This window comes from Alosa pseudoharengus, unplaced genomic scaffold (assembly GCF_046254945.1).
Source record: "Alosa pseudoharengus isolate Yale_2024_CS ecotype anadromous, Long Island Sound unplaced genomic scaffold, YU_APseudo_1.1 YU_APseudo_1.1_scf_17, whole genome shotgun sequence".
NCBI lineage: Eukaryota > Metazoa > Chordata > Actinopteri > Clupeiformes > Clupeidae > Alosa > Alosa pseudoharengus.
Genome location: NW_027468640.1, coordinates 35,193,994 through 35,266,082, shown reverse-complemented (window position 1 = coordinate 35,266,082; position 72,089 = coordinate 35,193,994). Strand labels below are relative to the sequence as shown.

The 72,089-nt window shown below is 42.7% G+C and overlaps 3 protein-coding genes, 2 long non-coding RNA genes and 1 other non-coding gene across 17 annotated transcripts; 3 read left to right on the top strand and 3 right to left on the bottom strand.

The window, feature by feature from the left end:
• Positions 1 to 6,139: 6,139 nt before the first annotated feature.
• ankrd53 (ankyrin repeat domain 53) lies at positions 6,140 to 8,195 on the top strand. Its single transcript, XM_076288405.1, has 4 exons — positions 6,140 to 6,461; positions 6,717 to 6,881; positions 7,284 to 7,404; positions 7,620 to 8,195. The coding sequence occupies exons 1-4, from the start codon at positions 6,190 to 6,192 to the stop codon at positions 8,193 to 8,195; spliced, it is 1,134 nt and encodes a 377-aa protein (XP_076144520.1). The 5' UTR covers positions 6,140 to 6,189.
• Positions 8,196 to 15,838: 7,643 nt separating this feature from the next.
• Positions 15,839 to 22,209, bottom strand: tex261 (testis expressed 261). The gene is made up of 6 exons (XM_076289397.1): positions 22,028 to 22,209; positions 20,263 to 20,342; positions 19,075 to 19,228; positions 18,710 to 18,777; positions 18,080 to 18,182; positions 15,839 to 17,088 (listed from the first exon to the last, which is right to left on the bottom strand). Exons 1-6 carry the CDS (start codon positions 22,095 to 22,097, stop codon positions 16,973 to 16,975), a joined length of 591 nt encoding a protein of 196 aa, XP_076145512.1. The 5' UTR covers positions 22,098 to 22,209; the 3' UTR covers positions 15,839 to 16,972.
• A 2,635-nt stretch (positions 22,210 to 24,844) lies between these two features.
• shtn2 (shootin 2) lies at positions 24,845 to 58,445 on the bottom strand. Its single transcript, XM_076289396.1, has 17 exons — positions 58,357 to 58,445; positions 57,661 to 57,707; positions 57,514 to 57,574; positions 56,974 to 57,068; positions 56,459 to 56,639; positions 56,111 to 56,208; positions 54,429 to 54,510; positions 54,210 to 54,304; positions 50,211 to 50,324; positions 49,463 to 49,586; positions 48,649 to 48,820; positions 48,424 to 48,482; positions 45,466 to 45,566; positions 45,266 to 45,292; positions 45,094 to 45,147; positions 44,812 to 44,989; positions 24,845 to 25,354 (listed from the first exon to the last, which is right to left on the bottom strand). Exons 1-17 carry the CDS (start codon positions 58,388 to 58,390, stop codon positions 25,197 to 25,199), a joined length of 1,680 nt encoding a protein of 559 aa, XP_076145511.1. The 5' UTR covers positions 58,391 to 58,445; the 3' UTR covers positions 24,845 to 25,196.
• LOC143127730 (uncharacterized) lies at positions 25,380 to 33,708 on the top strand. Of its 6 annotated transcripts, none has more exons than XR_012987688.1 (9): positions 25,380 to 25,527; positions 26,767 to 26,839; positions 27,358 to 27,423; positions 31,206 to 31,256; positions 32,622 to 32,711; positions 32,809 to 32,901; positions 33,030 to 33,115; positions 33,236 to 33,378; positions 33,547 to 33,708. It is a non-coding gene; the product is annotated as an uncharacterized LOC143127730 (long non-coding RNA). The 6 variants fall into 6 exon arrangements; XR_012987691.1 differs by lacking the exon at positions 25,380 to 25,527 and adding an exon at positions 25,542 to 26,043; XR_012987686.1 differs by lacking the exon at positions 25,380 to 25,527 and adding an exon at positions 25,542 to 26,202.
• On the bottom strand, positions 38,027 to 44,512 carry LOC143127729 (uncharacterized). Of its 7 annotated transcripts, none has more exons than XR_012987681.1 (7): positions 44,371 to 44,512; positions 43,697 to 43,802; positions 43,066 to 43,138; positions 42,471 to 42,536; positions 39,339 to 39,849; positions 39,124 to 39,246; positions 38,027 to 39,008 (listed from the first exon to the last, which is right to left on the bottom strand). It is a non-coding gene; the product is annotated as an uncharacterized LOC143127729 (long non-coding RNA). The 7 variants fall into 7 exon arrangements; XR_012987682.1 differs by lacking the exon at positions 44,371 to 44,512 and adding an exon at positions 40,130 to 40,255 and having other exon boundaries at positions 43,697 to 44,364; XR_012987680.1 differs by lacking the exon at positions 44,371 to 44,512 and adding an exon at positions 40,139 to 40,255 and having other exon boundaries at positions 43,697 to 44,364.
• Positions 58,446 to 66,114: 7,669 nt separating the features above from the next.
• trnas-cga (transfer RNA serine (anticodon CGA)) lies at positions 66,115 to 66,196 on the top strand. Its single transcript has one exon. It is a non-coding gene; the product is annotated as a tRNA-Ser (tRNA).
• Positions 66,197 to 72,089: the final 5,893 nt, after the last annotated feature.

The following is a 72,089-nucleotide window of genomic DNA, read 5'->3' as shown; positions in this document are numbered from 1 at the left end:
ATCCTGAGCTCAGGGGGGGCACATCAAAGATGCATCAGCCTCCCGGAGGCCCTACGACCCTCATCTTCTCCCCTCTCCCATCTTCTCTTTTCACCCCCTCATCTTCTCTCCTCTCCCATCTTCTCTTTTCACCCCCTCATCTTCTCTCCTCTCCCATCTTCTCTCTTTTCACCCCCTCATCTTCTCTCCTCTCCTGTCTCCTCTCTCTTCACCCCCCCATCTTCTCTCCTCTCCCATCTTCTCTCTTTTCACCCCCTCATCTTCTCTCCTCTCCTGTCTCCTTTCTTTTCAGCCTCTCATCTTCTCTGCTTTCCTCTCCTCGTCTTTTTCTTATCTTGTTATCCCCTTCTCACATTCCTTTCTTTACATCCCCTCATTCTCTCTTCTCCTCCTCTACTTTCCTTAACATCCTCTCATCTACTCTCCTCCTCCCTTCTCCTCTCCTGTCTACTTTAATCTCTCATCAACTCATTCCCGCTCCCTCTCTCTCCCTTAAGCTCCTCTCCTCCTTCCTTTCCCACTCCTCCTCTCTCCACCTCTGTTCCCTGTCATCTCCTCAGCTTCTTTCCTTCTCTCCGTCTCTCATGCTTCCACTTCCTGTTCCTCTGTCTTTGTATGTTCCTTACGCCTCTCTCATTGCATTCCTCCCAACACTCATCTCACAGATGTGCCTCAGTCACTTGAAATAATAATGACCAAAGTAATGGACATTTAAGTGACACCTTCATGTCTCACAGATTAAACCTAAGGTCTGACAAAGGGTTCTGCAGTATACACAACACAGAGAGAGAGAGAGAGAGAGGGAGAGAGAGAAAGAGGGAGAGAGGGAGTAGTGTTTAAGCAAATGTTTGTTTTCTTTTCGTAGGTACAGTACTTATGTAGTGTAAAGTCATATGATTGCAGTGGCAGCATCCCCTCCCATTTCTCTGCCTCCCCTCTTTTTTCTCTCTCCCCCTCTTTCACACACACCCTCTCTCTCTTTCTGACACTCTCTCCCTCCCTCTCTCCCTTTATCCATCCTCAACTACCTCTCATCCTTCTTTTCCTCTCTCCCTCTACTTCCTTCCTCAACATGGCCTGCATTTCCCTTACATCCTCCCTAAAATCAACACAATCCCTACTCTCTCCATCTTTCCTCTTTCATCTCCATTCCTCTCTCTTTCTCTCTTCCATTTCTCTCTCCCTCTGTCGCTCACGCTCGTACAGTGCAGAGGGAGGTGGGGAAAGGGTCGTGGTACGGTCAGTGCACACGGTCAGGTCGTTCTGTGACTCCAAGCTGCAGAATGTGCCAGAGTGCATTAGTGCCACTGCTGCCCGCCTGAGCGCATCCAGAGAGAGAGAGAGAGAGAGAGAGAGAGAAAGAGAGAGGGAGAGAGAGAGAAAGAGAGAGGGAGAGAGAGAGAGAAAGAGAGAGAGAGAGAGAGGGGGGGGGGAGAGAGAGAGGGAGAGAGAGATCCAGACAGAGGAAGAGCTGTGAACTGACAAGGGAGAGAGAAAAGAGATGGAAAAGGAAAAGAGAGGCATTGAGGGAGGGAGACAAACAGAGAAAAGAGAGATATAGGGAAACAGAGAGAGAGAGAATCAGCGCACTTACACTAACATGGCTGGGTGGCCCTTGGGGCATTGGGTCCTCATGAGGCTCATCAAATATGAAGACGTTTGGAGGACTGAGTGGAGCAGATGACCTCCCCCCACTCATCCTCTCTCTCTCCCTCTCTTTCTCTCTCCATCTCTCTCTCCCACACTTTCTCTTCCTCTGCTGCCACCCTTAGCCTCCACCATTCTGACGTGCCTCATCTGGAAGCCCTTGCTTTTACTGAAAGAGGCTTGGCTATTAATGGACATTTCTCCCTTTTTTATTCGTGCCATGCATATTTCCGTCCTGTCTTTCGATGGCCTGTCTCTGTTGAAGGCTCCTGCTTCGATCTGTCCCTGAGTGTCCGTGGGGGTAACTGGAGGTAAAGTGCATCACAATAATGGAATAGTTGACTGTGTGTGCGTGTCTATGGCAGAGCCGTGGTAAGAGCAGGAGAGAGAGAGAGAGAGAGAGAGAGAGAGAGAGAGAGAGAGAGAGAGAGAGAGAAAGCTCCGGGCTGTTTGGCCTCTATGATGTTTGTTTTACTGTTTGAACTCCTCTGTCTGCTCACTCGCTTGCGTGCTGCTGATCCAATGGCCACCCCCTCCAACCTCGCCTACCCCCCCTCCCCCCTCCCCACTCACACACGCTCCCATCCCGCCCACCACCTCCCTCCTGGCGCAACCCAGCAAAGCACCCTCCGATTGGTCAGCCATGCCAGCCAATGGGCAGAGGCATGGAGAGAGGGTAAGAGGGAGGCAATGAGCTCGTTTTCATTGGTGCCCCGAGCGCGCTTTTTCTCCCCGTGCTCTCAGCGGCGGCAGTGGCAGCGTTCTCATTCATTTCATCCAGCCCCGCGCCTCATCTGCTCGTGGAGCGCAGCGCACTGTAACTTCACTTAAAGCCTTTTAAAAACCTTCTCTCCAGAAATGCTCAGCTCAACACTAAATGCCCCACAAAAGGTTTGGTGTGCACTGTAAAAATGGAGGACTGTGTTTGTCACCTCTAGAGTGCAAATAATTGTTTTTTACACAAGTGTACAGATTCAGAATATTTTACAGATAGTTATTACAGTATATGCCTTAATCTGAAGTGTCAATTTGACTATAACCTAATAGTCTTCAAACAACAGTCCATGAGTTAAGTTGTATCTGGCAATTACGTTAAAATAATAATAATAAAAAACGATAGTACTCCATCTACGAAGGACTTAACAACAATCTGGCAATATTATTCATATTTTACATACCAATGAACAAACAAAAGATTACATTTATACTATTTCTATCTTTTCTATCTAAGATCATATTAATGCTTCATCAAACATCCTTATAATTTAATATTCTTAAAATAATCTAGAAGGGATCTGATAACAATTTACCTTACAATACAAGCAACGTACAGTAAATACTTCACCAAGCAGGTTACCTTACAGGCTCTTTAACGACCATACAAAGAGCTACATTGAACATCAACAGCATCTAATCATTGAATATTCTCTAAATAATCCAATCTAGACACCTGATAGTGATTTACCATACAAGCCATATAAATGCTAGTAAGTAGCAGGCGTGGGCTATGGAATGGGCAGTTGTGGGCAAGGCTGCTGAACTGGATCTTGACCATCAGGAGGAAGGGGCAGGGAGCTGGGAGCTGGACTCTGGGATCTGCGCTGGGATGAGAGGGACAGTGCATCACGGACACCACAGGCTCCAAATGACCTGCCCTGCCAGCAGGAAGGGCACGGACACAGGGGCATTGGGGGGCATCGTAAGGGGGGCTGTGTGGGTCATGAGGGTGTGTGTGTGGGGGGGGGGGCGACTGAGCTGGCAGTGATGCAAATGAACACGCATTTATACTGACCTTATGACCCCCCATCCACCCACCCTCTCTCCCTGACACACACACACGCAAACAGAGAGAGAGAGAGAGAGAGAGAGGTGGGAATGTAGAAGTAAACACATACCCTTCACTGCTCTAATGAGGCTTCTTATTTTACAACCATTCCATTTTCCTCCACTCTCTCATTGTACACACACACACACACACACACAGACACACACACAAATTTCATTACTATTGACTGCATTTGCTTCCACATATAGCCCCCACTGCATGCAAAGTGACCTCATCCAACTGTGTTCTCTGTGCACATTGCACAAGCAGATGCACATGCAGAGAGCATTTTGGACGAATCTGTAGAAAGCTTGTGTTTTGTATACACATTTCCTATGTTTTGTGTGGCTAAATGTCTTGCATCTAGAGGACACCAAGTTAGGACTTCAAATATTTCAAACCAAAAATAGCTGCGCTGGACTTCATTTGGTAGTACCTGAGTTCCTCAGACTGATGCTCAACATCATCTTCATTAGATGCTTGTGCGTAAGTTATTTGTTTTTAACGTCACCAGCAAAACAAACTGTAGGCCTATGCCCCTGTCTTCCATCAAAGGTCTAACTCTAGTTTTTCCATATGGCTGAGTCGCCTATGTTTACCTCTTGAGTTGCGTATGATTGCTTACTGAAAATTCATTGAAAGCTGATTTTTCACTGATTGGTTGTTTTTAGGTGTTCTTTTATCCATTTCATCCTATTACAGAGTTGGGCTGAGTGGTGATGAATATATTCAGAACCCAAATGTGAGGAGTTTTCTAAGTATCCTGAAATGGCACAGCTGACTGTGGTTATAATTAGGCAGGTAAATATGACACCCAGGCAAAGAGTCCTAATGATGAAATCAATTGAGTGAACTCAATCCAGTTCTTTTGTTAAACCTGTTAAAACCTGTTTTAATTTAAAAAAAAATAAATAAATCAAAGCAGGTTACCCAACAAGGTGGCAAATTATACAAAGCATACTAAATATTAAAGATATAACCGACACTGACTCTGACTTTGTTTTAGACACTATTGACTTTCTAAAAGTGGCTCGGCCATACTATTGAACAGGAGTTTGATTTGAACGTTGCATTTTAAACGTCCAATCTGATTAAGTCATTGATTACGCAACCAAACATGGAGAGAAAGGATAGTGCGCTAAAGCCCAGTCAGCTATGGTCACGCGCAATACACATACACACTGATCAGGTCGATCCGTATTGAGCGCAATTCGTAGGGAGCTCCTTACAGCAGCGGTTGCCTGATGCATCGTCCACGCTAACTTGACTGTATCCACCGGTAATATGCCAGTGAGATTCACTACTCAAAACATTAGCTATATCCTCTCAGGTCCACGGCGCAAGTAACTTTGATGTTAGACATTCCGTGTCTGTAGGCTTTTGATATGCTCCTTGATTAGCCTACAAACACCTTACCTGTTAAGGAAAGTTCTTGAAGAATTCCCGCATGGTAGCCTACACTTTATAAGCTTCTTGGCAAATCTGCCACTAAATGCAATAAAACTTTTGTGTCAACGAAAGAGATATATGGACCAAATAGACTTTGAAAAAGTCCTGAAACTTCCGCAAAAGCATGCATTTTACAATGGTTGAATTTTTTTTTTTTTACAATAATACAAACAAACAAGGTGCAGAAGTGAATATGTAGCCTAGATGTAGAGAGAATGACAAAAAAGCATATACACAACAAAATAAATATAGCCTAGCTCCAGTTGACGCCCTCTCCATCAGTGGCCAAATGAAGGAAAGCCTTTTGTAATTGTGAAATAGTGGAGTTGCTTCACGTCAGAGTTGGTCCGCCTCCTCCATGGGCTCTGCATGTCACTGCTACTGATGTGGCTGTAGGCTATCTAGGTTTAGGACTACTCCATTTCTGAAATTAAATGAATTGTTCCGTCTGTAGCCTATATCAATCAGAAGATGATCAAAGACGTTTTCGTTCTTATTTTAAAATAACTAGGCCAAAGAAAGCTTCTTCCTTGAATCCCTGAACATGTCATAACCTACGGACAGGACCATGGTGATCTCTCTCTACATGTCACAGCTCTGAGCTCTGGCCACATAGGGGGCGTTCTTTTGGAATGGTGTTGCGGAAGTGTCATGGTAACACCAACACTAACTAATGTCAACAAGCTGGAAAGATTGGATATTGTGTAGGCCTAATAGTGTCTTTCTTTGGTTGCCAATGCTAACACAGTGTAAAAGAACAAATTATTTCACTAAATTCGTCACTTAACACTAAGGTCAGTCTTTTAAACAAAATACTTGTCTTTAATACAACATTTAAAAAAAGTTGCCTTTAGTCTAATCGTTTTGTTTTGTGGTCATTTGTTGATATGATCATAAACGGTTCAGGGTGATCTCGGTTGAGTTGGTCAGGCGCCGTTGGCTGATGGGCTTTGAACAGGGTATTTACTGTAGGCTAGGTGATCATGGATGCGCTGCAGGCCGCTGCATGTGGGGATGTTGTGTGGCTCGGTTACATTCTCCGACGTTCGACCTCGCTGCCTCAGCGCAACAGACAGGTGCGTATAGGCTATTGCTGACATGTTCTTTCACCGCGCAAAGACACTCCTCGACATTCCATTAGAAAACCGAACTAGGCACCTGTGTTTGAATTAACCACGTGACAAATTGAAGACAAATTATTTACACTAATTCATATACTCATTCAGTTCACAGCATGAATAAATACAAAAATATATTGTCTGTTTATCATGCCTGTAACTTACCAACAATCCACAATGCCAGTTACAGTGTGTGCGTGTGTGTGTGTCTGTGTGGAGCAGGGTCTTACTGTGCTGCATGTGGCCGCTCTTCATGGGCAGGTCAAGTTCATGGAGTCTCTACTAGAGGGTGGCATTATAGAGGTGGATGCCCGCTGCCCCCAGGGCCAAACCCCGCTTCACCTGGTCTTCACCCCAAAGAGCGCACCGTGGACCCTGGCCTCCATATCATGCCTGTTGATGCATGGAGCACAAGTCAATGCGTTAGCAACCACTTCACCTGTCTCAGTCTCTCCCTTTGCTCTCTCACACTCAAATTGAAACATTATGTATTACCTGGACTCCAGAAATGCATTGCCCAAAGAATGGTTGCCCCTCTCTCTCTCTCTTTCTGTGCGTCTTTACAGTTCTCTAAAAACCTCACACATCTCTCTTTTACCCTCTTTATTCTTCACTCTCTTTCTTCTCTCTAATGTAATGGGAGTACTAGTACAACCCTCTTTTCATATCCTTCTCAGGGCCACAAAGGACGGTGTGACGCCTCTGCACCAGGCAGCGGCTGAGGGTCTTCTGGAGTGTGTGCAGGCCCTCCTGGAGGCGGGGGCTGACCCACACCTGAGGGAAATGAATGGGCACACGCCGCTGGAATTGGCCAAGTTGTGGTGCCACCGTCAGGTTGCACGGTGGGTGGGTCTCTCTCACACTCATTTTGAACAGTTTACCAGTTTATGGTGGTCTTCATTTTTTAAACATGATTTATTTGTGACCAAGTCATTAATTGACTTTAGATTGTGCTGTCTCTATTCTGTAATTACTGTATCTCTAAGCTCAGAAGTGTAAATTCTACAATTTTTCTGAAATAGTGCTTAATGTGTCTATGGGGATCAATCTGATAGTTAGCTGTCAGTCTCACCCATCCTCTCTGTTCCACTGTAATTAAGCAAGAGGGTCAAGCTATCCATCATGCATGTGATGTTACAGAAACATTGTCCTTGATACTGTGAGTAGGAGCAAGCTTAATTCCCTTACTCCACATGTATGTATGTGTGTGTGTGTGTGTATGCATGTGTGTGTGTGTGTGTCAGGTTCCTGAAAGATGCCATGTGGCAGAAGGATAAAAAGACAGAGGTGAAGCAAAGGAAGAAGCTCCACAAGCTCAAAGAGACTCTACAGTTCTGGCACCATCGTAACGAGTGTAAAGACAAGGTACTGACTTATTATTGCTATACAAATTACACAATGAATCAAATCAGTACAGTAACCGCACATATACTGTACACTCACACACCACCGATGGACAGGAAACAAAAACACATCCTTATTCTATACATTAATTAGCACATTTACTGTATACAGTATACGCTTCCTTACATTATGTCAGCGAGGATTACTCACCTGGCATGTTTCCTTGTTTGTGCCAGTTTGATAGGCAGGATATGTCTGAGGAGAGGGTGGCTGCCTGGGCCAAACACAAGGGCGTCCCTGTGCAGTGGAGGCCAGAGAGGGGCTGCTGGCTCCCCCACCACACCCAGTGCACCTCTACGGATCCTCCAGCTGCCAGACACCAGGAGCGGCACCAGGGTCAGCCTAAGGCACCTCGAGAGGCCTGGAATGTGTCCCCAAACCCCAACAGACCTCCCAAAGCCTCCACGAGCCGACCTCAAGGGGTGCGCACCAGCACCCGCCCCGAGAGGGTGGCACCGCCACCGGACCTGCGCCGGAGCGTCACGCTGACCCAAGAGCCCAGAGGCCGCACCTTTTACAAGACGTGTTGGGAGGACAAGCCCCGGACTGCCCCTGACCTGCCCTTGAGCACCCTGAAGAGGGAGCTCTTCCCGGCGGACTACCCCTCACGCCTAGCGTCCCCGCTGGACTTCCAGAGCCACTCGGTGCTGGACTTGCCCAGGCGCCGGTGTCCATCACCAGAAAACGGAGCGTCCCCCTGGACTGAAATCGCCATGCACCTGGTGGAGGAGATGAAACCAGGACAATACTAGGGAAAGGACTGCTGTCTCCGAGCCCTGTCGGGATCTTAAGCTGTGTCTCTATCATAAGACTTTTAATGGTGGCACTTGGAAGGGATATTGTACAAAAAAACATTTTCTGTTTATGACAGTGGTCACTCATGAGAGATTTCCTGCAGAGAATTTGGCCGAAACTTAAAGGTACTATGGAGTTTACATTAAAAAATGACCTGCAAATAGCTACAGACTATGAAGAAACAACCATTTTGATCTAGTGTTAAAAAAAGATACCGTTGCTCTGCATTGTCCTGATGTCCACTGAAGTTAGCATGCTAACCAGCTAACACCAGGCTAGCTCTCTTGTCATACCTCTGTGCCAATGTAACGGATGCCAGCTAGCTTAGCTGTGCTTGTGGAACGTTGGTAAACCTCACTCCCTGACGCCTCAAGAGTGCTGCTGGCATGCGAGCCAGTAGCCTTGGCTCAATTGTTAGCGCGCTCGCCTCCCGATCCGAGGTGCTGCTGTTCGCGGGTTCGAGTCCGGGCATGTGCAGGGCTGAATCGCGCAGGTTCAACACAACGCAGGTTACTCCAAGTGGCGCTGTATTAAATGTAATGCAACTCAAAGGAGAAATGCTGTATGGTTGTGTTCAAGACAACTTAAATCCTACGGAATTCCACATAATTCCTTAAGGGTTCTTTGAGAACACCAGCAGAACATTTACACTGTGAGATGATGCTGAATAAATGTATATTACATAGGGATCTAGCTATGCTAGAATGTAAAATAAATATGTACGAGGATGGGGTTTTGTGGCGTGCAATACATTTGACAGAAATAACAGATGGAGACATAGAAAGATGCAGACATAGAAATTATGGTAGTACACAAATGAAAAGGAGAATCAGTACAGGTTGGCCTCCCCACATACTAGACTCAAGACACGAAGGATACAGTGCAGGAGCACCAGCCAAGAAGAGAAATCTGGAACAGACACCAACTTCAGACAGACCTTTGATCATTTGTCCAATGACACACACAATCCAACAAAAGCAGATGCAGGTTTATACAAATTGAAATTGAGTGTCTCACACGATTTCCAACTTCCACTGTAATTAACGGATCACACCTGTTTGTCGGCACTTATAACAGACAATTATATATTGACTGCATGTATTCCAATCCAATATATAAATATTTCATTTTTGTAAAGTTAAATAAAATAGCACTGACTTTGGGTTGCTTTTAAGTTGTTAATTGCTTTCAGCTAATTGGGTAACTAGATGTACCGCAGAGCGGTACAAAATATGACCGCAGCCCAGTCCAGCACATTTTTTCCACAAAAATAAGTCACGCTTGTCAAACTTTGTTCCTGCTTATATTTGGTAAAAAGTAAGAAAGACTTAGGGTTGCCACTCTCCTTGACACAAAAGGGTTGAAGGCAAAGGATACAGTTAAAAATCTTGGTGTATTAATTGACAGTGATCTAAATTTCAACAGCCACATGAAAGTGATAACTAAATCAGCTTTTTACCACCTCAAAAAACTCAGAGGGCTGATGTCAAAATATGACTTAGAAAAAGTCATTCATGCATTTATCTCCAGCAGGGTTGATTACTGCAATGGACTGTTCACAGGCCTTCCTAAAAAGACTATTAAACAGCTTCAGGTGATACAAAATGCAGCAGCTAGGATTCTAACAAAAACTAAAAGAACTGACCACATTACTCTAATTCTTAAGTCCTTACACTGGCTTCCAGTAAGTCACAGAATTTACTTTAAAGCACTATTGCTTGTTTATACAGTAAATTAGTAAATGGAGCAGGACCTAAATACCTGTCAGACATGCTTCAGCAGTACACACCTTCTCGTCCTCTTAGGTCCCAGGTGAAAAACCTGCTAGTAAAACCTACTGTTAGAACTAAACATGGTGAAGCAGCTTTTAGCTGCTATGCGGCTCAGCTGTGGAACCAACTTTCGGATGACATCAAAAAGGCCCCAACTGTAGCCAGTTTTAAATCTAGACTTAAGACCAAACTGTTCTCAGATGCTTTCTGCTAACTGTGCCGAGTTACAAATTCTGAATCTGCCTTGATTATGTTTTCTTTTTATTATGATATTTACCTTTTAACTATTCTTTGACTATATTGCCTTTCTATGCTTTTATTTGTTATTATTGTTTGGTTTTGTTTATGTAAAGCACATTGAATGACCTCTGCGTATGAAATGCGCTATATAAATAAACTTGACTTGACTTGACTTGACTTAGCTTCAGTAATTCAGCAAAGTCAGGGTATCTGCTGGTCTGGCTGCTGGTTAAAAACAAAAGGTGAAAGGCATATATGATTCTAACTGTCTCACTGAATTGCATTATGCACACTCAGTTCTCACTGGTATCTGCTAGACAAAAAGTACCAAAACATGATTAGTTCATAGATTTCACATGTAAAATACATTTTATACAACCCCACCCCCATCTTGCCTGTTCATAATTCTGAGAAATTGTTCAATTGCATGTGTAAGTGTTTGTGTGTGTGCATGCATGCGTACATATGTCTATACTGTGTGTGTATGTGTCATACGTATGATTACTGTGAATGTATGTGTGTGTGTGAATATCTGTTTATGCACATGTGTGCATATGGAATTGGTTAACATGACCCCTGGAGGCAAACATATGCAAAAAATTGGTCATCCTAGGCCCTACGGTTCTCAAGATATTCACAGAAAACTCTGTTGGTGTACGGTCACTAAATGTACACATAAATTAATTTATTGTATGGCCCCCCATGAACGAAAGTCCACGAAACTTGGCATTCATTCAGAGGGTGTCATAATGATCCTACACTTTCAATTTTGTGCAGTTTTGACCATGTCAGCCAGAGATATTGTGATTACAACACCTAATTTTTTGCTTTTTAATTTTTAACTAGGTGGCGCTATACATGAATTGAGTGGTAATGGGATGGGTTGACATGTCCCCTTAAGACCAACATACAAAAAAAGGTGGTCGTCCTAGGCCCTACGGCTCTCGAGATATTCACAGAAAACTGTGTCTGCCCTACCCTCCTTTCGGGGGTCCAGTCCAACGGGTGGCTACAGATCAAAACAAAAAACGATGGTTCCATGCTATCCTTGTGGGGCTACATGCCCACCAAGTTTCGTGCACCCCAGTCTTTCAGTGTCCCGGGAATCCTTGACGGAAAATTGGCCATGCGAAAAAGAAAAATAAATAAATAAATAAATAATAAATCTGACTAAACCTATATGACCGCCGCTTCGCTGCGCGGCGGTCATAATAACATAGTATGTACATGAGGATATGTGATGGAATGGGATGGGACATATCTGTACAGGTCTGTGGGACAGCTAACTAACTAACTAACTAACATTTTATTTTAAAGTGCCATCATAAGTCCCTTATGTTGGCACTTTAAAATAAAATCTGAAGTTTATACATCTGTGTTGCTCCGGTAAAAACTCGCTATAATTAGTCCTCTCCCGTTGACGCACCAGATAGTTAATTACAGAAGCGCAGAGAAAACAACTGTTTTTCAAAGTAACTAACTAACATATTTGGATTGAACATCAATGCAATGCAAACCAGAACCAGAAACATCTAAAACTGAAAACACTTCTTATGCACCGACCTACTGCACTGATGAGCAGAGAGGAGATAAGAGCAAACACCTTTGGGTGACCTTTCGGCTGTCCGCTGACATGCCTGATAAAGGAACCACAAAGGGTGTGAGACAGAAACACAGAGGGTGAGAAAAAGAGAGTGAGAGAAAGAGAGAGAGAGAGATGAAAGTGGAAATGGGAGAAGTTAAGAAAGGAGAGGAGTGACAGTTAGGAAAAAGAACGAACAATGTGCTGCCTCGTCGCTTAGAGCTTGTGTTAAGTGTGAACTGACAGAGTGAACAGAGGTGTGTTTGTGTCATTTTCTACAGTTTATCTATCTGTCCAGTGCATTTGTGTGATGGCGGCCAGGCGAGTGCATGTGTGAGAGTACTAATGTGCTATAGGCTGTGTGTGTGCTGAATCATGGGCTCTTGTGAAGGGCTGTGTACTGAATCTGTGTTCTTATGGGGTATCCGTATGAAGCAATATGGCCTTGTGAGTTGTGTGCATGTGTGGAGTTCTATGTTCTAGTGTTTTATGTTCTAATGTTTATGCACTGTGTTCTTGAGAGGTCTAAGTGTGTGTTCATGAAACACTTGGTTTTTGTGAGGTGTGTATTTGCGTGAGAAGTAACAGGTTTTCCTAAGGAGTGTAAATGTACTGTGATCTTGTGAGGTATATGTGTGTGTGTGTATGAAATTGTGTACTCTTGTGTGTGTGTGTGTGTGTGTGTATGAAATTGTGTACTCTTGTGTGTGTGTGTGTGTGTGTATGAAATTGTGTACTCTTGTGTGTGTGTGTGAGTGTGTGTGTGTGTGTGTGTGTGTGTGTATGCCCTATGCAGTCTGAAGAGCGTGACCACTGTGGCCTGTGTCACATGTCTGCCTGCTCTGCCACTGCCTCTCCCTCTGGGATCCCCCTTCCCCTCTCTCACTCACGCTCCACTAAGTGGCTCTCCAGGTGAAAGCACCATGTTGGCATGTGTGTGTGTGTGTGTCTAAGTGGCATGTGTGTGTGTGTGTGTCTAAGTGGCATGTGTGTGTGTGTGTGTCTGAGTGGCATGTGTGTGTGTGTGTGACATGTGTGTGTGTGTGTGTCTGAGTGGCATGTGTGTGTGTGTCTGAGTGTGTGCATCTCTGCACTACACACTCCCCTGTGGCACTTGACCCTTGCCCAACCTCACACCGGCAGGGCAAATGTGCTACCTTAGAACTGCAGCTCAGCCAATCCGCAGAAAGGACTGCAGAGCGGCACGTACAGTCAGGTCACGTTGAGGCAGCAACAGTGGACAGTCATCAGGAGGAGGTCAAAAGGCCAGTTCTGGGTTCCATTGGAATCAATATAGCCATTTAGCCCTCCAGTGCTAAAGGTACATATACCATCCGATAAGAATGTATTTTAAACACTAGTACATTATCTAAAAGGACTGAAGATTAGTATACTTGACCTGGATACTCACAGTAATAATTGATCATGAAGACAACCATAAGTACATACTCAGTCCAAAAGTTGTCCTTCATGACTCATAGCTTGTAGGATATGGCACATGGTCACTGAATGCACATACAATCTGGCTCTAACCAGGCTGAAAGAATGCTTCCCATAACTGTTGTTGAGCATGCCCTATGGTAACTAGGAGACAGTATTCAGAACAAAATATATAAAGCCAAAAACAAGAAAATGCAATACCTTAAGTTACAAGAAATGTCAATGTATAATCTTCTTTCACCCGTCATTATAGTATCCTTTTGAACAGTAGCTTGAATGTTAGTTCTCTGTGTTAAGGGGCTTTTGTTTAAAAATGGAAATTTTGGGCCCTCTTTTATTCTCTCTTTATATGCTACCCCTTGGCTCAATTTTTAAAAAGTATAACATTCAGTATCACTGCTATGCAGATGACACTCAGTTTTACCTGCCTGTTAACACTAATGGCATTTGTTCTTTGGAGAATATTTTTAACTGTCTCAGTGACGTCAAATGCTGCATGGCAAGAAATGAAAAAAAAAAACTAAGGGTGATAGAGCCTTCTCTGTTGTTGCCCCCCAACTCTGGAATTGTCTACCTGTACATATTAGGTCCTCTCCAACCATTGACTGCTTTTAGTCTAACTTAAAGACTTTCATTTTCTCCCAAGCTTTTAATCTACCTTAATAGCCCCCCCCCACACACACACTCTTTATTCTTTATTTTTGACCAATTTGTTTATTATTTCAATTATTTATTTATTTCCCCCCCATGTTATTATGACCGCCGCGCAGTGAAGCGGCGGTCATATAGGTTTAGTCAGATTTTTTTTTTTTTTGTCCAAATTTCCGTCAATGATTCCCGGGACACTGAAAGACCGGGGTAGACGAAACTTGGTGGGCATGTAACCCCATATGGATAGCATGGAACCATCGTTTTTCGTTTTGATCTGTAGCCCCCCCGCTGGACTGCACCCCCCGAAAGGAGGGTAGGGCAGACACAGTTTTCTTTGAATATCTCGAGAACCGTAAGGTTTAGGAGGACCATTTTTTTTGTATGTTGATCTCAAGGGGCCATGTCAACCCATTCCATAACCACTCATTTCATGTATAGCGCCACCTAGTTAAACACAAAAAAGTAAAAATGAGGTGTTGTAATCGCAGGTATCTGTGACCTAACATAGTCAAAACTGCACAAAATTGGAAGTGTAGGATCATTATGACACCCTCTGAATGCACGCCAAGTTTTGTGGAATTCCGTTCATGGAGGGCCACACAATAAATTAATTTATGTAACTATACACCAACTGGCCTGTAGGTGGCCGGAGACAGTTTTCTGTGAATATCTCGAGAACCGTAGGGCCTAGGAGGTCCACCTTTTTTTTGTATGTTGGTCTTAAGGGGGCATGTCAACCCATCCCATTACCACTTATTTCATGTATAGCGCCACCTAGTTAAAAATTAAAAAGCAAAAAATTAGGTGTTTTCATCACAATATCTCTGGCTGACATGGTCAAAACTGCACGAAATTGAAAGTGTAGGATCATTATGACACCCTCCGAATGCATGCCAAGTTTTGTGAACTTTCATTCATGGGGGGCCTTACAATAAAATAATTTATGTGTACATTTAGTGACCGTACACCAACAAGGATTCCCGGGACACTGAAAGACCGGGGTACACGAAACTTGGTGGGCATATAACCCCACATGGATAGCATGGAACCATCGTTTTTCGTTTTGATCTGTAGCCCCCCCGCTGTACTGGACCCCCCGAAAGGAGGGTAGGGCAGACACAGTTTTCTGTGAATATCTTGAGAACCGTAGGGCCTAGGATGACCAATTTTTTCCGTATGTTTGCCTCCAGGGGTCATGTTAACCCATTCCATGTGCACACATGTGCATAAACAGATACACACGCACACACATACATTCACAGTAATCATACGTATGACACATACTCACACAGTAGACATATGTACGCATGCATGCACATGCACAAACACACACAAGCACGCACACACACACACACACACATAAACATAAACGTGTACACGCACACATGCACACAATTCAAGAATTTCTCAGAATTATGAACAGGCAAGATGGGGGTGGGGTTGTATAAAATGAATTTTACATGTGAAATCTATGAACTAATCATGTTTTGGTACTTGTTGTCTAGCAGATACCAGTGAGAATTGAGTGTGGCTAATGCAATTTAGTGAGACAGTTAGAATCATATAGGCCTTTCAGCGTGATTTGTTTTTGTCGAAAAAAATGTGCTGGACTGGGCGGCGGTCGTATTTTGTACCGCTCTGCGGTACATCTAGTTGTTATTATTGTTGTTGTACCATTGTCATTGTTTTATGTTTGTTTGTAAGCACTTTGGTTCAACTCAGTTGTTTTTAAAATGTGCTATAGAAATAAAGTTGACTTGACTTGACATATTTGAAAGCATTAGGGTTTAGTGTGTGTGTGTGTGTTTTTTTTTGTTTTTTTTTGGGGGGGGGGGGGTATTTTATTTGCCCATTGATAACAATTATGTCAGTAAGCTCATTTATCAGTCAGGACCAATGAGCAGTTTGAGTCTAGTATGGTTCAACTCCCAATTTATTACCAACCGATCACATAGACACTACTGTGCCTCTCAATAAGACACTACTGTGCATGTGTGACCATAATGGCCCCATCCCATAGCGACACGTACAACAATGAACGTGGAGTGCGGATCACCTCTAAGCTTCCAGAAATTAATGAAAAAAGGAATCATTCCCATGTTATGTTTTGTTTTACTTATGCCAGTTTTAAAAATGATAAGCACAACCAAAAGTGTAGCCTATGTGGCCTCGATGACTGACAGATAAGCTGTACACAGGAATCTTATTGATACAATCATACACAGGTAGTCTCAAACTCACTCTCTCTCACACACACACTCTCTAACACCAAAACACCATTGCATCCAAACAAACTCAAAATCTCTCTCACTTGTTCACACACACACACACACACACACACACACACTCACACTCACACTCACACTCACACTCACACTCACACTCACACTCACACTCACACTCACACACAGGACTTCCAACAACTACACATTCTGTCTCTCTCATGCATGTTTGCTCGCTCGCTCGCTCGCTCAATCTCTTTCTCTCACACACACACACATACACACATACATACAATTTCTGATTAATCACATAAACTTCGACAATCGAGCCATATAAAAGTGACACATGGAGTCTTGTTGTAGCTGGAGGGCGAGGGTGTCCACTGTAGGTGTCGCCTGGCCGAGGTGTGGACGGGGGTGGGCATCGTCTTGATGAGCGAGTTTGGCAGCAGTCGTCACGCGGCATTGAGTCCAGAAGATGGCCAATTGGCAGCATTGTGCTAAGAGTCTGTCTGGACGCACTGTTCTTCAGGGACTTCACTCCCCCACGCCCTTGTGACCTCTTGACCCAGTCCCGTGACCCTTCCACACGTACACCCCGCACCCCCCTCCACTCCCCTCATGTTTGGCGCTGTCCATCACAGTCTACCCTGTTTAGCCCCTGGGAGTAGGGAGAGCCTTTGCCTCTCAGCTGGCAGAACTTACCCTTTGATCTACCTCTACCTCCCCCCATTCCTCCACCTACCTGTACAAAGACACAAAGACACACACACACACACACACACCCAGGCACCATACACACACGGTACCAGCCCCTTCAGAGGGGTTCAGTACATCTTCTGTCGGCTGGGCAACACAGCCTCTTTGATGAAAGAGAAGATGAGGAGGATTCCAGAGCGCTTGCCCCTCTTGCCCTTGGTGAAATAGTTGGATACCACATCATCTGGGGAGAGAGAGAGAGACACAGATGTTAAGGGTGAGGGAAGGTTGTGTGTCTCCATGGCAACCCCAGCATTAGGACCAAACACTATGCCCAACGATAATAAATCTATAAAAAGGTATGATCTTAAGAACAGAAAGCCTTCACCTCAAAGGAACACAACTGGTTATTAAAAACATGCTTCAAAAAGCAGTCAAATGACGGTCTCTAACACAGTAAGACTTTAGCTCCGTGACCTGAACGACGCTGCTTCCCTAAACCTCAAAACAACATAAAGCTGCCTTGCTCCAGAGTGCTGTCACCTGGGACAGGTCTGACCTGTCACAACAATGCAGCCAGGCAGCCACAGAGTAGCATACACACACTCTCTCTCTCTCGCTCACACACACACACACACACGCACACGCACACACACGCACACACACACACACACACGCACACACACGCACGCACACACACACACACGCACACACACGCACACACACGCACACACACGCACACACACGCACGACTCCAGGTTTGTGATGAGGTAAGGAAGACTGCTCATGAGGAGGTCACAAGGCACAGCTGCATTATTAAAACAGCACAAGAAACCCCAGACTGCCCTGTGCTCTTGCCAAAACCCTACTTACGTTTGGTCCAGGTAATTCACCACACAGCACTGAGAGGACTTTGTCAGCGCTGCCCATTGCCCATCATTAGGCTGGGATTATGAATGAGTCAATGGATGTCTTTAGAAATGCGTTCTGTTCTGTGGGTGCTGCAGACTGGATCATTCCTAAAGTATCACTTGTGTGTGTTCAAATTGTACAACATAGACACCCAGACTATAACAATAACTCAATCACAACAGGCCTGAGGCCTAAGAGTTATGTCAATGTGTTACTAAAGATGAAATATAATCCAATGACTTTTGCTCTCTTGAAAATAAAACCCTTCTGTTCTTTCACCAGATACACCATCCCTTCCGATCTCCAACCCATCAGACACTGACCTCCTTGCTGCATGGTAGAGGGCAGCACGTTCTCCCCCGCCGATAACGAAACAAAGAAGGAGAAGGGGATCACCCACAGGCAGATGGTAAAGTACGCCAGTACCTGCACAGCACAACACACAGCATGGGAGCTATTAGCATCAAGTAACCAGACAGATAAAAGACAATGACCAGTGACATCTGCATGTACCTGCTGGCAATCAATTATAAACCCCATGAGTCACAATACCTAAACAATATCAACTCCGCAATATCTTATACATGATACCTAATATAATGGAACATCATAATTTACCCATACATATTGCTGTTCATTAACACACTAACTATACAAACTAAACACTTTCAACCACATTATTAGCAGCAACATTCTAGATTGAATTCCCAACACATTCTACTCCACTTAGCATCAAGCAAACCTGACTTAATCACCACCAAATCAATGAGGGGAAACTCACTCCAAGCACTAATCAACACAACCGTTATTACACCATTGATAATCATCGCCCTCTTTCATGGCAAGCAATCTTCACCAAGACAGCTAGTCAGCCAATCAGTGGCCAATACAGCCAACCAATCAGACTAAATGCACAGTGAGTGTATAGAGTTGCCTACCACAGCCATGCTCACCTCTGAGAAGGGGTAGTATTCCTCTGCAAAGTACTGGAAGGCTAAATAATGATTTAGGACTACCAGCACTATAAGAGAAGGAGGGGAAGACAGATTTTAGATGAATCTTTAGATCTTTAAAACGTAAAAAATAGCCTGAATGAGCTAAAACATACAGTAGCATTACTTCAAACACAAATGAGCACTGTCAGTTTGAATTCAACACCTGGGCTCTGGTGTGTCTGTTTGGGTTAGATAACTAGGCTAATAGTTACTCATGGAACTCTATGAGGGAGGTTACGTTGTACAAACTGGTGTAAAAGCAAAATGTAAAAAAAAAAAAAAAAACATGTAAATGATGTGTATGTGTGTGTCCGTGCACTTACCACAGGACAGGATGAAGTTTGGTGAGCTAAGCAGGATGTAGGGGAAGGTCTGCAGCAGGCCAAAATACACCAGGTTGGTGAAGAGCCCCACCCCTACCATAAAGATGGGGAAGCCCTCAAACACATACAGCCCTACTAGTACACCTGTGGAGAACTGGAGACAAACACAAAACACACACACAGACGCACACACACACACCAAAGGTATTAACACATAAATCCACCACCAAGAGACCTATGGAAGTTTGCACTTTAAGCACCCAAAATGCGGTTCATGCCGAATGTCAAATTGCTAAACCTGTAAAGCGCTGTAATCACATTCGCTTGTTGAGCAATAACATTGATTCTGACAGCCATTCAGCGATGGGCAAACTGGTAATACGGTCAACCTGCTTTTTAAATTCCGTTTTTATAGTCTGCAGTAATTCTTTTGAACAAAAGCATATGAAAATTATTTTTTACAACCATCAACACTGATTTTAGCATCCAACTTGGTCCAAACAGATACCACTGTTTTAAGTATAGCATACACATCTATATACGCGTATTTATTGTATCTGTACTACTGTCTATGTGTCAGAATCAATGTTATCATTTGATAAGCGGATGTGATTAGATAAGTTTTCCGGTTCAACATAAACCTTGTTCTTGTGTAGAACCAGAACCTTTGTACATACTATTATAATGCATGCACACCAACCAGGAACAGAACAAAGAAAAGCCTAATGTTTATGGACACATTGGGTAGATATTGTCTTTTGTAACAGACCTACATGTGACAATCTGAATTTACGTCCACTCAAGTGACATCACTAAGTCAATTAGCAATCAAGCATTTTCCCAAAGGAAAAAAGAGACCAAGCCCAAGCTGGCTGATAAATGTAGAGCGCCCAAAAAATGCTACGGCATTCAGACAGTGTTGATGACAAGGCAATGTTTTGAAGTGTTATTGGGCAATGTTCCTGTATATTGTTATTCGGGCATGTTCCCTTCCATATTGGACATTTTTTTCTGAAGAACCTTAATCATCATTGAGCCCATTCTCATAATTATCCAATCAGAACACACAGAGCTGGTTTTGTGGTTGCCCAGCAACATTGCTCAAAAAATGGCCCCATCTACCATCACCTTAAAGCTTCATTGTGACACACTGTGAGAAATGTCCTGTGTTCTGCTGGTAATACCCACCAGGATCATGTACTTTATAATCCGACTGGTGGCCACTGTATATTCCTCTATTAATTCTGCCAGGTAATAAAGACCCGCAGCTGGAAAGGAAACACAAAGAAATCAGCCAAATGTTAAGGAAACACAGTATGCGATAATTAGGTTAGTTACAGCCTACTCACTAGCAAGCAAAGATAGTGGCATAGGCACTGGCTAGGCAAACACGAATGAAAAAGTAAAATGTAAAATGTGGCAGCTGTGCGTGCGCGCACCCACACACACCCCAATCCACATGAGGAGAACAGTCGTTCAGTCTCCCCGCGGAGTTGACTTCAAGCGCTCTTACATATAAGTCAAAACATTTCACATCAGAAAGGTGGGTGACAGTGCGCCTGCACGCTAGAGAGCCCTGTCCTCGTCACGCGAAGGCACTCCACGAGCGATCTGCTGCGATAGGGCTGAGGAGGGAGCAGGTAAAAGGGACACTGCACTTTTGAACTGCGACCAGACGTTCAGTTTGGAAACTTTCCCGACTAAACAGGAGGTGACATGGCAATGCTCAACCGAAGAAGAAAGCCCCGAAACATGCGTCTTTGACAATTCCAGTAATCCACTGAGTGAACTGACGCACACTAGCATCTGTGGATGCCCTGTGTAATGTAAGCCTGTACCAAATGCCTTGTGAAGTGACAACCTGCTCTACAAGCGGAATGTTTTTTTCTAAAGTGCCTTACGATAATTTTAATTAATAGTAACGATTAACCATGACATCTTATTCGGACTAATTATGGTGTTCCCCCAGTAAAGTATCCAGCGGATTCATAAAGCCCAACTGCCACATAAATACGTAGATAAGACTGTCAGCTCAAAGCAGTGGTTATGTCATGTGATAGGCAGGTAAACGACCTGATTTAACCTGAACGTGACCGGTGATAAACATTGCCAACGTGGACAGTGGAACTGCTTTCTGAAGACATTCCTATGAAAGTTGCCACACACGTCCATCCCAGTTGTGAAAAACCAGAAGAGCTGACAGTCACAGTATTGGTATTATACATTTACCATGCAAATCATAACGACACTTTCTCCGTAGGTGTAGCCAATTAGTAGACGCTATAACAATCTTATGTAATCTGTATGTTAGGTTACTGACCATAAGGAGGTAGTTAGGTAGTAGGTAGTAACGCAGTAACGCTAGCCCTTTTCAAATGTCCACGTAAGCCTACAATGTTAACGTTAGCTATAGCTAGTTACCTGTCAAACTGGTTGCAGCTGCACGGTTTGCAACCAAGATAGTTGGCTAGCGTTAGCTTATCAACAAAATGCATTGCAACATTTTAAATGTCTATACTAGCCAACCATGAATAATCGCTGTTAAACAATTCACGTTGTTTGACTTCAAATAACTAGTTAGTTAACAACCAATCAACAAACTTGGCCAACTCACACTAAGCATTAGCTTCACGCTTTTAGGCTAGCATCTAGTATCAGTACTGCTTAGAATGCACAACAAATTATTGCTAGTTGATTAGCAAGTCGCTAGTGCGGTCTACAACTTGGCGAGCTCATGAGAGCAGCAAAAGCTGTTAGAGTTAGACATGGTTTATGCCAACCACTTTAATAAAGCTAACTGTAGATGCAGACCCATGATCGATTCAAAAAATGACTTTAAAAGACAGCAAGATATCATTAGCTAGGCAGTTAAGAGATGAAACAGGAGGGAATGATGCCATGTTAGCGAGATAGCACGCTAGCCGGCGAACCACTCCAGAGGACCGAAACTCACCAATTGCAAGGGTAACAAATGATATTTGTATCACCAACGACAGCCAGCTTAATAAATAAACAAACCACATCTCTTTTCATATGAAATAAACCAACCAATTATGAAAAAATACAAAAATGTAAACGTGCTAAACGCTATTTTGCTATGAACTGGTCAAAGTTCCTCCCCTTGCTCCTCCAGACGTTGAGGAGACGGCAGCAAGAGGGCATTAGGTTGAACTCCTGCGAAACAGCGCCTCCTCAGCTTGGAGGTAGCTTGGACTGGAACTAATGCAGAGAATGGTCTGTCTGCAGAGCCACAGTGCCACAGTTTTACCACAACAAATGCAGATATTATTATGCTTTTCAAGTCTCACATATTCACTTTGTTCTCTCTGCCAGATGTTAAAACTTGGGCGATAGTAGTAGCACTATGGGCCTAGACTAGGCCTACATCATCTGATTTTGACCGATGTTGTCACTTCCTCTTGCTCACTGTCACTGACATAAATATGGATCTAATATACAGTAGCATAACATCTTTATTAAATGAATTAATGAAATGTATAGATGCAAGAAGCAAAACAATGGGCTGCAAGGTCTTGGCTACAGAAGAAAAAAAGTGGATGGCCTATAAACTCATGAACTGGACTGGCATCTGACTCCAATCGTCCACTGACCTCTAATTCTGTCATGTCTGTTGAACCACACTATTAAAATAAGGTATAGTTGGTATGACATACAACCCCAAACCAGAAAAAGTTGTGTAAAAGGCGAATGAAAACAGAATGTAATAATCTGCAAATCTCGTAAAACTCTTATTTAGTTACCAAAAGGACACGGACAACATATCAAATGTTGAAAATATATAAATGATATAGCAAAATATATCAGGGTGTGTTGTTTGAAGGCAAAATTAGCTTTTGCTGCATGTTTTAAGTGTTTTAAGAGAGTAACAGCCTTTTGCAAGCAAAATGTGTTATTTTGGCCAGAGTGCTTTTGTGCAGACATGGGTGTTAACTGTTTTGAGAATGTGATGTCAGAGCTGACACAAGCATCAAAATGATCAAGAAAAACTGTAAATGTTGTGTTTGTGAAAGATGGAGCCAAGAGGGAGCATAGGGACAATAGCAGCCGGCCTAAAATCTTCCAGAGCCTAATGCCTAATCTTACAGAGAATGTTCTATCATTCAGATATTATGTGGACCATTTCAACACCACCCCTTGCAGACCAACTTCAACCTCCAGACGTTTTAAAAGGATGCTATGGTCAATGATGTCAAAAGCTGCACTAAGGTCAATAAGTGCTAAGAGGGCACAAGCGCCATTATCTACTGAGCAAAGGATATCATTGTGCAGATTCAGTGCTAACTAAGTGATCTAACACCAGACTGAAATGTATAGATATTGAAAGCATTCAAATAAGAGGTAACCTGAGAGAATGTTTTCCAGGATCTTTGAAACAAAAAGGTAATTTGGATATAGGCCTATAGTTTGTCAGGTCGCTGTAATCAAGACTGGGCTTCTTTAGTAGAGGTTGGACAATTGCATGCTTAAAACTAGAGGGGACCACTGCAGTAGATAAGGAGCTATTAATAATGGCCAAAACAACAGGGCAAATGATGTTAAAGACTTCCAGGTGTCAAGGTAAAACATCTGAGTGGCAAGAGGAGGATTTCATATGAGAGACCACTTCAAATAGCTGGGAGGGTGAAACAGGTTGCAACTGCTGGCAGCTGGGTGAAAGCGGAAAGGAAAGGTGGAGGTAGCAAAAATAAAAGAACAATGGCAGAGTGCAGCATCCCTTCAATTTCCAAAGCTTTTAACAAATCGTGATGGCAGAGGTACATGCATGTGCTTAAATACCATGTGCAGAGCAGGCTGGAAGGCTTTTAAAACAGCCATATAACCATGGGCACAGTAGTCTGAAAGCTTAGAGTGGCGAGAAAAGATTGATGGAAAACCAAAATGGCCATGAAATTGCTTCTACTGCACTTTGTCATGTCCAGTGTAATTGGAGTCTGTTTTGTTAGTAATTTCCAGAAACCTTTCTTGACAAAAAAAAAAACAATAATTAGAGAATGGTCATTACACTGTGAATTTATGTCTTAATCAAGGTGGTATCAGATATTTTATTAAAGGTTGGTCTTATAAACACCCCTCAATCTAGCAGTCTTGATATTTCCTCAGATACATGTGATAAATTCCTACATTTCTTTGTTGACAAGATTAGCACTATTACAGCTTCCCTCTCAGCCCCCTCTTAAGACCCTTCTACCCAGCTACCTTCAGTCAGTTCCAACTCTCTCACTCTCCGAGAGGATACCATTTGTCGAATGACATTTTGTCCTGGGTATGCTGGGTAACGTAATTTCTGTTGACTTTCAAACAAAACAGAAAGCTAGCTCGCTACTTCCTCCTCCTCCTTCCCGTGCTGCTCCCGTGCAATTGAAACTCTCCTAAACGCGCACCTCGTCTATGATTTGCTGGAACAGTTTGTTATGTTTTTATGGGCTTGCCCAGGTTGTTTTTGTTGCCGTTTTTGGAGCCTGGGCTGTCCACAGAGATCGTGTTTTTTTACAGTATATTCAGGACACAGACAGCTAGCGGTTGGTTAGGTGATGTTTGCAGTAAGTGGCATAACATGTTTTAGCCTTAAAAATGTGGCATCACTTAGAGCACCTTTAATGGGACGAACAGAAAACAAATGGGTTCTTTTTGACATGAAAATAACTGCAAAATGTCTGCAAAGATGTCTATTCCTTAGGCTATATGTTGCCTAAGTACAACTTGTGAAGATGAGTGTTTCCACTTCCTTTAAATGTCAGCAAACATCAGGGCATGATATTACAATTTTATTACAAATGCAAACTTTGTGAACAAAGATATGCATGGTTAATACAGAACGGATAACTGCTGAACTGATGTAAATGAGTCTTTTATATAAAGAATGCAAAGAACTTTCACCTCTCTCTCTCTCCCTCTCTCCCACTCTCTCTCTTCTCTGTACTTCTCTGTGCATATTGACACAGGACAAAAGTGTTTTATATTCTAATATTCTACAGATTTAAACATTGCAGTTTTTACATCTTTAGACCTGTTGTCTCTCTCTGACGCCCACTGACCCTAGATTGCTTACAGAGAAACCACAGCAACACAAAAAGCTCATTGGTCAACAAACTTCATGGACCCTAAACATTTACATCCTCCCAGATGCACTGAGAGGCTCGGATTCGCGAGTTCCTCTTCTCCCGGTTCTGCTTCAGCCTTCGCAGCACAGGGGCACTGCCACTATCTCCAGCCCAGGGAAGAGTGATCGAGGCTGGGGCATCCGAGGCAAGGTCACCCCCTGGGAGGGAAAAGACAGTCTGGGTGAGCAACCCGATCACACTCGCCATGCGTATGATTCCGGACGCAAACCTGTGCACGCCAATGCGTACAGTAATGTACGCAATTGTCAATAATTCGCACATGCGCGATAGCCTGAAATAGGCTTCCTCGAGCTTGCAATGGTTTTCACAGGTAGGCTACAGTAGGCTAGCTTAAATCCTTTCATTTGCTCGTGTTTGCTATTGTTTCTGTTTCAAAATGTGTGTTTAAACTGCTACCCTATTTTAGTTGGATAACATGACCTATCACGCACATCTGTAGGATATTTAATATTTATTGGCGATAGTGTTTTGTTTTTTTAATTGGTATAAGCGAGCGTGCCTTTAATAGGCTACGAGCGAGCCTAATTTTAATAATAATAGCCTGGTAAAGCTGTAATATTTTAATTTGAGCCTTGTTAAACATCCGCGATATATTTAGTAGTTTGTTTGAGATTTGTGGACTGTTTGGAAGGTGACTGCTATAAAGTTCTCGGACATACTTTTTTAAAAAAGTGGCGAAAGTCCAGTTCAAATCGGAGAAATTTTCCATCACGTCCTATATTGATGTCATTAGTTTGCGACATAATTGTTCACTCCTCGGCTGCCGCAGCCCAGATGGATGCATAGGGATGGATGTTGTGGTCAGCCTTGGTAAATTGGTACAAAAGTATGTCTTTTTTCGTGGTCAGTTAAACTCCTGTTCTGCCTTGTTCGCTTCCAAGTTTTGCAAGTATAAGAAAACAAGGATCACGTCAATAGGCCTAGGTTTTAAGACAACAGCTGGCAGCAGTCTGCCTGCCCCGTGTCTTACCATGCCGCCGGTGATGTAAGTAAGCAATGTCCCGTTTAATGTCAATATAACTTACTGTTCACCTTGATAGTTGGCTATTGGGTAATGTTTCCATTTTCTTTTCTAGTGTACTTTGATAAGAAAACGAAACATTTTCAATGATGGAATGGATCATTCTATACACATCGATGTTACATGCACGCAATGAAAAAGCTAATAAGCTAGCGCTGGCAATGGCAATAGGCAAACTTCATCAAAATGGACAGTTCAAAACAAACGTTGAATCTTATCATTCTCTGTTGCAGTACCTTAGAAGAGATGGATATTATAACAATATTGCAGTATTACTACAATATTTTCTTCAAATAAATCAACTGGCCGATACAATACTGCACTGAGGTAGCCATCTAGTCATGAGTTTGTGGTTATAGCTGTTGAGATGCCCAGCTGTTATGGGGAAACAAAAATAACATGGCACCAAAGAATTGTCTTGTTTACAGGGCAATCCATGTATTAGTGAACACATGATGATTTCCTGTGGCCCAGTGGTCAGATAAATAAATGAATGAATTATTGAAAAAAATATTCTTCCCCTTTCAGAAAGAAGCTGTTCTGATGTGTTTTCCTTTCCACCCCAAATCCCTATCCCACATAATTTGACCAGTGGTCCTTGGTATGTCCATCTTGCATTTGCATTGAACACATTCATATTTTTTATTTTCTTTCTCTCAAAATGTATTGCTCGGCATTCTTCGGACATTCGACTCTGGCAGTGATTGTAAGTTGGAAGAGGTTAGCAATGTAAGGAAGGGTATAGTACATATGATTTAATCTGGAGTGTTCAGTAGTATATATTATTTTAACCTGAGTGTCCAGTGTTCAGAAATCAGTCTTAGAATTAATATATAAGACTACTATAGAAATACTATAGCGTCTAGAATATTATAGAGGTATTACAACATCACAGAATTATGTTATGTTCCGCTTGTGTTGTCCTGCTGTGGCTGTCTGTTGTTGTTGTTGTTGTTGTTGTTCTGTGGTGTATGTGTTGTTGTGTGTGCAATTGTTGTTGTGTGTTGTTTTGGTGGGCTGATGGTTGTTGTTGACTGTTTTTGAAAAAAGAACACTAACTGTAGGCATAATTGCTCTTGGATGGGGATTTAAAGCAAGGTTCCTATTGATCTCCTTCAGATAATGTGGCCTCTTCATTTTCAACTGGGAAGGACCTGCATGGACTTGAGAATACAGAGCCAATCGGTATGTACAGTATTAGACACACACACACACTCACTCACTCACTCACTCACTCACACACACGCACTCTCTCAGAGGAATCAACGCTGTTACACCTATCCTGTAGATGTCAATTAATATGAATTAAGACATGTCACACCTTCCTATTTACTATGGTACATCATATTCAGAAAATACATAGTTTTCATGGCTGCAACTGCTTTGCCTTTGTGTTGGAGCTCAAAACATCAAATGCCCCATTCATTCGCCAATATACAAAATAGAAAAATAATTTTTTTGCAGACACAATGCTTTGCGTTACAGCTAGAGGGATGAAACTTTGCACACTCCATGTGGGTCATGTGCAGAAGGTCTGACTTGAATTTCAGTTCGTAGCTCCATGCTACCACCCAAAACTCCACCTCTGAAGTGGGAGTGGTCAACTTTTTTAAAGTTTTTCCTTCACAGTTTTTTTTGTTAGTGTCTCAGAGATCCCATTTTTGGAGCAGTTGTCAGGGGCCTCAAGGCGGTGCCGTTCGTCTTGGTCCCATCCCTCTAGCACCTAGCGTTACCGCGCCAGAAGAGAGAAACCTTGTACGTTTCGAACAGTTTATCTCCTTCCGGGAATAATCCACCGACTCCAAACTGAGCCTGGCTTGTTTGTGATGTCCCGTTGTTCAACATATTCTGATTTCATACTTATCAGACCAACAAAAGTGAGTTTTTTTGGCTAAAAATGTAAAAATGGCTAAACGTTAGCAATTCCACTGCTTTGTTATTTTGCATAGCAACCACCATATGTACCCTAGCAACACCGAAGCAACCACCTTAATTACCCTAGCAACACCCTAGCAACCATCTTAATTACCATAGGAACCGCTTGAATAATGTCAAGCTAGCAACCACTATAGCAACCAAGATGCTTACCCTAACAACCACCATAGCAACCATGTTATTTTGCATAGCAACCACCATATCTACCCTAGCAACACCATAGCAACCATTCAAATTACCCTAGCAACAACCTAGCAACCACCATAATATGACCATAGTAACCACCATAGCAATGCCATTACTGACCTGACCAACATATGTGTGTTTTTTGGCTAAAAATTGAAAAATGGCTTAATGTTAAATAGTCAAAAAATATTTTTTTGCAGACACAATGCTTTGCGTTACAGCTAGAGGGATGAAACTTTGCACACTCCATGCGGGTCATGTGCAGAAGGTCTGACTTGAATTTCAGCCTCGTAGCTCCATGCTACCACCCAAAACACCTCTGAAATGGGAGTGGTCAACTTTTTTTATGTTTTTCCTTCACAGTTTTTTTTGTGGGTGTCTCAGAGATCCCACCTTTGGAGCAGTTGTCAGGGGCCTCAAGGCTGTGCCGTGCCTCTTGGTCCCATCCCTCTAGCACCTAGCGTTACCGTGCCAGAAGAGGTAAACCTTGTACGTTTCGAACCGTTTATCTCCTAACGGGAATAATCCACCGACTCCAAACTGAGCCTGGCTTGTTTGTGATGTCCCGTTGTTAAACATATTCTGATTTCATACTTATCGGACCAACATAAGTGAGTTTTTTTTTGGCTAAAAATGTAAAAATGGCTGAACGTTAGCAATTCCACTTCTTTGTTATTTTGCATAGCAACCACCATATGTACCCTAGAAACACCCAAGCAACCACCTTAATTACCCTAGCAACACCCTAGCAACCATCTTAATTACCCTAGCAACCACTTGAATAATGTCAAGCTAGCAACCACAATAGCAACCAACATGCTTACCCTAACAACCACCATAGCAACCATGTTATTTTGCATAGCAACCACCATATCTACCCTAGCAACACCATAGCAACCATTCAAATTACCCTAGCAACAACCTAGCAACCACCATAATATGACCATAGTAACCACCATAGCAATGCCATTACTGACCTGACCAACATATGTGTGTTTTTTGGCTAAAAATTGAAAAATGGCTTCATGTTAAAGGAACACGCCACCCAAAATCAGTAGTAATATATGTTCTTACCTTAACTTTCACGAGTTGAGTCATACCTCTCCCGCGCCGGTAAGTGCACTCAAACGCTCTGTCGTGCGGCGCGAATGTGTTAGCATGTTGCTATGCTAGCGGGCTCTGCCGTGGCCGTAGAGAGAGGAACATAGCAGTAATCAAACACCTCCACATTATTAATATTATTAACACCTAATTGTAGATCCTATCCACCACAGAGTTTAGAATCCATGCTGGATCGACCCTCAGCCTCTCCCTCTCCTCTGAGCGAGAGAGAGGCACACACACTAGAGATGCGCTGATGGGCTATTATTTCAACCATAACTGCATTGCAAAACTTATCATCCATCAGCACCAAAGTTTGTTGCATTAGATCAGTCTTTCTAGAACAGGCAAGGGCTTTCTAGCCTCACGTCAGCAGCGCTACATCACCCATATAGGCTAGCCTACATTAAAACAACGGATGGTGGGCGGGTGCGGTTTTGAAAATTGGTCAACAAACTTTGGTGCTGATGGATGATAAGTTTTGCTATGCAGTTATGGTTGAAATAATAGCCCATCAGCGCATCTCTAGTGTGTGTGCCTCTCTCTCGCTCAGAGGGGAGGGAGAGGCTGAGGGTCGATCCAGCATGGATTCTAAACTCTGTGGTGGATAGGATCTACAATTAGGTGTTAATAATATTACCACGCTAGGTCGAAGTACTCCCAAGTGCTATTGCGCCACACATTGTAGTTCTCCTGTTTATTCGCTTGGAAAATCGCCACGTTTCATGTTGTGTGACGTACACATTTTTATCAACTACTCGTGCAACTGTATTTAAGTAGGGAAAATGTGGAGGTGTTTGATTACTGCTATGTTCCTCTCTCTACGGCCACGGCAGAGCCCGCTAGCATAGCAACATGCTAACACATTCGTGCCGCGCGACAGAGCGTTTGAGTGCACCTACCGGCGCGGGAGAGGTATGACTCAACTCGTGAAAGTTAAGGTAAGAACATATATTACTACTGATTTTGGGTGGCGTGTTCCTTTAAATAGTCAAAAAATAATTTTTTGCAGACACAATGCTTTGCGTTACAGCTAGAGGGATGAAACTTTGCACACTCCATGCGGGTCATGTGCAGAAGGTCTGACTTGAATTTCAGCCTCGTAGCTCCATGCTACCACCCAAAACTCCACCTCTGAAATGGGAGTGGTCAACTTTTTTTATGTTTTTCCTTCACAGTTTTTTTTGTGGGTGTCTCAGAGATCCCACCTTTGGAGCAGTTGTCAGGGGCCTCAAGGCTGTGCCGTGCCTCTTGGTCCCATCCCTCTACCACCTAGCGTTACCGTGCCAGAAGAGGTAAATCGTGTACGTTTCGAACCGTTTATCTCCTTCCGGGAATAATCCACCGACTCCAAACTGAGCCTGGCTTGTTTGTGATGTCCCGTTGTTCAACATATTCTGATTTCATACTTATCGGATCAACATAAGTGAGTTTTTTGGCTAAAAATGTAAAAATGGCTAAACGTTAGCAATTCCACTGCTTTGTTATTTGGTATTGCAACCACCATATGTACCCTAGCAACACCCAAGCAACCACCTTAATTACCCTAGCAACATCCTAGCAACCATCTTAATTACCCTAGCAACCACTTGAATAATGTCAAGCTAGCAACCACCATAGCAACCAACATGCCTACCCTAACAACCACCATAGCAACCATGTTATTTTGCATAGCAACCACCATATCTACCCTAGCAACACCACCAGCATATATTTTCTAACAGTTTTACCTTTACATCCTGCAGAAGTTCAAGAGGGATCTCTCGTATGCAGTGCTGCTCCTTTGCCTCATCAAGGTGAGACATGTCTAACCTACAGTATATTCCACCCTTATGTTTGCTTAATCTCATTCTGGCATATGGTTTTATTAAGCACTAAAAACTACCTGCACTCGTCACGTCACTCTGAACAGTGATCTCATCCTGGCATATGGTTTTATTAATCACACAGAAGGGAGGAATATAACTTATTATAGCTTAAATCACATCTCCACACTACAGGCGTTCAAAAAATATATAATTTAGGCTATCTACGGTAGGTACGGTTATGGTAGGTATGGTTATGGATATGGTTTGCATGGCTGAAACTGCTTTGCCTTTGAGTTGGAGCTCAAAACGTATCATATGTGTACCTCGTTCGCCAATATGCAAAATAGAGCCATGTATAGATTTATGTCCTCCAAAGTTTGCAGGAAAGTGGGACATGTCCTATTGTATGTTAAATCACACCTACAACTGATCGATCGTATGATATGCAAAAGTCTGCAGGAAAGTAGGTCAGGCTTTCAGAATATATACAGTGGGACATGTCTCAATTCATGTTAAATGTTAAATCATTTTCTTCATAATTAAAGGTTTGAAGGGACAGAGGACGGTGGTGCAAAAGAGAAGGAGGGCCAGCCGGGCCTCGTGGAGTTCAATCAGTGGCAGGGTATTTTTTAGCCTGACAGTGTAGCTGTAATGTTAAAGTTGGTGACTTTGGAGAGCTAGACGGTAAAGATGTGCACCCGCTAATATTGGGTACAGTGAAGAAAGAAAGGGAGGGAGGCTGCTTTTAAAAGAGAGGTAAAGTATAATTTTTTTACGGGTGCGAAATCACGATAAATGACCGGCAAAACCCTACTGCTGAACAAACTAGCCATGAAGATGAAAAATTTTTCAGCATGTTCTAGTTGGAATATAGTAGGCTAGAAGCTAATGTAATAGTGTTATTTGATGCGATATCCCGTGATATTTTAGAGGAGGCTGCGCTTCCCCTTTAGTCTTAGAGCAATCGCCTCTAGATTAGATCTATCGAAGATGACATTCAATGGAAGAACAATTATTTTAGTATGGTCACAATCTGGCCCTGAGTTTTGATACAAATTATATTGACATGGCAACACAAACCTAATTGATAATGGATTTTAAGGGGGGGGGGGGGGGTTAACCCTAGATTACGGTTCATTTAGGGCCAAAGTATCTTGAGGCCTTTTGGACCAATGACAGGAAGGCTGAGCTGCTGAACATATATACTCTATATATACACTAATAGGGGTGTGTCAAGTGGTATGTATAAATGAAAGTGGTGTTAAGGTTTGTTTTTGTGTCAATCCTTTCTTGAAGTTCAGAAAAGGAACCTTAACATTTGTTTTTAATGACACTGAGCGTACTGTCTTACAGATGCTTTGGGGGGTGAGAGGCCGTACGTTGACCCTGATATCAGTGGCACACATTGCCGGATGGCAATTGGCCGTCTGATAAAAGAACATGGTATGACTGGCATTCTATGTTTTCAATTTCCTTATTTAAAGATCAAAATGATGCAGACTACTGAATCTGATTACACTTTAACACCCTTCTATCTCAGCACTGAGTCAGGGTTTGTCTCGGCCTGAATATCTGCCACAACACAGGCCGCCTTGGTGGCCTGAGGAGTTGCCCTTTGCCTCAGCCAGTGACGGTACGTTAATATTGAATAACCAGCTATTACTGTTTCGACTGCATGCACACAGCTGTTGCAACATGATTTGACTTTAACTTTGTTTCTCACTATGGTCATTTTGATACACTTTGATGCATTTTTTAAAGGAAAAGGTGAAGGGCGTAAAGCTTTCACTGCTGAAAAGCTGAGGCAGGTGGTACACTCATACAATATATTGTATTACAATCTCCAGGTATATATACAATTGTATGAACCTGTCTAAAACCTTTTGCATACCAGTGTGTTTTACAGACTAAAACAGATTTGTACATACATATCTAACAATAATGCGCTTTTCCTTTAATCTGTTGAGCTGCAGCAATCTGTTGAGGCACCACCATCACCCCCATCACCAGCACCAGCAACGACCCCCCACCCACCCCCATGATGCAAGGGCGCTGGGCACCAGCAGCAGCATCACCACTTCCAGCCTTTAATGCAGATTTCAATCTCCAGGTATATATGTACAATTGTATCAAGCTGTCTAAATTGCTGTAGTTTTGCTTCATTCCTTAAAAACACAGAAAATACTTAAAAAGAGAAGGATGAATGATTTCAAGTGCAACCATTGTGTTTAAAGACATTTGTACATACATATCTAACAACGATGCGCTTTTCCCTTAGTCAGAGAATGTGCAGCAGTTTGTTGAGGCACCACCAGCAACAGTAGCAGTACCAGCTGCAGCTGCAGCTGTGTCAGTGGCAGGAGCAGCACCAACAGCAGCACAAACACCATCAGCACCACAAACACCCAATGCAATAACAATAAAGGCATTCATTCATTTACTCATTAGTCATTTTAGTTTGTATTACTACAGTCATTATTATTGTTGTAATCTCACATGTACTATGGCTACCATAATTAAAATTAGATAGATACATAGATAATGTGTCTTAATAGGCCTACAGTGAAAATACATTATATGTAGCCAACTGTTCCAGCAATTCAATTCAATTTCAATTCAAAAAACTTTATTTATCCCCGAGGGGCAATTTTTCTATGCAGTCATAGTGACATATAAGACATAACACAACATATAAGACATAACACAACATATAAGACAGGACAGACAAAGAAAGAATAGGACAGACAGGAGTGTAGGGGGGGGGGGGGGTAGTCCCAGGAGATGGAATTGGAGGGGGCTTGGATTCAAGTTCAAAAGGCGAATAGCCTCAAAAGTAAAGGTGGCCTTCCTCCTGTTAGTCCTAGCCAGAGGACAGCGCAGACGCCTGCCAGAGGGCAGCCATTCAAAAACCCTGTGTAGGACATGGGTAGAGTCTTCTAGGATGCAGTAGGCTTTCCTTAATGTTGCCTTGTCGTGCAGTGATGTCAGAGACTGAAGAGGGTGGCCAATGATTTTAGAACATGTGTTCACAATGCTCTGGAGGTGTTTCTTATTTTTGACTGAGAGGGAGTGAAACCAGCACATGGATGAAAAGGTCAGTATACTTTCAATAAAGAAGTGTAAAAAATGCTAAGAATCTTCCTGTTCACTCCAAAGGAGTAAAGCTTCCTCAAGAAATACTGCCTCTGTTGACATTTTTTCATACTCACCTCTGTATTAGAGTCAAAACGCAGTTTGTCATCAATGATAGTGCCCAGATATTTGTATTCATGTACAACTTCCACTGGTTCCCCATGGATTGTAGTTGCAGTCCTGCTCCCTCCACGCATAGTGAAGTCAATAAACATCTCCTTGGTCTTTGTAACATTTAGCTCCAAAAATGAGCTATCACACCATTCCACAAACTCACTGAGGACAGGCCCGTGATCTTGGACAGAACCATGTAGCAGGGAAAGGAGAACAGTATCGTCAGCAAACTTCACTAGGTGACGATCAGCATGGCGGCTTCTACAGTCATCTGTGTACAAGATGAAAAGTAGTGGTGAGAGGACACAACCTTGGGGTGAGCCAGTGGACGTGTATCTGATGTCAGAGAACCTCTTGTTGACCAGCACCGTCTGTGTTCTTTGGGTCAGAAAGTCTGTAATCCACAGAATTAGCTGATGATCCAGGTTGAAATAGTCCATACGTTTTTTAGCCAGCATGTGAGGTTGAATGGTGTTAAAGGCAGATGAGAAATCTGCAAATAGGAGCCGGGCAAAAGAATTTGGGCTTTACATGTTCATGGCATTCAAGCAAGGAGGAAGATGCATGGGGTATGGATATTGGACATGCATATCCACTCCTAGGCTTATTCTCCTATACTCCCCCTGTAGCCTAGTAGCCAGCATTACATTTTACATTTAAATCTCTCACTTTGGCCTATGGGACACTGACTGGATCTGCTCCTTGTTATTTCAATTCAATGATCAAGATGTACTTCCCCAACCGCCATGCTGTCTTCTGATTACCATTTGTTCTGTCGACTAGGCCTACTCTCATGAACGCTAAATTCAAGACTTCCTCAGTGGTTCCATGTGGGTGCAATACGTTGCACACTGCTCTCTGTTCCTGTGATAGTTTACAGTGTTTTTAAAAGGCGTCTAAAGGCACATTTGTTCAACATGCACTTAGTCCATTAAGCAGTAAAGCACTATAACTTGTTATTTATCATTGATTGAATGGGCATTTGTTTATTAGCCTATTGCCTAGCCTATTGCTATTGTCCTAATTACAGTCTGACCAACATCTTCATTTGTTACCTGTTCAATTTAAGTGTTATATTGTTATCTATTTATGTTGCTTTGAACAGCAAAGATTAGGATAACGAGCCTCCTTATTCTTCAGCCAAGCAGGTAGGCCTACGGGGCGTTGCCTAGCAACAAGGGTCAGAAGTACACGTTTTTCGATATTTTGTGGAATTATACTTATTTTCATTGAATGCCAATGTCGTGAGTCATGTACCAACTTGCTTTAACTATTTCTATACATATTATACCCAGCAAAAGTCGTCTGTGCCAGTGTTTTGCATCCTAACAATATTTTGTTTATGTTTTAATACAAAACCGTTTTAATGAACTACAAATTCGGCGCCATTGTTATAAAGCAGCGTTGAAATGAACGCTACACGTCATGGGGCACGTAGTCTAATTACAGAAATAGCTATAATTTCAAAATTACAAAAATATTTTTATACATAACATGAGAAACATGCTTGAATTATTAAGATGTATCACCTGCTTGACTATAAAGTCAAAAGCTTGCAACATTTGTAATATGTTAAAATAAATGTAATTTTCCCATTTTTGCACATGAGATACACAAATGACAGAAACATTATTTATAATACATATCTTAAGTAATAAGCATACCAAATTTCAGACAAATCTGACCAGTGGTTCCACAATTCTGGCAACTCACAATATTACATTTTTACACCTTTGAGGGGCACTACTGAGGTAACCGGGGTACCTGGGGCATTAAAAATTCTTGGAGATGCTTCCCTGCATCCGGATGAACAACATATGCTATTTTATTTCACCCTCTGAATATTTTTATTTTTCCTCAACTGGGCAAAATATGACCATGCATAGCCTACATTTGGATGAGCATGACATGATGAGAACGTAAAGCAATAGTTTCAACTTTGGCAAAAAACATTTCACATGGGCTTAAAGGCAGAGGAAGCTTTTGAGGGTTTGGGATGGCATCATCAACCCAACTTGGTGTGCATCCAAAACTGTCAGAAAATGCAGCTGAATGGCTGTGTGGATGGTACCTTGCAGGGCTGCCGCGTAGGTCAAAACTGACCAGCAGGGTGATGTCATGCAAATCATGTTTATTTCATATCAAAACACTTGCATATATCAGATAAAAGCACAATATAGATGTTATAGGTGCTTGGTTTGATCCATGAACTTTTGTGCATCCAAAACTGTCAGAAAATGCAGCCGAATGGCTGTGTGGATGGTACTTTGCAGGGCTGTCGCGTAGGTCAAAACTGACCAGCAGGGTGATGTCATGCAAATCATGTTTATTTCATATCAAAACACTTGCATATATCAGATAAAAGCACAATATAGATGTTATGAGGTGCTTGGTTTGATCCATGAACTTTTGTGCATCCAAAACTGTCAGAAAATGCAGCCGAATGGCTGTGTGGATGGTACTTTGCAGGGCTGTCGCGTAGGTCAAAACTGACCAGCAGGGTGATGTCATGCAAATCATGTTTATTTCATATCAAAACACTTGCATTTATCAGATAAAAGTACAATATAGATGTTATGAGGTGCTTGGTTTGATCCATGAACTTTTGTGCATCCAAAACTGTCAGAAAATGCAGCCGAATGGCTGTGTGGATGGTACTTTGCAGGGCTGTCGCGTAGGTCAAAACTGACCAGCAGGGTGATGTCATGCAAATCATGTTTATTTCATATCAAAACACTTGCATATATCAGATAAAAGCACAATATAGATGTTATTAGGTGCTTGGTTTGATCCATGAACTTTTGTGCATCCAAAACTGTCAGAAAATGCAGCCGAATGGCTGTGTGGATGGTACTTTGCAGGGCTGTCGCGTAGGTCAAAACTGACCAGCAGGGTGATGTCATGCAAATCATGTTTATTTCATATCAAAACACTTGCATATATCAGATAAAAGCACAATATCGATGTTATGAGGTGCTTGGTTTGTGCATCCAAAACTGTCAGAAAATGCAGCCGAATGGCTGTGTGGATGGTACTTTGTGGATGTCGCATTTGAACCGTTTGCCCCGTGTTATCCCTGGTATATATATATTAGTGATGGGCAAATGAAACTTTGGTGAACCACTAAACCACAGCAGTGTGAAGCTAGCAACACTAATGAAAAAATCCAATATGGCTGCCACATGTAGAGTTTTCAACATAAAAGTCCTTACCCAAACCAGTATATGTAACCAAAAATATTGGTTTGCTAAGGACTTTTATGTTGAAAAATGTATGTGTGGCGGCCATCTTCTTGCTTTTCAGCTAGTATCGCTAGGTTCACACTGCTGTGGTTCAGTGGTTCACCAAAGCTTCATTTACCCATCACTAATATATATGAGCAAAGTGTGACAATAGAATTCTAACTATTGGTAGTGCAGCTGCTGGTGGTGGTGCTACTGCTGCTTATTATTATATTTCTTTTACAGCATATAATAGATATTTATGTGTAAAGTCAAAGAAAAGATGGCAGGTGGGAAAAATACACTTTATTATACACAAGAAGGCAACACAGAACATTAATTACAGATTAATTACAGTGAATTTGTCATTTTTATTTGGTAAGGCACAACCACTTCTGGGGAACTATGTACCGGTATGTACTTCTCTCTGTACCTTCTTTGTCAAGGGGTACAGGTGTTTGTACTGGTCTGAGCGATGGTGTCATAACTTTTACTTTTTACTATAAAAAAAAAATCTTGTATGAGCTTTATCTTCATATTGTGATGACTACCATATCTTGCTTTAACATAATCAATAATGATATTATAGCAACTATTTAGTGTGCTACATTTTTGTGTTTGTTTTGTCAGCCACTGTTTGATCTCTTGATTACTACCACTACGCCTCCCACTATGTAGAGCTGTGACAATTGATGAATCAATTGATCATAAATTAACAATCATAAATTAACAATGAAATTAATCATTAGTTGCAGCCCAGCTTTGATCGACCAGCCCGTGCTTTGATCCACCAGAGAAAATCACCTGCTGAAGTGCTAAGACGTGGGCCAGATGTGATGTTGATTTGTTGATATGGATAAATGTCATAATCATGAAACAACTGAGCATAATTGCTGTGATGGTTTGTGCTGGTGGTGCCGCTCCTGCTGCTCCTGCTGCAGCTACTGCTACTGCTGCTGCTGGTGCCGCTCCTGATGATGCTGCCGCTCCTCATGGGGGAGGGGGGTGGGGGGTGAGAGCCGCTCCTGATGCTGCTGCTGGGGTGGGGGGATGAGAGGCGCTGTGCCCCAGCGTACTTACTTCACAGTTTGTTGAGCCCGTACCCTAGAGTGGTACCAAACATACAGCCGTAAATGCTGCAGGAAGTGCTGCCTTGTCATGTACGGCAAATGGTGCTTCAGCCGTTTCAACCGTGCATTAAATTGCTCAGCCTGCTGGGTGTTTATGCCTGACAGCTGAGGATAGCTGTCAGCATTATAGCCAACACTGCAACCTGCACACACACAAACAATTGAAGAAAATATAGTATCGTTGTCTTGCATTGACAAGAACAAGTGAACAACAAGTGTAATGCATTGCAGTAAATTGTGTTGCAGAACATTGCTCACCTTTGTGATTCCTCCAGTGCAACCGGTCTATGAGGAACCAGCTGCTCTGGAAGAAAGCTGGATCCCTGTTAAGGCTGAAGCTGTGCAGCCTGCATGCATTGTCATAAATGATAACATCCGGTGCTGAAACCCATATAAAGAATGTAGACAGAAATCAATAGTTGCAGAAAATTTGTCGAAATTGGTACTACCAAAAACATGAAGGAAGTTTTTACCGGTCAGCCATTTGGTCTTCAATGCGGTAAATGGCAAGTCAACGGACTCTGGAGACTCCATTACCGCATGATGTGGCCCTCCTCAGCCATATTCCTCAAAAGGGGCAAAATAAATGGGGCCTCCTTCTCTGCAACCACCAGAAGTTGAGCCCATTCATCTTGCCCAGTTAGACCTTCCCCATACCTCTTCAGGGCCTCCCTGAGGTGTGGGGACTTGATCAGAATTCGATCACTATGACTATTGGAATGAAAAGCAAAATTGATGACTGTCATTTATTTTGTATAATTATATTTGTATAATATAATCTTGACATATGTCATACTATGACTGATGTTCATTTGTAAATACATATCAGAAAAGTTGAAGGATTGCATACATATACAGTACAATGTTAAAAAATACTTATCTTCCTTCTTTCCCTTGGTCTTTCCCTTGGTCCTGAGTGGGCGGTGTAGCCTGGGGCTGCTTGGCAAACCGGCGATGATAACCAAGCCATCCATCACCACAGCCCTGCAAGGAGCACATATCTGTTGTTATATGTTCAGTTGTGTTCAATTGTAATGCTGCTACTAGTATAGCTACTACTACTACTACTAATAATAATAATAATAGCAATAGTGATGATGATGATGATGATGATGATCATGGTGATGATAATCCAACCTTGGATTAGGCCCGCATTGAGGACAACAAAAGCCCTCAACCACTTGGATGTCCACCAATTTAAGGAACGACAGCCATGCCAGTCAGTGGATTATTCCCAGAAAGAGATAAACGGTTTGAAACGTACAAGGTTTACCTCTTCTGGCACGGTAACGCTAGGTGCTAGAGGGATGGGACCAAGAGGCACAGCACAGCCTTGAGACCCCTGACAACTGCTCCAAAGGTGGGATTTCTGAGACACCCACAAAGAAAACTGTGAAAGAAAAACATAAAAAAAGTTGACCACTCCCATTTCAGAGGTGGAGTTTTGGGTGGTAGCATGGAGCTACGAGGCTAAAATTCAAGTCAGACCTTCTGCACATGACCCACATGGAGTGTGCAAAGTTTCATCCCTCTAGCTGTAACGCAAAGCATTGTGTCTGCAAAAAAATATTTTTTGCAGATTTAACATTTAGCCATTTTTACATTTTTAGCCAAAAACCTCACTTATGTTGGTCCGATAAGTATGAAATCAGATTATGTTGAACAACGGGACATCACAAACAAGCCAGGCTCAGTTTGGAGTCAGTGGATTATTCCCAGAAGGAGATAAACGGTTTGAAACGTACAAGGTTTACCTCTTCTGGCACGGTAACGCTAGGTGCTAGAGGGATGGGACCAAGAGGCACGGCACAGCCTTGAGGCCCCTGACAACTGCTCCAAAGGTGGGATCGATCTCTGAGACACCCACAAAAAAAACTGTGAAGGAAAAACATAAAAAAAGTTGACCACTCCCACTTCAGAGGTGGAGTTGTGGGTGGTAGCATGGAGCTACAAGGCTGAAATTCAAGTCAGACCTTTAGCACATGACCCACATGGAGCGTGCAAAGTTTCATCTCTCTAGCTGTAACGCAAAGCATTGTGCTGGCAAAAAAATATTTTTTTAATATTTAACATTTAGCCATTTATCATTTTTTAGCCAAAAAACACACATATGTTGGTCAGGTCAGTATTGGCGTTGCTATGGTGGTTACTATGGTCATATTATGGTGGTTGCTAGGTTGTTGCTAGGGTAATTTGAATGGTTGCTATGGTGTTGCTAGGGTAGATATGGTGGTTGCTATGCAAAATAACATGGTGGCTATGGTGGTTGTTAGGGTAAGCATCTTGGTTGCTATGGTGGTTGCTAGCTTGACATTATTCAAGTGGTTGCTATGGTAATTAAGATGGTTGCTAGGGTGTTGCTAGGGTAATTAAGGTGGTTGCTTGGGTGTTGCTAGGGTACATATGGTGGTTGCTATGCAAAATAACAAAGCAGTGGAATTGCTAACGTTTAGCCATTTTTACATTTTTAGCCAAAAAAACTCACTTATGTTGGTCCGATAAGTATGAAATCAGAATATGTTGAACAACGGGACATCACAAACAAGCCAGGCTCAGTTTGGAGTCGGTGGATTATTCCCGGAAGGAGATAAACTGTTCGAAACTGTTTGAAACGTACAAGGTTTCTCTCTTCTGGCGCGGTAACGCTAGGTGCTAGAGGGATGGGACCAAGACGAACGGCACCGCCTTGAGGCCCCTGACAACTGCTCCAAAGGTGGGATCTCTGAGACACTCACAAAAAAAACTGTGAAGGAAAAACTTTAATAAAGTTGACCACTCCCACTTCAGAGGTGGAGTTTTGGGTGGTAGCATGGAGCTACGAGGCTGAAATTCAAGTCAGACCTTCTGCACACGACCCACATTGCATTGTGTCTGCAAATTTTTGTTTTTTGACTATTTAACATTTAACCATTTTTCAATTTTTTTTAAAAAAACACACTGTTGGTCAGGTCAGTAATGGCGTTGCTATGGTGGTTACTATGGTCATATTATGGTGGTTGCTAAGTTGTTGCTAGGGTAATTTGAATGGTTGCTATGGTGTTGCTAGGGTAGATATGGTGGTTGCTATGCAAAATAACATGGTTGCTATGGTGGTTGTTAGGGTAAGCATGTTGGTTGCTATGGTGGTTGCTAGCTTGAAGGTGGGCCATGTGTTAATGTATGTTAACTCACATGTATAAGTGACAGGCTTTCAGAAAATATATGGTTTGCATGGCTGAAACTGCTTTGCCTTTATATTGGAGCTAAAAAAAAAAAAAGCCTGTCACTTGTACATGTGAGTTAACATACATTAGCACATGGTCCACCTTCCTGCAAACTTTGGAGGACATAAATGTATACATGGCTCTATTTTGTATATTGGCGAATGAATGGGGCATATGATGTTTTGAGCTCCAACACAAAGGCAAAGCAGTTGCAGCCATGAAAACTATGTATTTTCTGAATATGATGTACCATAGTAAATAGGAAGGTGTGACATGTCTTAATTCATATTAATTGACATCTACAGGATAGGTGTAACAGCGTTGATTCCTCCGAGAGAGTGCGTGTGTGTGTGTGAGTGAGTGAGTGAGTGAGTGTGTGTGTGTGTCTAATACTGTACATACCGATTGGCTCTGTATTCTCAAGTCCATGCAGGTCCTTCCCAGTTGAAAATGAAGAGGCCACATTATCTGAAGGAGATCAATAGGAACCTTGCTTTAAATCCCCATCCAAGAGCAATTATGCCTACAGTTAGTGTTCTTTTTTCAAAAACAGTCAACAACAACCATCAGCCCACCAAAACAACACACAACAACAATTGCACACACAACAACACATACACCACAGAACAACAACAACAACAACAACAACAACAACAACAGACAGCCACAGCAGGACAACACAAGCGGAACATAACATAATTCTGTGATGTTGTAATACCTCTATAATATTCTATAGACGCTATAGTATTTCTATAGTAGTCTTATATATTAATTCTAAGACTGATTTCTGAACACTGGACACTCAGGTTAAAATAATATATACTACTGAACACTCCAGATTAAATCATATGTACTATACCCTTCCTTACATTGCTAACCTCTTCCAACTTACAATCACTGCCAGAGTCGAATGTCCGAAGAATGCCGAGCAATACATTTTGAGAGAAAGAAAATTAAAAATATGAATGTGTTCAATGCAAATGCAAGATGGACATACCAAGGACCACTGGTCAAATTATGTGGGATAGGGATTTGGGGTGGAAAGGAAAACACATCAGAACAGCTTCTTTCTGAAAGGGGAAGAATATTTTTTTCAATAATTCATTCATTTATTTATCTGACCACTGGGCCACAGGAAATCATCATGTGTTCACTAATACATGGATTGCCCTGTAAACAAGACAATTCTTTGGTGCAATGTTATTTTTGTTTCCCCATAACAGCTGGGCATCTCAACAGCTACAACCACAAACTCATGACTAGATGGCTACCTCAGTGCAGTATTGTATCGGCCAGTTGATTTATTTGAAGAAAATATTGTAGTAATACTGCAATATTGTTATAATATCCATCTCTTCTAAGTTACTGCAACAGAGAATTATAAGATTCAACGTTTGTTTTGAACTGTCCATTTTGATGAAGTTTGCCTATTGCCAGCGCTAGCTTATTAGCTTTTTCATTGCGTGCATGTAACATCGATGTGTATAGAATGATCCATTCCATCATTGAAAATGTATCGTTTTATTATCAAAGTACACTAGAAAAGAAAATGGAAACATTACCCAATAGCCAACTATCAAGGTGAACAGTAAGTTATATTGACATTAAACGGGACATTGCTTACTTACATCACCGGCGGCATGGTAAGACACGGGGCAGGCAGACTGCTGCCAGCTGTTGTCTTAAAACCTAGGCCTATTGACGTGATCTCCTTGTTTTCTTATACTTGCAAAACTTGGAAGCGAACAAGGCAGAACAGGAGTTTAACTGACCACGAAAAAAGACATACTTTTGTACCAATTTACCAAGGCTGACCACAACATCCATCCCTATGCATCCATCTGGGCTGCGCAGCCGAGGAGTGAACAATTATGTCGCAAACTAATGACATCAATAGGACGTGATGGAAAATTTCTCCGATTTGAACTGGACTTTCGCCACTTTTTTAAAAAAGTATGTCCGAGAACTTTATAGCAGTCACCTTCCAAACAGTCCACAAATCTCAAACAAACTACTAAATATATCGCGGATGTTTAACAAGGCTCAAATTAAAATATTACAGCTTTACCAGGCTATTATTATTAAAATTAGGCTCGCTCGTAGCCTATTAAAGGCACGCTCGCTTATACCAATTAAAAAAACAAAACACTATCGCCAATAAATATTAAATATCCTACAGATGTGCGTGATAGGTCATGTTATCCAACTAAAATAGGGTAGCAGTTTAAACACACATTTTGAAACAGAAACAATAGCAAACACGAGCAAATGAACGGATTTAAGCTAGCCTACTGTAGCCTACCTGTGAAAACCATTGCAAGCTCGAGGAAGCCTATTTCAGGCTATCGCGCATGTGCGAATTATTGACAATTGCGTACATTACTGTACGCATTGGCGTGCACAGGTTTGCGTCCGGAATCATACGCATGGCGAGTGTGATCGGGTTGGGGTGAGAGATGGGGCTGCCGTTGTACTGAGCTGAGAGGAAGATAAGTCGAACACAGAACCATGCTAGGGGTTTCACCACTACTGATTTTTTGTTGTTGGCAAGTTTTTCATAATAGTCAACTAGTCGTATATAGCAGTTTGTTGTTAATGCCAGCACAAATGCCAGCACCTCAACTTACCTCATACACATGATGCTTTCAAGCACACACACACACACACACACACTAAAACATAACCAATGGATGATTTATCTCTCTGGAGTGGGAGGCTTTTAAATACAACACGAGCAATGAACCTTGTTTGGGTGAAGTTGTTGCGGTGGAGTCAGCGGTGGTGGTTGGCCGGGCCTCTTGTTCATCACCCATGGCTCGCCTTCTCCTCTGAAGGACAAGCTGTAACTCCGCCTCCCCCACGTTCCGACTGATGCGTTTCCGGGAGGCCCCCCTCCTGGGTCCCCGCTTATTCATGGATTCCTGCATATGCATGGACCAAAAATGTTCTCTTATTGGACACTATAACTGTTCTGTATATAACTTTGTAGCAATCTGAATAAGACACGTATACATATACATCGTACCAGCATCCCCTGGAGTTCAACAATAGCAGACTTTCTCTTCTCAATCTTCTGCTCCTATAAGTATGAAACAATATAGACCAGTTTGGATCGACTACATAGGCCAATGCAAAATTCAATTATTGGTGATACACAGATGGTTATGTCATATTTTGGTAAAAAAAATGGAACATACTTTGTTGTCCTCTTCATCAAAGGCACTCTGAAGGGAAAGCATGCACAGGGGTCTCGGTTAATTACCGTAATCTCTGTTTGTTAGTTATCTCAATGTAACACATGCAGCTGCTACATTTGTGCTGAATGTTTGATACATTTTAAGATCTTCTTTCATGCTTTGTGTGTGTGTGTGTGTGTGTGTGTGTCTCAGTGTCTCACCTGTATTGGTTTCTTGGCGGGTCTGAGAACAATCCCTTTCTTTATTCGTTCCATCATCTCATCCACAGCCCTGGACTTCATGTCTAGAGATGAATGGCCCGCTGAGAAGACAAGACATAGGCATCACCTGAGTTGCATGTCGGTAACACTTTATAATAACTACACACAATTCATAATTTATTAAGCCTTTGTTACTTATTAGTTAATGGTTTGTTCATCATTAGTAATTTCTAATTTATCATCAGTAAAGCATTTGTTCACACAGTTATAAATAGTTTGTTCATAGTAAATAAGCCTATATCTAAAATATGTTTATACATTATTGTTAATACTTAATAAATGATGCAATAATATGTTTTTGATTAAGTAATATTTCCATTATTTAACAGTTGTAACATACACATGCACTAATGATTAGTTAGGGTGAGGATACATATTTTATAAACCACTTCCTAATACTATAATTCATAATTAACTCAGGAGTTACAAGTGGTTAGTTAATGATATTTTGTGAGCTCATCTAAAGTGAGGACTTTTTATGCCTTGCAACACATTTACAAATGAGTTATAAAGTTTACAGATGCATTTATTAATTTAGCCGACACTTTCACCCAAAGCGACACATGTCAATGAAATTAAAGGGCAAGGCCACATTGGTGGACGCCGGGGTTTGAACCCCCAACTTTATGGATTACTGCATGTTAACCCAGCTCCCTATCCACTACACTACCTCTGCCCAGTGGTATTACAACAGTCAATTCAAAAATATAATATAGATATGCGTGTTTTCTATGAACAAACCATTTTTAACTGCGTGTAAACATGATTTACAGATGAGAATTAATGTAGGAATAATGCTCTACAAATGAAGAATACAGCATTTAATAATACTTTACAGATGTGTAGTAGAAGAAAACAGAAACTCTTGCATAGTTGTAGGGGTTTCTGTCTGGGCCAAGGTAGTGTAGTGGATAAGGAGCAGGACTAGCATGCAATAGCCTGAAAAGTTGGGGGTTCGATTCCCAGCTTTCATTGTTATGTCAATGGCCTTCAATTTAATTGACATGTTTACGTCGCTTGTCTGCTAAATGAATGAATGTGAATGTAATCTTTACAACTCATTTGAAAATGTGTTGCAAGGCATAGAAAGTCCTCACTTTAGATAAGCTCACAAAATATCATTAACTAACCACTTGTAACTCCTGAGTTAATCATGAATTATAGTATTAGGAAGTGGTTTATAAAATATGTATCCTCACCCTAATTAATCATTAGTGCATGTGTATGTAACAACTGTTAAATAATGGAAATATTACTTCATCAACAAAATATTATTGCAAAATGTATTAAGTATTAACAATAATTCATAAACATATTTTAGATATAGGCTTATTTACTATGAACAAACCATTTATAATTGTGCGTACAAATACTTTGTTTATGAGAATCAACATAGGAACAATGCTTTACAAATGATGATCAAAGCATTTTGTAATAGTTTGCAACTGGTTTATAATAAGAAAATGATTTCATTATAAGTGGTTGTTTCATTACTTATTAAGTATAAATCATGTACTTACAAACATATTTTTGGATAGGCTTATTTACTATGAACAAACCATTTATAATTGTGTGAACAAATGCTTTACTGATGATAAATTATGTATGAACAAGAAACTACTAATGATGAACAAACCATTAACTAATAAGTAACAAAGGCTTAATAAATGATGAATTGTGTGTAGTTATTATAAAGTGTTACCTGCATGTCTTATCATCTGACTTATGCAGAGTGACTGAGAAGTGAGGTCACAATGCAAGCAAATGCGTTACCAAGGAAAACACAATATTCTAGGATGTGGAAGATAACTAAAGAAATGCAAGTTTCCAATCAATTACCTTTCATCACAAACTAGGTGATATTTCCTCACTAGTCATTTACAAGTATCAACTATAACCAAATACCTTCATCAGACAATACAGGAAAAAATAAGATACCCAAATACAGTCATCCCCATCACCTATAAATACCCCAGTCACCTATAAATACCCCAGTCACCACCCAAATACAGTCATCCCCATCACCTATAAATACTCCATCACCTATAAATACCCCAGGCACTTATAAATACCCCAGGCACCAGCCAAATACAGTCATCCCCATCACCTATAAATACCCCAGTCACCTATAAATACCCCATCACCTATAAATACCCCAGTCACCTATAAATACCCCAGTCACCTATAAATACCCCATCACCTATAAATATCCCAGTCACCTATAAATACCCCAGTCACCTATAAATACCCCATCACCTATAAATATCCCAGTCACCTATAAATACCCCATCACCTATAAATACCCCAGTCACCTATAAATACCACAGTCACCTATAAATACCCCAGTCACCTATAAATACCCCATCACCTATAAATATCCCAGTCACATATAAATACCCCATCACCTATAAATATCCCAGTCACATATAAATACCCCATCACCTATAAATACCCCAGTCACCTATAAATCCCACAGTCACCTATAAATACCCCATCACCTATAAATACCCCAGTTACCACCCAAATAGTCATCCCATCATCTATAAATACCACAGGCACGTCAGCAGCACCACAGGAGAGGACACGTCTTCATTCTCAGTCATCATGAGTAACGCCTGCAAAATCACCTCCCATTGGGTGGTAAAGTGGGCAAAGTGATGGAGCGCTTTTCCTTTATTCTCTCTGGCAAGCTGCTCCCACAGGTGGGAAATGTTAGGTTCATAATGAGCAATATCTCACGTGGATCTTTTCTGTTCCTGTTCTCGTCAGTGTGATCAAATGCATTTCTTGTGCTATACAATACCTTCATGATGGTTCTAATATTCTTTCTGCAATATTACATCTGTTATAATTATAACATGACTGCATTAAGGTTACGTCTACTGGTTAAACACTCACCTTTTGGGTCTGTTGTATTTCCTGCATTCTTTCTTCTGCTCCTCAGCTCAGCCAATGGGCTGAAAAGAGGAAGGAAAATATGTCAGTTCATAATATTGCATAAAAAGAACTCATTACATATTCTCATAAACACCCAGAGAGATCTATGAGAACTCAGCCAAATGTTGTATACTAGTGCTGTGAAAAGCCCCACATTTGTGTGACATCTGTGAACTCTGACCGTACTCGTCAGCAGTCTTTGAAACTGGTGGAGGTGGTGGAGGTGGTGGTGGTGGAGGAGGAGGAGGAGGAGGAGAAGGAGGAGAAAGGGCAAAGCTTGGGGTCTCGTGCTTTGATTGGACCATTTCATTAGGTTGCCCCTCCGTCTTCAGTTGCAGCCTATCCTGAAGCTGCTTAACTAGGGCACAGAGAGGGCAATTAACGACTCAAGTGTGACAACAATTAACGACCCAGCCGTGCGTGTGAGAAATCAACAATGACAATGTGACACACAATTTAGCATTAATGAGAGACAGAGAGTGAGACATACAATAGATCCATATGGTACTTTATAGTCGTTCTATACTCTGTAGTAATATTCAACATGGTGCTTGAAAAGAAAAGGAACCCACCTGTCTAAATAGTATTTTTGATGGAATGTTATGTTGTCAGTGTTTACAAGGTGCAAAATGAGTAAAAAATGAGTGTGGTGATCAGCGGTTACAACACCGTCTGACAATCAGTTGGCCCAGGTTTAAATCCCAAACCCTCAACTGCTCAATACCAGCCAGTTCACTTTGCCAGTCACTTCAGAACAAATGCACAGCACTGTGCGCTGCTGATGAGAGATGCATGTGTTGGGTGCAGTGTGGTGTGGTGGATGTGTTGAGATGCATGTGTTGGGTGCAGTGTGGTGGGAGAGTGCAGTGTGGTGTGGTGGATGTGTTGAGACGCATGTGTTGGGTGCAGTGTGGTGGGAGAGGGGTTCCACAGTGCGCTGCTGATGAGAGATGCATGTGTTGAGTGCAGTGTGGTGGGAGAGGGGTTCGTTTGGCCATACCCTGGCCCAGCAGCTCGGCGATGGTCCTGTGGGCCTCCACAAGCTGGGCGTCCAGTGCAGTCCTCTTCAGCTCGCTGTCCTGCAGCTGCTCCCGCAGCACCGGCAGCTCGGAGCCTGGCTCAGCCTGGACACACAGGTGCACACACACACACACACATACACACACACAAACACATAGACACACGCACACATAGACACAGACAGTGAGATGGGAACTAAATCTTGACCCTGACTTTAGACACCAACCCCTCCTCTCAACAAACACACACACAAACATATTATTTAATTTTTTTCAATTTCTTTTCTTTTGTTTTATTTTTTTTATGTTTTACTTTTTTTTGTGTGTGTGTTGTCTATTTTGTATGTCTTGGTGTCATGGGTATGCTGGCGTCCAGCATAATTTGTCCTGTGTGTCAAAGTCTTGTATGTGGAGCGTTTGTGTTGCACTCTGTGCATGAAAAACGCTCTATATACAGTAAATACTTTCTTACTTTCTTACTTACTTACTTACTTATTCAAGGCACTGACCTTAGACAGAGCCAACCACAGAACACCCACAAACTCTTGACACAAACTGACCCATGCACAAATCACACACACACACTCTCTCTCTCTCTCTCTCTCTCTCTCTCTCTCTCTCTCTCTCACACACACACACACTCTCACACACACACACACACACACACACACACACACACACACACACACACACACACACACACACACACACACACACACCCTGGGTTACCTGGTTGAGGTAGTGGAGGCGGATCTCCCCCAGGGAGCTGCTGATTTGAGCTACCTTCTCCAGGGCCTGCTGCAGCTGCAGCTCCATCTCACCACTGGGCCTCTGGACCAGCACCTGGTCAGCATGGGGTCACCTTACTAATCAATATACCCGATCACTATATAAATCAATATACCTGATCACTGTACAAATCAATAATATACCTGATCACTATACAAATAAATAATATACCTGATCACTTTACTATTCAATATACCTGATCATAATACAAATCAATAGTATACCTGATCACTGTACAAATCGATAATATACCTGATCACTTTACAAATCAACACACCTCATCAGAACAATACACACATCTGATCAGTACAAATCAATACACCTGACCAATACACTCATCAGTATAGATATAATCACTATACAAATCTCCCTAGAATAATTGGCTAGAACTACTAGTTGATAAAAAGGATTTTCATATCCAACAATATCTAATGGCCTTTTCCAAGTATCAGACATTTTTTAAAGATCTAATGTATTATATAGGCCTATTTGCCTACTTTCAAATCTGTGATTTTAACAGTTAGCCTTGATATCGAATGTGCTTTAATTTAAACTTTAAGGCTGTTGGGAAAAAAGAAAGCCTATAGTATTGTGCCATAAATCAATTTATAAAGACAATGTAATTTATAAAGGGACGTTAGTAAACGTTCTTCTATAACATTCTAACCGGTTACCATTTAGAGGAGAGGCCTTGGAACACTGGAACAGGAATGAAAAAATTATGTTTTTGCTCAGAACGTCCCTGCTTCTGATTACTGTACAGATTAGTGATCACAAAACAAATGACTATATTCAATCATTATACAAAGCAATACATCAGATGAATCTAATCTCAATTCAAATCATTGGATTGGATATCAGAAAAACTAACATTTCAACAAATACATTTAATCATTGTAGAAATCAATACAAGTTAGATTAGTACATAAAACCAATACATTTTACCATTTACTGTGAACTGATTCATTTCAGTCAATGGATTTAAAATCAGGACACAATTAATCTAATCATTGTGCAGATTAATGCATGACTTAGACCTAGATCTGCAGGTTTCATACATTTGATCAGCACCTAAACCAGTCCATCTGATTACACATCACATCAGTCAGTGCAACCATCAAGGTGAGTCACACTTTTTCTCAGAGTTGTAAAGATGTGCTTGTCCAAACACTAACCCCTCCCTCAAACTATTCTGACTGTTTCCTCAAACCCTCTACACTTCCCTTTTCAGCTTATTCGTCTCTCAATAGGCTACTCACTCAAAGTGTACAGTAGGTGTATGCTATAGATCAATAGTGACAATATGTATTCAGTTTGATTGAATTCCATTCTCACTAGCAGATCTAAGCATATTGTGTATTTCTCTGGTAGCTATTCTAATTGTGCATCCTCTGTAGCCTTACACAAAAGAAAAAAACTTCTGTAAATGAAAGTATATCATTTCAAAGAGTAACATATAATGAAGATTACAGCTCTTTCTCAAAGTAAATGTTTGCTGTCCGTGTATTCAAAAGCAAAGGATGAAGTGAAATAGATTCATAATTGCAGTCATGGCAAATAGTAGGGCAAGACAGTATGCCAGCAAGCTCAATAGCCACCTTGGCAGCATTCTCTTGCACAGTCGACACATAACAAAACAAACCCTGCCTTTTAATGAACATCTCTTGCAGTACCTGGATGTGGCTACTCCTGTATCATCTTTATAGATTTCTCTGTTCCACTCTATGAGGTCTGCCGCTTTGTTTGTATTGGTATGTACTTGCTGCTTTCACAGCATATGTTCTGTAAGGATGATTCAGTATTGTGAAAAAGCTTTCAGTGTTTGTTGGGATTAGGCTACACAGAATGTGGATAATTGAGACCATTGTGGAAGGAATTGCAAAAGCAACCAAGACAAACTCCAACAGGAAAGGGAAGTGAAAGAGAGTTTTGTTCATTTGTGACCTTCACTTTATATAACACATACACACATACAAAAGGGTACTGTGCACATTGTGTATACTATAAATGTCCTCTACACATGTATATGCACAAACACACACACACACACACACACAGAGAGAGGGACAGACACAGACACACAGAGAGAGAGAGAGATACACACACATACACACACACACACACACACACAACAGACACAGAGAGAGACACACACACACATACACACACACATACACACACAGAGAGATACACACACACACATACACACACACAACAGACACAGAGAGATACACACACACACATACACACACACATACACACACAGAGAGAGACACACAGACAGAGAGAGAGAGAGACACACATGTGAGCAGAGCAGCAGGGGTCCCCTTTCACAGGTGAAACTCCTTGGAGACCAGGGCTTCCTAAACGCTCGACAATTAAGACAAAAGCCTCAATGGCCACGCCGGATGCCGGAGTGTCCAAGCCTGCCCGCTGCCTCCATGTGACCGTGGCAACTGTCGTTAATTACCAGCCACCAGAGATGGAGGGAGGCCCCCAAAAGGCCCATTAAGCAGGATGGGCAATTAATGCTGGCCCTAGGCATAATGACAGTGTGTGTGTGTTTGCTAAACACCTGTCTGTGAGGGGCCGTGCGAACATATTGTTTGTATTTGTGTTTTGTCTGACCTCCTTTTCAGCACAGTGTCAGGATGAGGAACGCATGAATAGGGGGCTACAGGGCCATCAGAATCAGACAGGCCTTTAACTGTTGTGTGCACACACAAACAAATATGCACACACACACACCATGTACACACACACACACACACACACACACACACACACACACACACACACACACCATGCACACACACACACACCATGCACACACACACACACCATGCACACACACATACAGACACACACACACACACACACACACACACACACACACACACACACACACACTCTCTCTCTCTCACACACACACACACACACACACACTCTCTCTCTCTCTCTCTCACACACACACACACACACACACACACACCATGCACACACACATACAGACACACACACACACACTCTCTCTCTCTCTCTCACACACACAAACACACACACACACATACACACACACACACACACACACACACTCTCTCTCTCTCTCTCTCTCTCTCTCTCTCTCTCACACACACACACACACACACACACACACACACACACACACACACACACACACACACACACACACACACACACACACACACACACACACACACACACACACACACACACACACACACACACACACACACACACACACACACACACACACACACACACACACACATTGGCCTACTGGTTAGCGCTTCGGACTTGTAACCGGAGGGTTGCCGATTCGAACCCCGACCAGTAGGCACGGCTGAAGTGCCCTTGAGCAAGGCACCTAACCCCTCACTGCTCCCCGAGCGTCGCTGTTGTTGCAGGCAGCTCACTGCGCCGGGATTAGTGTGTGTTTCACCTCACTGTGTGTTCACTGTGTGCTGAGTGTGTTTCACTAATTCACAGATTGGGATAAATGCAGAGACCAAATTTCCCTCACGGGATCAAAAGAGTATATATACTTATACTTATACTATATACACACACATTTACACACCCACACACCCACACACACCATCCAAACACACATACACTGCACACACAATATACACACTGTTTCACACACAAACACATGTGCAGTTGTAGATAGGGATGCAAATCCACTTCAAGCAACAGCAACAAGCAAAGTAAACATATAGAAATGTTTTGCAAACACATCCTCCACAGGTTAGGAGATAAACAACCAGAGCCTAAATATTTTTTTCTTAATTCTATTCTTATGTTTAAACACATTGCAAGAAAATGAGAAATGCACGTGAGCTATGCCATCACATACACACAATACAATCTGAGAGAAAAAGAGAGAGAATGGGTGGGGCGGGGGGGGGGCAGTACCTGGTGTGCAAAGATCTCCGCATGTTGCCTCAGTCCCTGCTCCATCTCCAGCTTTTGTGACATCTCTGCAAACTCTTCAGTCACCAAGTGGGAGACTACGGATCCACAAAGCACACCGTGTACAGTACAGACATGCATGGACATACAAAACAACATGAATTCACTGAATGTTTGAAAGTATCTTTGACACACAGGGGTAGAGTCCCTCGGCCTGCCCACCTCTCTTCATCTTATTCACTGTTTTGGTCTGTTTGGCCATCTTTTTCAAGAGGGTTTCCTTCTCCTCCATCTCACGAGTGAGCTTTCAGAGATGAGCAAAGGAAAACACATATGCAACCTTTACTTCATGTGGCAATTTGGTTTCTATTTTGGTTATCAGAGAACACCAACAGAAACAAACCCGTTTTGTAACAAGTATTGAGCCTTCATTTGGTTGTATTCAGTATCGGTTCACTTTGCTAGGATTTAGTGAACATCACACTACCAACTTTTAAAAGCTTTGGACTACCCTGGAAATCCAGAGTTCTCTTGAGAGCACAATTTCAATTTGCTCAGCGAGTTACTCTGGCAATGATGCTCATTACCTCTGCCCATGAAACCGAGCTGCACCAATCGTCGAAGTACGGAATCAGTCAGTAAACATTGGTCATAGTGTTATCCAATTGCGTGCAGTGATATTTTCAAATGTATGCTCGAGTCGGGCCATTTTCATTACTTGTGGCCAAACCTTTGATCTTTCTAGATTTCCGGGTCTGGATTTCCAGGCTAGCTTTGGACGAAAGTGTCTTCTAAATCCCATAACCGTAACCACAGGTTTTGCTTTGTGCGGACTGGACAGCAACCCGGGCAGTGTGTGGCCTGGGGAAGGAGAGAGTCCTGGTCACCTGTTCTGTGAGGTCAGTCATGTTCTGTGAGGTCAGTCATGTTCTGTAAGGTCAGTCATGTTCTGTGAGGTCAGTCATGTTCTGCTTGGGTAAAACTGAGCTGAGTTGGTTAGATGTGGTTACTCAGACGGCCATGTTTTTTTTATATTACCTACTTAGTCTTACTTTACCCAGAATTCATTGAACCACAGTGCTTCTTAAAGGAAAATTCCGGTATTTAGCACTTTGAGTCCCTTTTCTGTTTTTTTTGGATGAACTAGAGTGGTGGACACCGACTTTTCTGACTCGTTTTGAATCGCCTTTGACTAGTCAGAGTGGCTGCCTACAGGCATGCTCAAACATGTCCTAAAACAACCCTGTTCAAAATTGTACAACTCACCAAGTGGTTAGTGGTGTTCGTTGATGTTCCAAAACAAGTAGCGTAGCAAAATACAGATTCTGTCGTGTTTTATTTGGCATTTTGTAAAATCCCATTGATTTCTTTTGGAAGACTCATTGCACGTTGATATTACTGCGCCACCGTCTATGCTTCAGGCTCAAATATTGAGCGGAAGTTTATACGTTTATACATGTGAGGTGTCTGAAAAAATAGTTCCACAATAGCAAATAAGACGGCTGGAAATCATACATTGCGCCGATATATTTGATTTTAATAATCAACGAACACCACTAACCACTGTGAGTTGCACAGTTTTGAAAACGAACGTTAAGGGTTGTTTTAGGACATGTTTGAACATGCTTGTAGGCAGCCACTCTGACTAGTCAAAGGCGATTCAAAACGAGTCAGAAAAGTCGAGACAGGACCAATCGTCAAATTTCAGTGTCCACCACTCTACAGTAGTTCATCCAAAACAAACCAGAAAAGGGACTCAAAGTGCTAAATACTGGAATTTTCCTTAAAGATAGTCAAGAGCAAAACTGCTTTGTGTAACGGTATAATTTAGATGTCTATATGAAGTCTGACTATCTACTATATCTAAGCCATACTCAAAGTCTATTTTTGTGAAACCTGGTCACCTGTTCTGTGAGGTCAGCCTTTTCTCTCTGCAGCATCTCCACCTGCTCACTCAAGCGCATCTTCTCAGCCAGCAGGTCGTCCAGAGAGGCCTGAAGCTCTGGGTGCGTTCGTATGTGGAGTGGAGAGCGAGGAGTTTGGACAGTCACACAAGCCAAAGTCAAGGAGAGGGGCAGAGAGGAAAAAGAAGTGAAATCAGATGTTGAAGAAGGGTAACAGAAACAAAGAGAAATAAATACAAAGAAAGACATTGAAACTCATAATATAGACTAAAACAAATAAAAATACTTGCGCACTAGACCTTCTACTCTCCGGAACGTGAGAACCAGAGAAAAAGTACTCGGACCCACCTTGAATCTGGGCTTGGCTCTGCAGGAGTAGGTCAGCATCAGCATCTCCCACTGCGCTAGGGTCACTACCAGGACCATTCTCCAGGTCAAAGGTCAGAAGGTCGAGGTTTTCTGGTAGCTCTGGGATGAGCGGCAGCAGGGCCTGGCTCTGTCTCTTCAGCACTTTGTTCTCTTTTGTCACCTGGGTCATAGGTCAGGTTGGGTAAGAGAGGACTGCCACACACACACACACACACACACACAATCATACACACACTCACTCATACACTCACACACACACACACACACAAACACACTCACTCACTCATACACACACACACACACAGACACACACACACACACACATACACACACACACACACACACACACACACACACACACACACACACACACAGAACTACAGAAGTTTTTGTAATGTTTTATTTGTATTTTTGCAATTGACTGGAATGTAGAAATACTGTTAATATTATGATCAGTGAGGATGAGGAACAGGCATGATGAAGACCGGACGCACCTTCACAGCCAGGGCCTCTGCAGTCTCCCTGCAGGCGCGCTCTACCTGGAACTGCAGCTCCAGGGCATCAATTTCCTTCAGTAGCTGTGTAGAGGCTGCATGCATTTGGAGCAGAACAGTGTGACTCAACAGCAATGCTCTATAAGCAGGGCATGGGCGCCATGATGGCTCTGAATGCTCTGTTAGCGCCCACACACGGTGGTTGATATGTCAATCACAGGCAATCTCAAGGCTTCTAGAATAGGTTCAAGAATGTCAATACTAGAGATGTTCTGAAATAATCGTTCAGTTTTCATGTAGTGCTGAATCTCACTTGAGATTCAGGAGCAGAACACTGTATTAGCGAGACAGTAAAAACCAGTTGGGGATGACTAATATGTTGAAGGAATCCATTTGGTAGAAAGCTCCACAAAATTTCATCTCTCTATCAATTACTTAAAATCCATTTTCCTTCACCACATTTTCAAGTATGAAAGTGTGAAAAATAAAATCTCATTTGTTGCACTTTCAACACATTAGAGATCATTATGGTTGGCTTGCCTTGTTCAATCTCAGAGAGTTTCTGATTGGCTTCGTCCCTTTGCATCTCCAGAATCTCGCACTGCAGAGTGAACAGGCAGAGATTAACCTGCATTCATACACACAACACAAAGCACACTCACAAAGTGTGTAACGTAGAGAACACACCTGAATGTCCCTCTCGTCATCAGAGATGTGGCTTTCATTGTCAGAATCTGTTAACAGATGAGAAAGAACACATCATTTGTCTCCTTGAGTCTAAATGCTCATTCTTTTGACTATAGAAGCATGTTGTACGGCACAAATACAGGCTTATTGTACAGATATCAGCGCTCCTATTGGACACTAATGTGCCTTAACATTACATTGCAGAAGTATGTGAATGTGTCTGACAAAGAGCCTTTCAGGACAGACTTTTCCGTTTGACAAGGGAAGTAGTGACCTTTAGCTGTGCTTCACTCCCGCAAGCTCTAGCTCACACACGTAGGGCCCTTCCTTCCACTTCCACTTTTTTGAATCCCAATCACACACATGAAACATGTTTTTTCATGCACATAGCAATCCTGAGAGTAAAAGATGACCCCGTCTTTAAGGTCTTAAATTGATCTATGTTTTTGCAGTCCAGGGATTTCTGTTGGTTCACCAGCATATTCCCCTGTACTGATCGAACAAACAATTTGCTTTTATGCAAAACATGAATTGTCTACAACATTTTGCTGGTTAACACTGCGATAATCACACCAATTCACAAGTTTTTACTATCATAATCTTTCAATGTATTGTCAAAATGTCATCTGTTCTTACTTTCTACTCACTTTCTACTACTTTCAATCCATCCATTCATGAAATTTTTTTTAATCTCACCTGATGTTTTGCTGTGTGTGTCGGGGGCCCACATCTCGACAGTGTGGCTCTGTCACTGCTTCTCCTTTGTGTGAAGGACTCCCAAAGACATGATGCACATGTAGAAGAAGAGATGAAGAAGTGAAAGTCACTCTGGCCGTTCCGGCAGCACGCCACGTTCACGCCTTACGTGTTGCACATGCGTCCAAGCTCACGATGGCCGTAACTCCATAGAGGACTGGCAGCACTGGATGGATTCATCAACACAGGAACATGTTTATCACAACAACATTTCAGACACGCAAATCATGAAGCATGGTGTTTATATTCACACAGACCTTATTTCCCATAGAAGCTAGACTTATTGACATGGAGCACACTGTATACACAAACACACACGCACACACACACACAGACTCAAACACACACATACACACACACACACACACACACACACACACACACACACACACACACACACCCAAACATACACACACACACACATGAACTCTTTCCATTTCCTTGGCACCCTCACTGCTGGAGGCTTGGACTAGGGGACGTCCGCGGGTCCGTCTCTCGACTCTCGTCTCTCAACTCCTGACCTTTTCTAATTGGCATGGTAAAGGTGAACATGTCATACTGTATTACTGCAGTGCGGAGCGGCCGTCATCGGCCGCAGTGGGAGGTGGGAGCAGGGTCACAGAGGCGGCCCGCGGAGTTCCACACCTAACTGTTGCGGAGCAGATCTCCAGAGCGGGAGGAGAGCTCGGCCTATTCACATGCCACTGACAGCACACTGCAGCCACAGCAAAGGTCAGCTCTGGTTTGGATGCGTTCATCATCTAATCTTTGCATCACACACACAATCGCATTGATATTACTGTAACGAATCAGTAGCGAAAACTCGTATGGCCTAAGTCAGTTCTCAAACTTTGGAGATGGGGGATTTTCAAGCCCTACCTGACCCCTTCACTGCAGCAAAATGGTAATGTTAAAATATTATTTTCGCATTTTGTTTCCATTCCATTACATTTCCTATTTCAGTCCACCTGGATCAGATGTTATTTTAATTCATATGTCAGCCTGTTTATGATTCCTATGTTTGTGTGTGGCTATTTTGTTTTGAATCTTTGATTTTCTTATCAAAAAAGAAAGGCATTATTAAAGACAGGCACAAAAAAAATCCTCCTGCTCATCACGCCCCACCTGTCATGTCTCTATTCCCCACTAGTGGGACCCGCCCACACTTTGAGAACATCTGGCCTAAGTGGAGCATTGTTTTCAGAGCTTGACTTTTGTTTTCTGGTTGGTTAGCTGACAAACCTGGACTTGTGTAATAATACTTGTGTATGTATTAACTGATATAACCCAACTGATGAGCTGTGTACAGTAGTTATGGTTTGATGTTTGAATAAACATCACTCTCAATCATTTTAGCAATACCCCTCCTCTGATGAAAGCAGAAACACTGCCATTGGTGAAGATGAATCAGCGGCATTTCATTTCCTGTCTGAAACTTCTCGTATTGAGTATCACTCTCAGTTCACCTCTCTGACTCCTGTGAACACACAGAAACAGGGAAGTTCCACTCCCTGAATGGAACCAGGGCTGCACTTAGGACACTGTGCCATTCAGTTTGGATAGGAATGGGGGAGATATGCACCAGCCTGACAAAGCAGTGATTAGGGTTGCTGTGAGCAATGCGATCATCCCTGCAGCCTATCTGACACGCATAAGGTCACCGTGACAGTTAGATAAGCAAGATAAGAGGATGAAATGGGAAGATACGATGGTCGGAATGCCACGACCACGTCACTAGTCCTGAGGAAACCATTCCTCGTGTATTTCCTGCATCCTATATGGAGAACGAGATCAAACATCCCCTGTAGCCTGGACCATGCCGTGATGAAGCAGTGATGCAGAACATCTGGTAATGATAGGAATGACATTTGCTCTCAGCCAACATCTCACGTCAGTTAGAAATCGCATGAGTATACATTTGATCATTTGTGTTTCAAATTGAAGCAATAGGAAGATGTTTTAGTCCAAAACCAGTAAGGTAACTACCACTATATATTTAGATAATATTAAGTCCAGACTGAACTAACCAGAAAAAAATGTCACTATTACTCAATTCATTCTATACCTCCCAAAATTTGAGATATGCTGTTGAAACTCAACTATACAAAAAATATAACATTGTTTAAAAATAAATGAATGAATAAATAAATTAATAAATAAACAAACAAACACAACAAGTAAAGCACTTTGGTTTAAATGTGTGTGCTAAATACCCAAACTTTACCTTAACCTTAAAAACCTGCTGTGTCAACAGTCACATGTGTTTTTCTATTTTCTGTTGCTTTTTGTCACAAATGAAGTCTTCCTTTTGAATGGCTTTTCCTGCCATAGGAGTAGGGCTCAGAGGATGTTGGGTTTGGAATTGAGCAATAAACAAGTTGGATAGATTCATCATGCATGTCCTGTAGATGATGAACTCCCTAATACTTCACAATTTAGCATTAAAATTACGTTGTTTCATCATTTGTGCACACAGGTTTACACAGAGTGATGAATACCCCTACATCTTTACTTCTAAGAGACCCTGCCTCTCCTTTTTCATACCCAATTGTGTTGCCAGTTACCCTAATCATTCCTCCTTTTGTTTTACACAACTTTTCCAGCATTTTGTTACCCCCGTCCAAACTTGCTGGTATCAATTAAAAATGAACATATATTTTCCATGAAATAGTCCTTAGTCATAGAATTCGTCATTTTCAACATTGGATATGTTGTCTGTGTCTTTTTTGCAGCTAAATATGAGTTTAAGAGATTTGCAGATTATTACATTCTGTTTTTATTCACATTGTACACAACATGCCAACTTTTTCTGTTTTGGGGTTGTATTTATCTCCAATATTTTGGATGTTAAGACTAAAATGCTAAGTACAACTAAATCTCTCTTTCATTTCCGTTCTGTATGTTTAAAAGAAATAAGGAAGCCTCTGGTTTGCACACCCCTGGTTTAGCGCTGGCTAGTAGAACTCCGGGTGGGGTGGGCCGGGTGGACAGCAGTGGCAGCTGTGTGTTTACACTCGCCACACTGTTTACTGGGATAAAGCGCAGATTGCTGGTCCTGAGTGGAGATGATCTGATGGGCTGCTCAGAGAGAGAGAGCGAGAGAGAGAGAGAGAGAGAGAGAGAGGAGAGGGAGGGAGGAGAGGAGAGGGAGAGAGAGAGAGAAAGTGAGAGAGAGAGAGAGAGATGGCGAGAGTGAGAGAGAGAGAGAGAGAGAGAGAGAGGAGAGGGAGAGAGGAGAGGATATTGCCCACCACAGCTGTTTGTTTACCCTGCCCCGCCCTGCTTGCCCGCCTGCCTTCTGGACACCGGCTGACACGCCCCCTCGTGCCAACACACTGAGCATGTGCAGACGGCCTCTGGGAGCAGCTGGGCACTCTCGGGCACGAAGCCCGGCGCTGGAGCTAAAGGGCTCGCTCATTAGGGTCAGATAAGTGTTGCTGTTTACTTTTGTGTGTGTGTGTGTCTCCGTCTGTATGTGTGTGTGAATGTGTGTGTGTGTGTGTGTGTGTGCATCGCTGGCAGAGGTGACCAGGGGGTGTGTTCAGGAGGATCAGTTATGGCCACGAGACTGGAGTTCTGGGGCTAGTTCAAAAAGAGAATTTTTCACTGGAACGGTGGGTTCTGCATGTTAAAATCAGACCAGATGTCTGATGTGTAAGCCCTGAACAGAATACGATCTCTAAAAGTGGCAGAATAAAGACTGCAGCACGAAAACAAACAGATGAACGCAGTTCTATTGTTTTAATATTCTATGTTAATGCTATTTGTTTACAGAGAAAATTTGTTTACAGAGAAAATTTGTTTACATCATATTTCATTGTTATAGCTATCAAAGAATGTGGTGATCAAGAACCTCTAAATTGTTGTAGCACAGAATCAACCATCGCACAACAATTAGCTTAAGAGGTCAGCAGTGAGTACAAGAGTAATAAATGACCTTAACACACACACATGCCTTCACACTGACCCTGTCATCCCCCCCGCCCCCCACACACTCACACACACACTCACACACTCACACACAAACACACACACATACACACACACACACACACACACACACACACACACACACACACAAACATCCAGACCCCAAAACACATGCATGTGCAGAAATCTAAACATGCAAACGTTTACAAGCATGTACATGCATACGCATACACACACAACACACATTATGCATGCATGAATGCACATCCACACACACACACACACACACACATACACACACACACACACACACACACACACACACACACACACACACACACACACACACACACACACACACACACACACACACACACACACAAACACATATATCCCGATCCCCTCTTTCCACACACACACACATAATGCATGCAAGAACACACACACATGTGCTACACACAAACACACACATCCATTGCACACACGCACACCCACACACAGTGAGGCACCTGCACTGGTCGCTGGTCTGGTGCTCATCATTAGCGCCGCTTAGGGATTAGCGGAGCTTTTAGCTGCATCGCAGCTGCAGGCCTCACAAGCTGGACACACAGGTCACCCATGGTTCAAAAGTGTCACAACCTTAAGGCCAGCCTGGGCATTAGAGCACCGGCAGGAACAAGGGCAGGGGCAAAAGGGGAAAGGGAATGAGAATGGGGGAGAGAAATGAGAGTTAGAACAAGTACAAGAGGATTAAGCTGCACCAGCGGAGAAGGCAGCCATAAGTATGTATGCATTTTTAATTAATGCTAAATACATGACCTGTCATTGGAACCACAGGGACTCATGAGGTTATCTCTGCACATTATCTCTATGCATCCAAGCATACATCTGCACATGCACAACAGAATGATTTGAACTCCCAGGTGGAATGCAGAGACCAGAGCAGTTAGTGTTGTGACAGGAAGGCCACGGTCTGACATCATAAGAGGTACGCGGACATGCTGATTTGTTATTATTCTGTCACTATTAGTCACATATTCAGACAGTGTTTCAGGAGTATTACAGTAAACTCTCTATTTTGATCTATAGTACTCTATACCAGTAACCTTAGATCAAGACCAGCTACTTATTATTGATGATTTATCAAGAATACATCGCCTATTGAGTAAGAAATTGCTAAATAAAGACCTAATACATGTACAATGACACATAATACAGACCTTGTTGAGCCCTAATACATACACATATCAGTAATGTATTACTGTAATGGTTAACATGACACTATCTGTTACCATTACAGCATTTGTAAGAAACAGAGTGAATGGTAGAAAGACATGTGGTCAGAGATTTGAACAGGGAGACATGGTAGTGCTGTGCAAGCCTGTGCTGTGGGGGACAAGGAGTCTTAATAACGGAATGACACACCAATTCACAAGTAGAGAAGACAAAAATGAGAAGGCCAAGAACCTCCTCCCTCAGTGCATCATGTCTGAATATCATTCTCTCCCTGCCAAGAGCTATCGCCTGTGTGAGAATAACAGATTGGGGTTGTTACCTTGAGTGTACAAGAAAACAAATAGGCCATGACAGAGGTGTTGATGGAGGATGAAAGAGAGAGAAGAGCTGCAGTTAGAGGAGAGCTAAGATGGCTACAGGAAAGGAGGATGAGATGGAGAGTGAGGAAGAGAGTAGGAACGAGAGAAGAGAGAGAGAGTGAAAGAGGGACGAAGAAGAGACAGATAACAAGGGACAGAGAGAGATAAATATAAATGGGGAACAGAAAAGGGAGAAGAGAGAAAAAGAAGTAGTGCAAGGAGAGAGAGAGAGAGAATGGAAAACTAGGAAAGAATGTAAGAGAAAGATCAAAGGAGGAATAGACATGGGAGAGAAAGACAGAAGAGACACGGGGAGTGGGAATGGAAAACTAGGAAGGAATATGAACGAGAAAAGGAGGGAGCAAAAGGAAGGAGAGAGAGGGAGAGAGAGAGAAAGACTGGATGCGATGTGACAAGCCAGCCTGGCAGACACTTGCGGCCCCTGGATGACTCGACCACGCTGCATAAACAGAAGTAAACAAGGAGTCACAGGGTCAGCTGCTCCAGCGCAAGTTCCCGCTCGCCTGTCCAATACAAACAAACAAACAAACAAACAAAAAGCGATTATTTCAGTCGCAATGACCCAATTCAGATGATGCCCCCTGCATATAATCTCAGGCTGTCGTGTATCACGTATATGCAGAGAATGCCTAATTTAATTCCCACTCTTATCCCACTATTATCCCACTATTACATACTTAGGCATTCAGAAGAAAATATATTTTGAAGAAACACCCCATGTAATTTTACTTGGAATAAGTTCATAAGTACAGTTACAAAGCAATAACAAAAAAAACCTGAGCACATCTGCTACTTGAAATAGCCACGCTGGACACAGTTGGTCCTCTCACTCAGGCTCTGAATAACAAAGCAGTTGCTCTTACAGGATCCCACCTCAGGGTGGCGCTAGCACTCTTTGGTCAGCCACCTGTTGCTCCAACAGCTTAGTTGTCCATGCAAGGCAGCCTCTGGCCACTCCAACTCCAAACTACAGACAAGCAATTATCTAGACTAGGTGCTAACTGATTGAGTGTAGCTTTTTATTTTTTGGCAATAACAGCATTTTTATGTATCATGATCAGAACATTAAACAGTATGACCGTGTAGTTAAGTATAAGTGTATCATATTGCATCCATGCAGTATAATATGCACATTAATTAAACTATTGAAAATAATGACAATTAAACATGTCTACTGTATCTCAAATTGTCTGTGAATTCACAGGTGTGTGTGTGTGTGTGTGTGTGTGTGTGTGTGTGTGTGTGTGTGTGTATGTGTGTGTGTCTGGATGAAAGAGTTTGTCTGTATCTGTGAGTGTGTCAGGTGTTCAACCTCAAGCCAAGAGGAAAGCGGGGTACTGGGCACATGGTGTCACAGACATTCTCTCATCATCACACCCCCCCCCCCATCCACCCACCCACCCACATACACACACACCCTCACACACAAAATTCAGTGACATGAATTACATACACAGTGTACACACTGACATGAATACTTAAACACAAACACGCACACACACACACACACAGTCACGCACACACACACACACACACACACACACACACACACACACACACACAACCATCCTCAGGAGGCCGTCTGGAACTCGCTGGCACGCGGTGGCACAGACTATGGCTGTCTCGTGCTGCTGCTGTTGCGGCCGCTGCTGGTGAGGTCAGAGGAAGCGAGCCTCGTCTGCCCCGGCACAAAGTGCCAGTGTCCTGTGGCAGACAGCTGTGAAGCAGGGACCACGGGCATCTGGGCACTTACACACTGGCACATGGGCATAGAGGTGTGTGGCATTGACATCTGACAGGGTGTGTGTGTGTGTAAGGTGCGGGGGGGGGGGGTGGCGGGGCCGGACATATTTGGGGGGGGGGGGGTGGCGGGTTCTTGGAGGAAACGGAAGAGACAGAAAGGACTGGCCTTGTAAAATGCCTGTGTGAGATGCATAGAAGGATAGTATCGGTATTCCTATCTTGCTTCTGTGTGAGTGCAGTTTGACAGTGTTTAAATGCAAGACTTTATGAAGACTCACAAAATGAGTATTTCAGCATCTTGCTACTTCCTATGGTCTGATGCTGATATTATACGAACGCAACATGGTGGGTTGAGCTAGAAGAAGCAGTCTATGCTGTAATTGATTTCAAAGCACAGCTTGTGAGTGTGGCTGTGATGGCCGAGAGGTTAAGGCGTTGGACTCGAAATCCAATGGGGTTTCCCCGCGCAGGTTCGAACCCTGCTCACAGCGTCACTTTATTGGGCTGAGAAGAAAGGGGAAAAGTCAGCCATGCATTCCATTTCATTCAGCAAACCCCACCCTTGCAGAAATTTCTTGAAATAGCCATCAAGCATCCGCCAGCTAGCAGACTGGTAATCTTAGCTCACTGCAGGAACTGCAACGAGGTCATTCATTTTCCATGTTTAACCAGCATGCTTAAGAGTATGGCTTTGATTAAAATGCTAATTAAACTCAGCACGCAGAGCACAGCATTCTTGCCAGCCCAAGGTCAGAGAGATTCTTTAAGCATGTCTTCACCAGGAACCCATCTCTCCTTGCAGTGACAATGGTGACATGTATTTAGTCAGTAAAGACTGATTTGGTCTCAGTGAGCACATGCCTTTGTCTACATCAGCGTTCTGTTAACCAGCACTCTCTCTCTTATTAGTAAGAGCAATTTCCACACCACGACCAGCGACTGTGCACAATAGATGATAGACTAAAAAGCAATTATGAAAAAGTGGTAATAGACTGAGCATGGCATGGTTATATTCTGAAGGGGACTCAGGCTTAAGCTGAGTGCTAGTGGAGGCTTGCACTCTTTCACAGATCTGCCCCTTTACTCAGATTCACTCTCTCCTTCCTCTGCATGTCTTACTGGTTGTTTTCCTTTTTGTGCTTCTCTCTCTCTCTCTTTCTCTCTCTCTCTCTCTCTTTCTCTCTCTCTCTCTCTCTTTCTCTCTCTCTCTCTCTCTCTTTCTCTCTCTCTCTCTAACCTCCATTAGTTCTGACACGCAGAAGCACCGTTTCTGTAAAGGTCATGACCTCTAACAGCAGGGGCAGGCAGCGCTTTAGTCCTTCACACACACACTCACACACAGACGCACACACACAAACACACTCACTCACTCTCTCACACACACGCACGTACACACACACACACACACACACACACACACACAAATTCCATTTCCTTGCTTTCAACATGCTGACAACTTATTCACACACACACACACACACACACACACACACACACACACACACACACACACACACACACACACACACACACACACACACACACACACACACACACACACACACACACACACACACACAACCCCCCCAAACACCCCAACCCAACTGACTGGGCAGCTTCAAGGGCGAGCTCAGATGTTCACCAGGACAAACCGCCTCTAATTGGGCTTGGGAAAGACCCACTGTCACTGTGTGTAAGCTTGTGAATGTGTGTGTGTGTGTGTGTGTCTGTGAGTGTGTGTGTGTGTGTGTGTGTGTGTGTGAGCACACACTTCTACACCCTTTCCGCATTTTCATGTTCTTCTATGCATGTCTTGATGTTTTTACCCCCCCCCCTTCTAATTTAAAAAAATTTCGTGTGTATTCTACAAATTGTAAATATGTATTCTATTTGCATCTATTCATCTGGCATAAACATTTTGGATCTGCAATATGTGCAAACTTAGCATGTCTTCATCATCTCCCTCATTTCTCTGTCTCTCTACCTCCCCTTCTTTCTCTCTCTCTCTCTCTCTCTCTCCCTCTCTCCCTCTCTCTGTTGGTTTTCTGTGTAGGTTTTGTGCCATGTGCCAGTATTAGAGTGAATCCTCTAAAAGGTTGTTTCTGTGTGCTGCCGTCCTGCCCTGCTGCAGTACATAAGCGCCATTCATCTGCTCTCGTCTGTTTCTCCTCGTTTGCTTCCTCTTTCTCTTCACTCACTTTTGTCTCTGGAGAGTCTCCGAAAACAGTGTCCCCCTGTCCACAGCACAGCCCCCCCCCCACACACACACAGACATACACACACACACACACACACACACACAGACATACACACACACACACACACACACAGTACCCTCCCATCCTCTTGTTTCTCCCCACTTCACACTTCAGCCACCTGTGTTCTCTTGATCGCTGCCAACACCAGCCGGTCACGTGACAAGCATGCCAGATAACCACCAATGAGAGCATGGCATGAGAGCGGCCAATGTGTGATTGGATGATGGGTTTAGTGGACTGGGCTTTGATACACATTAAGAGGAGATGAAGCAACTGAACAATAAGCCAAAACAAATATGCCAACATCCAGAATAATCCCCTGCATTCATTAGATTATACTCTATCATATACACAATCATTAGATTATACTGCATATGAGATGACATTTTAATAGACAACAGGACAATTGTTGTCACGCAATCTGAATACATAACAGAGAAAAAAATTCTACTCTTAAGGTCGTCAAGATAACCGTGATCAAGATATTAACCATACCGTACAACCATACAGTAACCATATTACATTTTCGTAGTAAGTCCTAAGCATGCATAATGAATATCCATGGAGTTCAAGGTTTCCTCAAGCCACGCGTACAAATGTACATAAATCCATCTCTACAATAGGAAAAATGTTAATTATGTGTAGAGAAAATCATTCCAGCTAGAGATTGGATGAGAATATTGTGTTGTGGGTGTCACAATGTTATTTTCATTTTTCAAGTCCAAGGCCAACCAAGCAACCATATCTTAAAGACACCACTGGATGCTGCTTGATGGATAGTCACAATATCCGGTTGTTTATTTCCACTATTCAAAGTAGCCAATTAGAGAACTGTCATTCTACTACTCGCTTACTCCCTCAACCTAATAAATCCTATTTTGCACGGAGGCCTGGATGTTACTATTGATCATCAAGCTGCACAAACTACACTATTCATTTTTTTTTTTACCCTCACTAAAACGAAGGTGATGGTGGTAAGATTTACAGGCTGCTAAAACTGGCTGGCTTCGCAAGTAAAAGTTTTTGGATGGAAAAGCCATTGGGTCTGTGATGTCAGACTTAACGAACAGCTACACTTGAAAAGTAAAGTAGCTTATTTTACTTCCTAGAAGTGAATTGCTTGTGCTTATCAACTAAACTGGTGATGGAAATCTTTTATCAGACTCCAACCTTCTAAACAGGCGGGATAGTTACACCTCTCTAACCCCCCCCCCCCCAAACCCCCCAAAACAAAAATGCCCCAACATGAAAATCCAATTCACCCTCATTCACTAACTCCCCCCTCCCCTCCCCTCCCACCCCTCTGCTTTGCCCCAGAGTGGCAGCTCTACCGGCTGTAACTGCCAGGCCCGCCTGCCTCCCTTTGTGGCCGGGACAAAGGGGGCCGCTGGCCTCTGGCAGGCTATGTTACAGCCGCTCGCATGAGGCAGACACTCTGGGCTCGCCGCTCTTTATCTGCTGTGACACTTCAGATTACTTCCACAGCCCCTGTCTGATCAGCACATCCAATTCAATTACGCCCAATTAGTCCTGCTCTCCCCCTTCCCCCAAACCCCCCAAATACCCCACCAACACCCCAACCCCCCCCCCCCACACACACACACACACACACACACACACACACACACACCATTTCTCTCACATTCTCTACCCTCCATCAACTTCTTTTCTCTTCGCCTCTTGTTCATTCTATCTTCTCTGACTCCTCTTGGCCCATTTTTCCCTCTCTGCCTCTCTCTCTCTCTGTGGCCTTCATTCTCGATATAGTCTCTGTTTCTCACAAGCTCCTCTCTCTCTCTCTCTCTCTCTCTCTCTCTCTCTCTCTCGCTCTCTCGCTCTTCCTCTCGCCTGGGCGCAGGACAGTGGGGCCTGGCCACGGACGAGTACGCTCCAGTGCTCTAGGATCTGGACCTCACTGTGTGAGCCCATTACCCCCACCCCACCACTCCCACCCCCCATCTCCCATCCCAGGCCCCAGCACACCTGGCCTTCACAAATGAGAGCCCCCAACCAGCAAGCGGAAAAAGAGAAAGGCAGGGGGCCAGTGTGTGCATGTGTGTGTGTGTGTGTGTGTGTGTGTGTGTGTGTGTGTGTGTGTGTGTGTGTGTGTGTGTGTGTGTGTGTGAGAGCCTATGTGTGTGTGTGTGTGTGTGTGTGTGTGCCTGTTTGTGTGTGTGTGTGTGTGTGTGTGTGTGTGTGTGTGTGGAAAGGGGTGGTCTTTAAGCATTCCGATGGAGCAAAAAGTTAATGATGTCCTCATTTCTGTCAAAGGAGAGGGAGAGAGCGAAAGAGAGAGAGAGGGAGGGAGAGAGAGAAAGTAAGAGAGAGAGAGGCAGAAAGAGAGAGAAGCTTGATAGAGAAATGAAAGAGAGAATGTGTTCCAGAATTAGAAAAAAATGTATAAATTCTGAAGCCAACAACATTGGCCGCACTACAGGATGAACTTCAATCACCTCTTCAAACTTCCTTGACAGAAAATGTCACAGTGTCAAAGACATCTCTTTAACCAGAGTACCAATCCACCTTCATATATTTAAATTTTCATCACTTTATCACCAATATGATGTGTAAGAAACATCATGACTGTGTCATAGAGTCTCAATCAATGAAAATGTAAAACTCCATTTTTGACTCAAGATTAGACAACTCAAATCTACAAAGTTTAGCCCACTCTAAAGTTTACAACAAAGTTTTCTTCTTCTTCTTCTTCTTCTTCTTCTTCTTCTTCTTCTTCTTCTTCTTCTTCTTCTTCTTCTTCTTCTTCTTCTTCTTCACTCCCCGACTCCTCTCATGCAGTCAGGTGCTTTTTTGACTGAAAATGTACTGGTGAGAAACACACAATTAACCTCCATACACCCCCCGCCCCCGCCCCCCCCCCACACACACACACACCCCGCTCATTTCTCTCCCTTTCAGCTCCCTCGGTGCTCAAAAGACCCTCACACCCTCCTCCTCGCCCCCCCCCCCACCCCACTCGAACAGCTTCTAATCTGGGCTGACAGCTCCCCTCCGTAATTGGTCATAACACCCAACTGGACGAGGCCTTAATTTGCTGTTCCCAATATGGCCGAGACCACGGCGGGAGTTGGGGGGGGGTTGGTTGTTGGGTCAGGGGGAGCGGGGTGGTGGGTTGGGGGGGCCTTGATTTGTTGGTTATGGATACAGAAGCGGTAAACACCCTGCTCTTTGGAGTGCACAGTTTCAACAGGCTTTTGTTCACACGTCCACTCAAAAGGAAGCGGGGACCTCCCCTCGCCACTGCTTCTGGGTTTTTCACTCCAGCTCTCTCTCTCTCTCTCTCTCTCTTCTTTTTCTCTCTCTCCATCTCACTCTTGTCTCTCTCTTCTTCTTACTCTCTCCCTCCATCTCTCTCTCTTTCTAACACTTCTTTCTTGATCATTCTGTTTCTGTCTGTCACAAGTTCCTCTCCCCCTCGTCTTCTCTGACACTTGCTCCATATTTCTCTCTTTCTCTCTCTCAGTTCTGTTGCAGTCTTTCTCTTCATCTCTCTGTCTTCCTCTCCATGAATATCTCTCTATCACTCTATGAATATCATTAAATGCTGACATATACCTAATTCACAATAACATTGTAAAGTTTTTTATGTCTGTTTAGCAAAAGACTGCAGGAGGAGCTGTGGTGCAAGGTGCAGCACTCGTACCATTCGTAGCACTCGTAGCACGTTTCCATGGGGATCTGGACCCTGTGGTCATTTCCCAGTCCCACCCCATCTCCCCGTCCCTCCACTCACTTCATGTCACACTTAACTGTCCTGTCTATCTATTTTAACACAAAAAGGTAACACTTTATAACTAGAAAAGCATTTCCTGAAGGAAATACAGTGCATGAAAATGCAAAAAATATTATGTAAAATATCATACAGAGTAAAAACAAATAATGCAGATATAGTTGCAATTGTGTTGCTAGGGTACATATGTTGGTTGTTACGCCAACTAAGTGGTTGCTAATGCTGGTTGCTTGGGTAATCCTGTTGGTTGCTATGGTGGTTGCTAGGTTGACATTGTGGTGGTTGCTAGGCTGTTGCTAGGGTATTTGACATGGTTCCTAGGCTGTTGCTAGGGTAATTGACATGATTGCTAGGCTGTTGCTATGGTACTTGAGGTGG

Bases quoted from the DNA above. Each gene is read 5' to 3' on its own strand.
- ankrd53 (XM_076288405.1), top strand. From the start codon at position 6,190: ATGCCTGTAACTTACCAACAATCCACAATGCCAGTTACAGTGTGTGCG. The intron at 6,462-6,716 runs GTTAGCAACCAC...TATCCTTCTCAG, and splicing joins CATGGAGCACAAGTCAATGC to GGCCACAAAGGACGGTGTGA. The intron at 6,882-7,283 runs GTGGGTGGGTCT...TGTGTGTGTCAG, and splicing joins TGCCACCGTCAGGTTGCACG to GTTCCTGAAAGATGCCATGT.
- tex261 (XM_076289397.1), bottom strand. From the start codon at position 22,097: ATGTGGTTTGTTTATTTATTAAGCTGGCTGTCGTTGGTGATACAAATA. The intron at 18,778-19,074 runs GTAAGTGCACGG...CTTCTCTTATAG, and splicing joins AAACTTCATCCTGTCCTGTG to TGCTGGTAGTCCTAAATCAT. The intron at 18,183-18,709 runs GTGAGCATGGCT...TGTGCTGTGCAG, and splicing joins AATACTACCCCTTCTCAGAG to GTACTGGCGTACTTTACCAT.
- shtn2 (XM_076289396.1), bottom strand. From the start codon at position 58,390: ATGTGGGCCCCCGACACACACAGCAAAACATCAG. The intron at 54,305-54,428 runs GTGGGCAGGCCG...GTGGATCCGTAG, and splicing joins AGTGAATAAGATGAAGAGAG to TCTCCCACTTGGTGACTGAA. The intron at 25,355-44,811 runs GTTCATTGCTCG...TTTCCCTCCCAG, and splicing joins AACAACTTCACCCAAACAAG to GGGGTGACCTTGCCTCGGAT.